Here is a 72,089-nt window from a genome sequence, read left to right as displayed (position 1 = left end):
AATTAAAATTTTACCAAATTATAGGACCAAAAATATATTTAGGGTTTTTGACCTCCTATATAAGATTACAGTGAAGAGCATTGCAGCCGTCTCTGAATAAACCTCCTATATATTTCGAGAATTGAGACTCGGGGATGCTGAGGATCAGCGCACATGTCTCCTTGGTATTCTTATTGCAGTAGCAGAGGAGGTATGCCCTTTCTTCACTCTACTTTGTTCAACAATTACTTGGCCTTGTTTCAATCTAAATCCTCAAAGCCCAGCAACTCTACCAACACCCAGATAGGGAAGCTTGTGAGGGACCCACCAATACCCAGAGTCACTAATCTTGAGGAGGACGATATGCCTGAGAGGCGTCCTCCGCCTTGGCCTGTCCGCTTCGCTCAGGTTTCTAAGTTGAAACAGTGTTCGGTAGTAGTCATCTCTTTGTTTAAACAAATGGGTCTCGTCGGAATAGGTCATGATGCCTCTGCTCTAACAAAGAATAGTGCAGCTATTCAATTACTTAGGAAGAGATGGTTGCCTATAGCACCATCATTGACAGTCTTTGTAAGAATGCACTAGTTGTTGAGGCATCGAAAAAGCTATTGCTGGAGACGTGGTGGGTAACACCTCGTTGTTACTTACACCTCTTTGATTCATGGGGTTTGCAGCTTAGGCCAGTGGAAAGAAGCTACAAGGCTGTTGAATGAAATGGTGATGGCCGTGGAAGCAAAAAGTGTGGTTGAAATGATGATTCAAAGAGATATTGAACTGTATATCCTCGCTCACAGTTCGCCTGTGGATGGAGATGGTTACTGTTTGCGAGGAGAAATGGATGAGGCGAAAGAAGTTTTTGCTCTATTGGTGGTTACTGTTTGCGAGGAGAAATGGATGAGGCTAATGAAGTTTTTGATCGAATGATTAGCAAGGGCTCCATGGTTAATGTTTGCAGTTGTGATATACTGATAAATGGATACTGTAAGCATACAAGAAGTAGAAAAGTTGTTCTCTGATATACATGATTGCAGCCAAATTGCATATGTTCAAACATATGGAATTTGGCTGCAATCATGTATAACAGATTGAGACATCAAGAGCTATGGGATATATTCAAGAAACAGTAGAGAGGGATTTCCTTGCAGATGCATCAACTGCGGAATTTATGTTTAATTTATTGTTCAAGTAAATCCCGCTTTGTTCCCATTGTTAATATAGTCATTGAAAAGTTGATTTGAATATTTGAACCAGACTTTCTCAGTATAATAAGCAAATCTGAGACTACTGGATTTCTTATAACCTGGGATGTATTATGTATTTAATGTATTAATCCTTCATTTGAAAATACAATTTCATTTTGTGGTTGTGACCAGTTTTTAACATTTCATGACTTTTTTGTTATATGAGTTGACAGATACATTAGTACTTTGCTCATATCTAACCAAATAAATTTAGCATTACTACTAGCTATGGAAGTTCCATTACCATTTGAAGTGTAGGAGCCAGATTTGTTTGGCCATCACCAGTGAAAAGAGCATAGGAGATATCCTCTAATATTGTTGGAATGATCTGTGAGGAATCATCTAACATTTGAGGTATTGATATTACCTCTTTCACGTTGTGCCGGAGTCTCAAATGGAAAGGTAGAGGCATTGTGGCGGAGGAGATTTATAGAGGTTTAAAAATACAATTCCTTTATAACTTGTACATATATAGTGTGTTTCTTTTTTCTTTTTCTTCTTGAAACCTTGTACTATACTGGAGAGCTCATCGGTATTGAGATTTAAAGCTTTTCTCAGAATATTGATACTGTTTCCCTACTGCCACAAAGTCTAAGAATCCAGGAACTGATATTGCATGCTAGTTATACGTCTATCTGCTTCCAAGGACGGCCTTCTTCATCGAAGCTGCATTGTTATTTTATTATCTCTGCCTATCTTCTAATAGAGCAGGTAGAGTTTTCTAATTGAGCAGTTTTTGGCACTAACTAGCATATAGGTTTGGACAACCGTGTTTGCAGGGCAGAATGCCTGTCACGAATGAGAGGAATACTTCTGCTCCAAGGTACGTAGTTGTTTCTTATTTATTCCTTTATTTGTTGAAAGAATGGAACTGTATGATTAGAGTTGCATATGAGAAGGAGTCGGTCTGATCTAGAACTTTTGTTTGACTTTTGTGTTTTGCATACTTTTGGCCAAAATATTTACTCAGTTATTGTGGCAAAAGATGAGGTAAAAGAAGAATGCTGAGGCTTTTGTGTTTAAAACTATCAAGGGAGAATCCCCTCATGACCTTCAAAGTTGGCATTGAAGATGTAGGGGGGGGGTTGCTTGAGAAGAGAGTAGCCGTGGTGCTCCCTCCCAGACCACTCGGATACCACTAGTGAATAGAAAAGTTTTCTCTGCATTGGATCTCACTCGGTTCACCCCATCCTTGACCAAGCTAGCAAAGGCAGTGCACTGGCAACAAACAGAGTTTGATGATCCCGAATTATTCAAGATAAGAACAGAGTGGGTGGTAAACTGCTTCACTATCATTGAACATCAATGTGGTCAGTAGCAACCCCAAATAGGGGTAGCAGTAAACTAGTAATAGAGTGGAGAATCGTAGGTACATATAGTGTAGTTCCACGAATTGCATTGACCTGTTTAGCTCTCTTTTTGTAACAACCAGCAATTGCATTTCTTATGTATTGAATTTCTATTTGGCTTGTTTTGACTTGTTATTAATTTTGAGGTCAATTAAAAGATTTCTTTTGCCCGACTCTAGAATGTGGAAAGTTTAAGTTCTAGTATGCTCAAGTAAGGACCTCACACACACACACACACACACATTAAATTTTGTTCAAGAAGAACCTCATAACTTGATTCTTCTCCAAATTCTCTTCACAAATGACAAGTATTTTTATATTTTCTTTATTCTGTAACTGTGACTAAATGTATCATTAATAGTAGGTGTCGAAAATATGAGGAAGTAATATCTCTTCTCCAATTTTTTTCTCCATCTTGGAGGATATTTATTGAATACAAATCCACAAAGGTCAAATATGAAACGAGATACAAAAGTCAGCCATTACTGCCTAAAGTCTACCCTCTTAATCGGAATGGATTTCTTGTCTGATTTTCTCAGTCAAGATTTCCTGCTATTTATTTCATTATTGTGGCTATAGTTAAGCTACTCTCAACTTTCTAATTTGCTTTTGTTTCATTGTTTTCACTTTACTTATTAAGTTCAATTAGAAACAATTTGCTTCAAGTCTCATGCATTCTTATTTCTCAATCAAAATATCTCATTCGTGCTTCACTGCCTCTCATTTCAAACTACACATTAAGTGGGGAAGGAAGTACTTTTTCTTTTCTCAAGTTGAAAAATTATGTTGAAAAACACAAACCCCCATTTGTAGCCTAATTCAAACCCCAAGTTAATACACACCTCATATGAGCACCCAAAAGTAGCATCTAAGTAAATCAAAACATGTTAGATCCAAGATGAAATTCAATATTAGAAACCAAACTCAGAGAGTCAGAGTTTAGGAAAAACATTTGCACTGACAGGTAAAATGAAGGAGTGAATAGTCCAACAGTTTATGACAACTAACAGGTAGCAGAAGAATAGAAGTAAGAAGATGATGATGATGATGATGAATGAAATCTGTGGCTCTTATAGTTAGGACTTATCTAAACTTGAATTTGTAGTTGTCGGCCATGTGGCCACTGTGGTAAGTCAAGGCTAGCATGCAGCTTTGTCGTGGTTGAGTCAGATCAGCAAGCTTAATTGCACCTATAGATAAGGGTGTTTGAAGTGGAAACCAAGCATCTTAACAGCATTTGACAAAGCTCAGCTAATTGCTACAATTAACGTTAATCTTTTAAGAGGATATAATAGCTGTTATATTATTGAGGAGACAAAGTTGACCACAAGAATTGGTTTTCATACATAGATGAAGAGATCTCCATTGGTAACAAGATCTCATCAATCCACAAAAGCTGGTTTGGCTCTTTTCTCTTTCAGGCTTCGATCATAAAACAAGTCTATATGGCTGAGGCTGTTGTTTCCATTGTGGTGGGAAGGCTCGCAGACTTTATCATTCAGGAAGCGAACCACTTCTGTAGAGTTAGGGATCAGGTTGAGCTTGCACAAACAGAGCTTCAAATGATGCAAGGCTTCTTGAAAGATGCAGATAAAAGGCAACAAGACGATGAAACAGTGCGCATTTGGGTTGCCAAAGTTAGGGATGCTGCTTATGATATGGAGGATGCTATCGAAACTTTTTCCTTCAAAGTCTCTTCCAAGACGAGAAGGCTTGCTTGTATCTTGATTAAAGGAAAGGGAGTTCACAAGATCGTTGCAGAAATTGAGAAAATCACTACCAAAATCTCTAGCTTGAGGTTGAGTTTGCAGACCTACAACATCAGAGAAATAAGGGAGAGTAGAGATGGTGCAACCTCTTCGTATCAGAGGCAGCAACAACTGAGGCGAACTTACTCTCACATTATTGAACGTGATGTTGTTGGATTACAAGACAACATAAAGGAATTGGTTATTCATCTGGTGAAGGATGAGAATTGCCACAAAGTTGTTTCTATCTGGGGCATGGGTGGTTTGGGAAAGACCACTCTTGCAAAGCAGGTTTATTATCAGAGTGAAGTTAGGCGCCATTTTAGTTGTTTTGCTTGGGTGTGTATATCTCACAGATTCCAAGTAAGGGAAGTCTGGGAAGGAATTTTGATTAAACTCATTTCTGCCACCAATGAGCAACGAGAAGAAATTGCGAGAATGAGGGAGGATGAAATTGCCAAAAAGCTTTATCTTATTCTACAAGAAAGGACATGTTTGGTGGTTCTTGATGACATCTGGAGTATAGAGACATGGGACTCTTTGAAAGCTGGATTTCCACATGAGAAAACTATGAGCAAAATATTACTCACTACGCGCAACAAAGCGGTAGCTCTGCACGCAGATAGAAAAGGGTTTCTTCACCAACCTCGGCCACTAAATGACTCTGAAAGTTGGCAATTGTTTGAGATCATAGCTATTTTTGGAAGGGAGGAAACAAGTATGTGCTCACTCCCCCTATTTTACTTCACTTTTCTTGTTCATATGCTAAGTTACATATTACACATTACTCTTCTTAATTAGATCAATACTTCTTAAATTTGGATATTCTTCTCAGGAATACCTCATAGTAGCAACATTGTATGTATTGTAACGTTGTTAGAGGTACTCTTATATAATGCTTGAATTGGTTCATTGGTTGATAATGATGAATTGTAATTTGACAATTGATATTTAATCATCATTTTGAGATATACAATTTCTATGTGCAAGTGTTGATTATTTTCTTGTAATAATAAGTTGGTGTTCATTATTATTTGACATTATCAATATATTTGAAAATGGAAAATGAATCTTGATGATGGGTCAGTAGGCATAAAGAGATCGAGAGGAATGAACTTATATTGTAGAGTTGTCGCAATAATTTCGACAATGAATATTTGATGCTAAAATTTTCTTAGATGAATATTCTATTTGAATATAAGAGAGCTGCTAATTATTATTGATTTTTCTGATTATTTTTTAGATCCTGAAATCCACTCAAAGATGAAAGAGTTGGGAAAGAAGATGCTTCTGCATTGTGCAGGTTTGCCATTAGCCATCAGTGCACTTGCCGGACTTCTAGCTAGAAAGGACACAATTGATGAGTGGAATACAGTGCATAAGAATGTTTTTGCATACATAAGAAGAGGAAAAGGCCATGAACAAGAATATGCAGGTGCATCATGGGTTTTGGCATTGAGTTATGATGACTTGCCATACCATTTAAAACCATGCTTTCTATATTTAGGTCACTTTCCTGAGGATTTTGAAATACCAGTGAAACTATTGACTCAATTATGGATGGCAGAAGGTCTAATATCTTTGGGGCAACAAGGACAGAGTTTCATTGGATCATTGGAAGACATAGGGTACAGCTACTTGAGTGAGTTAGTGGAAAGATGTGTGGTTCAAATTGGAGAAAGGGGTTCAATTAGAAAGATTAAAACTTGCCGCATCCATGACCTTATGAGAGACTTGTGCTTGTTAAAGACAGAAGAGGAGAACTTCCTTCAAATTGTCAACTTTTCGCATAAAAAAGAGGCAATGTATCCTTCTGCTTCTTCTACAGTAAGTATCAGTAAAGTTCGAAGACTTGCAATCCATTTGGATGATAAGGCTGACAGATTGGTTCCCCCTAGAGATGAAAGAAATGGCCACCTCAGGTCCTTGTTATACTTTACCCCAAGAAACTGGATGCCACGAAATCAAAGATTGGTACAATCAGTTTTTAAGGTCTTCAAATTGCTTAGAGTTTTGAGGTTTGAAAATATGAGTACAGAAGTAGAGTTGCCAAGTGACATTGGGAATATGGTTCATCTCAGGTTCCTGAGCCTAAGGCGTTGTCATATAAAACGGTTGCCATTGTCCATAGGGAATTTGAAGAGCATGCAAACTCTAGATCTTAGATTTCGTCAATTAGATATTGTTCCAAATGTGCTATGGAAGATGGAACAACTGAGACACTTGTATTTACCCCTGTACTACCGTGCAAGTGGTAAACTGCGGCTTGATACTCTTCACTATTTGCAGACCTTACTGCATGTTGACAATTCTCATTTGAATGATATTACTGAACTAACCAATCTTAAAAAATTGGCTGTGCAAGTGTCGAGCCCCTTGAAGAATCTGGAGAAGGTATTAACATCTACAAGCAGCACACTTGAGCGCATCAGGTCTCTATATGTGCACAACTTAGTTGGAATTCATAGTTGTGCAGAGGTTTCCCAAATAGTTTCAAAATGTCACAACATATATAAGCTTGATTTGAATGGTCCAACTGTAGAGTTACCAAAAGACCTTCAGGGCTATCCAAATCTCACCAAGTTGTGGTTGTGTCGTTGCTTTCTAAAGGAGAATCAAATGTCAGTACTAGAGAAGCTGCCAAACTTAAGAAATCTTTATCTCCAATCCGGTACGTTTGAGGACAATGTCAAGACACTAGTGTTCTCCAAAGGAGGCTTTCTTCGTCTTGAATTTCTCTCCCTGAGCTACATGGACGAAATAGATGGGTGGACTGTGGAGGAAGGAGCCATGCCTAGTCTCTGCCAATTGCACATTTCGCGGTGTAGAGGATTGACCACATTTCCAGATGGCTTGAGATACAACAGCAGCCTCAAGAAGTTGAGCATTACGCGGATGCCTAGGACCTTCTATAGTAAGCTTCAGGAAGGAGGAGAGGATTTCTATAAAATCCAACATGTGTCTTCGCTTGTATTTGGAGAGGCGTGCGACTAGGTACCTTTATTTTTATTTCCTGCATGCTTCACTACTACTATTACTTCATTAGTTCTGCTATACCACTTTTTTGCCTGCTTCTACTGAGCCAATTTCTACTATTCCTGTATATTTTAGTTATATGTAGTATCAAAATGTATTCATTTAATCAAGCAGCTCCTTAATTTATCTTACAGATCTTTTCATGTCCAGGATCAAGTAGAAAAATACGTGGAGTGGTGATCATCCATTTCACGGCCATTCCCAGGACAAGGAGAAATCTGCAATTCAATCCAAAATCATGCAGACCTTTTTGAATTTGGAGATTCAATCTAATCTGCCAAAGTGCCAATTGTTAAAACACGTTCATCTTCAGATCAAGAAAGTGTTCAGAATATATAATCTCAACTCCCCCTAGAAACAAACATCTATGAACACTTGCTGCAGTCAGTCTGATTTCTTACTTTTTTTCTTTCTTTCATTAGAGTGTTTTCCATTTGTGAAGACGGTACCAATTGTTATATATCTGGTTCTGATTAGGTGTACGTATTTCACTTTTTAGTCACTGTACTGCTCAGAATTCAAATTTGTTTCCAGAATTATGAATGTATGGTTAACCAGACAGGTAATTATTGAAGAAACAGAAAATCAAATGCTTTAATTCTTGTAATGTTTCTTGTACTCCTGTTTGACATCTGGCGTGTCCCGGAGACCAAGTTTGGAGAGAACAAGGCAGTAAGAGTCCCAGTCAGTTCTTCGAAGATACTTTAATAGCTTCTTTCTCCTCTGCACCATTGCTTGAAGACCCTTAAGTGAATGCTTATCCTACAAAAGAAATAAGAGTTTTTTACTGACACAGAAGCTTGTTACTGAATCAGATGCTAAACATATTATTTTAAGTATGAATCAAAATTTTAAGCAAATCAATGGTTGTCACCTTTTTGTGTAAAACTGAAGATAGATGTTTGATCTTAGTTGTGAGTTGTGCCACTGCGGAGTGAAGAGAAACGGGTTAGCAAACCTCCACGAGTATCACAAGTAGAAAACATACCATTTGTGTACTAATTACAGAAAAGTTGAAATCATTATTTTTTCCCAGCCAGGAAAAGAAAAAGAAATTTGCTATTCCTAAAAGAAATTCTATGGGACCTCCCCTGCAATTTTATACCCAAAAGTTCATATTCAACCCTCAAATTATAAACATAAGAACTACGAGCAGCCATCCCAACCCTATGAACACTAAGGTGTCATATCGATGTGGATTACTGTCCAGAGGCTCCAACTACAAGGCCTGATGCTCAGGCAACCCCTTCAAAATTGACTCAGTCCAGTTCAAGAATTCAGATGGACTCCCCATCAACAGAAGCCATCACATGCTCTTCTTAAATGATGAGATCAAAGCTATAGTCAGACTCCTACAAGGCCTTAGAGAGGTTCCAATAATTTTCTACTAATTTATCCTTTCTCATTTGCAGCCGCCTAAGCTTCATTAAATGCTACTGTAACCTACCATTCCCACAATACGACCCTTAACACAATTGATGATCATTTTGTGATTGAACTTATAAATGAAAATGAAGTACTATTCTTGGGTCACTGTATACACAATAACACATCGTATTTCCATTCTGAATTGCAATTACAACCTCTCCCTCTAGTTACATGAACAAAAAGCCTAACATGAGTAACATCATCATATTTTAATGCCCTTTCCCTCCCAGTAATTCCTACATGCTAATATCACATCAATGTTGTAGCTGCTGTCCAAAATACAAGAATTTGTACTCTAACCAGCAACCAAATACCAATTTCACCTTGTTCTCTTCCTCCCCTTTCTCATAAGCAAAAGAATCTTATTCACAACCAAAGAAAGATGAACAAACTCAATTGAGACACAACACTAAGTCCTATAAAACTACAGTCTAAGGTTGTTGTGAATCTAGAGGTTTCTATGATAAAAAAAATAAAAAAAAGCAAAAAGAATGTGTGTGCAGTGCTTGAAGTGTTTAAAGTCTCTAACTGGGACCATATTCTCAAAACATCAGTTGTTGCTTTCTTTCCCTCCATATATACTCAAGGGATTCCTTTGCCATGAATCACGAGACTCTGTATCAACTCTATACTCTATATCCCCTTCGGGCCCAAAGGAAATCCTTCACTGAATCTTTAACAAAAGAAATTCTTCACTGCACCAGATGTAACCAACTGAACCTCAAAAAAGAGAGAAGAATAAAAGAGGAAAGAACACCAGAACTCTAAAGCCACCTGCACTATTACAAAAGGTAGTAATCCTTGATATTTTTGCACATAAAACAACTGCTAATTAAGATGATGCCACTCTTCCTAAAATTTTGGAAAGTGAGGTCCTACCTCATGCCAAAGACCAAGCAAAGAAAGCCACCTTAAGCAGTACTTTAGCACACCAAACAGCCCTCCACGAAAAGGACTGGTGTGAGCCCTTAACAGTTATGTAGCCACTGTAAAATTCAAACACCCTTGTGGAACCACAAACCACAAAGCTTATCTCCCGAACTTTTCAAGCTTCATTTCTTATCAAGTCAAAAATTCAAGCATTTGTCATATCTTTCTGTTTTTTCTTAGTCCCCCCCCCCCCCCCCCCCCGAGTTCATTCTCTTGATGAAGAACATCTTCATAAAGGTTACCTAGAAGATTTTTTTTTTAGTTCTTGGTGTGTAACTCATAATAGTTTCCTATATCCAAAATAAAGGGAGAATGCACCATTCAAAGAAACTAGCTAGCCAGATACAAATCTGCACTTAAAAATGAAAATCAGTGGCCAACCACATATTAGGTTTGAGACATCTTTCTGCATAGACTTACCTATTACCTTTTCTGTCCTCCTCTAGTAGTATGACAGTGTATGAACTAACAGTGATGTACATATAGATAAATGTTAAAAATATTGAGATACGAGGAAGCAAGCCTTCTTAAACATTAGGAATTGCGTGCCATCGATAAAGATTAAAGTTACACTTGTATAGTAAGAATGAGAATACAAAAAATGCTTTCTTCTATGACTAAAAAAAAGATGTAGTAAAATACAATATCAAAACCCATACCTTGAACTCGTGCAGAACCACAATCTGACTCTGACATTTTAAATTCATCTCTAACTTTGCCAAGCTCAATTTTCAGCTTTTCTGCAGAAGACATGTTATCTGGATGGAAATACTGCATTCAACATAGTATTTAACACATATTAGGCACCAAACTGCTGAATATAGATCATCATTGACAATATACCTCATATGAGAACTATAACAATACAAGTGCACATTAAACTCTCTACAAACAGACACTTTACAATAGATAGGATACATTACGAACATAAGAAGACCTAGAGTAACACAACTGTGTGCCACTTACACACACACACACATAATGATCAATGACTGTCTCCATTTCTATCAGGATAGTACCTCAGGACCTTAAGAAAGAGCTATTCTGAAAATTCATTCCACATGCATTTATAACAATTCAACATCGTCAAAAACAGAAAACAAATATATTATAAAAATCAATAAATGTCTTCCTTTAACTTGTTAATGTTCATGAGTTTTCTACATTGAAGTTGTAATTGCGAGCAATTCCCCCAAGATAAATTCAATTTATGAATATTGTGAAAAGTCACAGGTAATGCAAAAGATAAAAGAACTATACTTGCCTTCTCAACCAAGCCTTCCTTTGGGGGTTTCATCATATACTCAGGAGTTTGACCTATATCTATGATACGAAGCCTCTGCCCTGAAACAACAACATTAATCAATGAGTTGCAGAGGACCCCAAAATAAATTCAATAAAGCACAACATTGAAATATTTGTTCGAGCTATAGCTGTAAATTACTCCACGGAGCAAGCTCCAAGTTTCTAGCCATGATCTAGAACTTAGAAATGGGGCAAGTTTCTTTAAACACCTAGAAGATATTGTCAATATTAACCGAATTGGGTATGGGAACGATTATGTTTCTGCTGATATACAATTTCTAAGCCTTACAAAACAAACCATTCTACTTGTATAAAAATAAACTATCAAACTTAACATCAACCCCAATCAAAACAGCAAAAAATGGCTTACTCACTCAAATTTTTCCTATTCTTCTCCTCTTCTTGAGATATCTTCAAGATCTCCAAGCTGTGCTTGAAGTCCACATACACTCCCCCAACCCGAGACTCAGACTCATTCTCTTCCATCATCCTCAACTTGACCAACCTCTCACTCAACTCCCCCAATGTAAACTCCTTCCCCTCCTCTGGCCTCAACTTGCTCAGCTTCTCCCCCAACTCTTTATAGCTATAAATCTTCACAAATTCGGTCCTCAATGCATCCGAGCTCTTGTCTCCGCTTCTCTCCTTCTCCTTGTAAAAGGAACTCGGAAGTGGTCCCTTCCTAACACCCGCATCCTGGCTGGGATTCATATCCAAACTTTTCGGAAACCTCAACTTCGGCAAACCCTCACCCTTCCTCTCATTCTGCTCATCGGCATTGGGCTTTATAAGCTTCAGACTCTCCCGAATCGTCTGAAACTCCATCTTGCGGCTGCTCACGTCTTTGTTATAGAGCTTCTCAAACGAAATGGGGTTCGGAGGTGGAGGTGGAGGTGGAGGTGCAGTGGGGTTTGGCCCAATGGATCGAAGCCGAAACTCCGCAAGCTTGTTGCGGATTTCGTCCAAGGAGGCGGTCTTGGAAGGGCGGGAGAGAGAAGGGTTGTTGTTGTTCTGAGAAGTGGGTCTGCTGCTCCTGTGTTGTTGCTGTTGCCTGAGGCTGGCTTTGACATCGCTGAAGTAGTTGGAGAGAGAGGAAGAGTCGGACTGGGGATTGGGTTCAGTTGGGTCTGTTGAGTCGGATGGGTCTGAGGAGGAAGTGGAGAAGAGGTGGATGAGAGATGATGGGTTTGTGAGGGTTCGGTGGTGGTTGGTTCTCAGTCGGAGAGCCATCATCGTCGAAAATGATGAAGCAAAGCCCTAACAGCCTGCTAAGAAGCCGTGGCTTTTTAGAAGGAAAAGCGGAAGCAGGCAAAAGGGCCCCCTTTTGGAAGCAGAAGCCGCTGAATGAAATTTTTGAAATTCCAATGGGTACCCTTATGACCCAACCTCAATGATGTAGTTATAACATTGGACGACCTCTATATTGAAGCTAAGAGCCGTCTTTGGCTATCTATCTCTCAATCAGATGGCTTCCAGAATCCCATATTTAGAATCTTTTATACAATTTGAACATGAGATTCCTCACTTGCAACGTGCACATTAACTTGCTACATCAGTGTCCAAATAATGGGTCGTAAGTTAAGCATAGATAGGGAAGAACTAATGATACGCTAAAAGTAAGCGCGCAATTTAACCCTGAAAAATGTCATCGTTAGTATATGGTAAATAGGGATCGTTCTAACCGGGGATTGAGGGTACACCTGTAATTGTAAAAACAAATAAAGAATTAATAAAAGTATAAATTATAATATTTACAAAAATAAAATAAAGAATTAATAGGGAAGAGCTAATTAAGCCTCTAAATCAGTGGATGACGATGCACATCAGCCTTGCCTGAACATGTTTTTCTTAAAATCATAGGAGTACATGGCAGTGGTTGGAGAGGTGACAATGTTGGAAAAGTGTTTCTCCATTCTTGGCCAAGTTGCCTTCGAAAAAAAAAAAAAATGTTTTCATAAGAAGGTCACCCCTTCTTCATGGAGCACATTTACTTTGTCTGTCATGCTAGCATTTACTTATGCTACTGTACTTACCTGAACAAAGATTCTATTATGCTCTTTATGTATGCAAACAATGTAACAATGTCAGAGGGATTGAGAGAGAAGGATAATTCATCACTGTTGATATTGAGAAAAGGATGCAATATAGAAAAGTAAGGTTTCATTTTTATACTTTATTTTCAAGATTGGAATTGCTCTTTCCTTGAATTTGTTTATATTAGTTAACAAGCAATATTTCTTCCTTGTGCAAGGACATATCTTCCTATGTTTCCATGTATTTTATTCTGTCTCATTAAGTTCTCTACATGTTGGTGATTTAATCATTGAATGCCTAACTTAAATGTATCATTCTATATTTCTCTGAAATATATGCATTTGTTGAGTTTGTTCTCAGTTGTAACTCTATTTTACTGATCTTTATTGCAGGAGGTGCTTTTCGATGTGATAGTGAATAAAAGTTAGTTCTTTCACCTTACCGCCTTGGTTTAGTAAGTTGTAATATCCAAACTTTCAATGCAAAAGACTTGAGCTTTGTTCACCACTTAGTTTTTGACTACTTAATTGGTCCAACCTTTCGTGCAAAAGACCTGAGCTTTGTTCACCACCTAGTTTTTGACAACCTGATTTGTTCACCACCAGGTAAGCGTAGCGAGAGCGTCCACTACCTAGCTACACACACGTACCGAGTCCGTGATTGCGGATACTCGGACGACCGGCATAGCTAACCCTCCGGAGGTTTAGGGAATCGAACCCAAGGAAGTCAGTGCCCCTTTCGCTCTCAAGCCATCACATTTCTCACGATTTGGTTAGTATGCATTGCACTTTAACATAACCAAATCATTCCACTTAACATGCATCATTTTAACAGCAATATATAAGAAAACCACTAACCGAGGAGAGTCCTGAATCCCTACCTGGATTCCGATGCTTCCTCTCACATACTCCGAGAGTCTGAGAGTCGCGAACCTTCCGTTCCTCGGGTAACTGGAGTCCTAAGTTCCGACATTTCGATCGTTAATAATCTATTAAACAACTTTCGAAATCTCAACGATTAATAAATCCAACCAACTTTTCCTGGTTTGACTAGGAGTTGACCAGGGTTTGACTACCATTTCCTGGTTTGACCAGGATTGACCTTTTTGACCATTCATTGACCAACGTTTGACCGATCGAGGCAGGCTTGATAATTAACTCGAATTACCGAACAATTAATTGAAACTACGATATCGATCGATTACCATTACATCGAAGTAAATCAAGCAACGACTTAATTTCAAACATATTAAGCGTACCCGAAATTTACTAAGGCCACCCAATATGTTATTTTTACTTCTCGACTTATTACCCTTTCACACAGGGCGTGTCCAAACTACTAAGTAGGGGTGGGCTCGCGAAACCGAAAACCAAAAAAAACCGCACCGATACCCTAACCGAAGCAGAAAAAAACTGCACTGAAAAGCAAAAAACCGCACCGCACCGAATCTGGTCGGTTCGGTTTTCGGGAACCCCCCCAGAAACGACGTCGTTTTGAATATGTGGTATCGAAAACCCTAAAAACCTAAAACGCTCATTCCGACTCTCTCACTCAGACTATCGACTCCTCTCTCTCTCTCTCTCAGTCTCAGACTCTCAGATTTGTCCCGATCGCGATTCGAACTCAGCCCCGACCCCGAGTCTCGACCTCTCCCTCTCTCTCTGACCTCTGTCTTGATCACGCTTCGACCTCAGTCCCCAGTCTCGGCCTCTCCCTCTCTCTCTGACCTCTGTCACAGTCGGTCGTCGTCATCTCCCTCGCTACTTTTGGTGATATACTCTCTATTTATGGTCTCTTGCAAGAACAAAAGAATCCATGTTTGTCTGAGATTGCATCACCTATGCAAGACAAGTTTCTCAAGTATTGGGGTAGCTTTGATAAGTTGAATCACTATCTATTCATTGCTATTGTTCTTGATCCACGTCATAAACTTGAGAAAGTTGTTGACTATTTTGAGATTCTTGATGATGGGGATGTGGATGAAAATGTGGAAGCTAACACAAAGAGTGTGAAGGAACTCTTGTATGAACTTTACAAGGTGTATGAGGAAGAGGGAAGGGAAAGTGGTGTTGGTGAGGTTGGTGGTTCTCAAGTATCAAGTGATGGGATATCTAGTTCAAGTAAGGGTGTAACGGAGTTAGAAAAGAGATTGAAAGAGAAGGAGCAAAGGAGAAGAGCAAAGAAAGCCGAGATCGTAAACAACGATGTGGATAGATATCTTGGAGATCCTATTGAAGGAGATGGTGAAGGCTTTGACTTGTTGAATTGGTGGAGGGTGAATGGAGTTTGCAAATATCCTATATTGGCCCGCATTGCAAAGAATGTTCTAGCTATTCCGGTGTCAACCATAGCTTCGGAATCTTCCTTTAGCACGAGTGGGAGGATTATTGATCCATATCGTAGCTCCCTAAGTCCTAGAATGGTGGAGGCCTTGATATGTACACAAAATTGGCTTAGGAGTGAAAATGTGTATCTACATCATATGTCTACTATTGAGGAGATGGAGTTGTGTGAAGAAGCGGAAAGAGGTAATAGTTTCTATTTTCTTAGTTAAAGTTTTTTGGGTTAATGAAGTTGTAATATTTATGTTATATATGATTGTATGTATTTCTTTTCTAATGTTGTTCTTTTTATTATTCTCTTATATTAATGTAGAGATGCTTAAGATGCCATATGGAGCTATAGTGGGGAGGGAGTTGCAGTGGGGAGTAGTCGGAGCGGAATGTTACCTCCAAAGTTGAAGACTTCATCTTTCCGAGCTTGAGATCATGTCATTGCTCTCCTTCATATGTAGATGTTGGTTCATTCTTTTTGTGATGTTTAATCTTTTAGTGAACTTACACATTTTTAATTTGTGAGGTTAGTGACTTAGTGTTGATGTAATGATGGACTGTTATAAACTTTGGACTCTATATTTTTTGACCATTTCATATGTTGATGACTTGATGCTAGAACTTGATGGACTATTAGATTATAATCGAATTATATGGACTATGGAGTATGGAATTATAGATTATTGTCTATTGAAGTACAAAACATGCATTAGTAAACTTGTAAACACATTGTGATAAATTATTATTATAGGTTTGGAGAAACAAAAACTTCTCGAGTTACAATACCAAAGAAGTTACAATACCAAAGAAGTATGAAGTATATTTGGTAAAAATCTGTTTACCAAAAAAAAAAAAAAAACAAACCCAGAAACCAGTTTGTCAAAACTTGATCTAATCGAAAATCTAATTACACTAGAGTGTAACGTATGACGAGGATGTGAGGTTTCATACCACAAGCAGCCCAGACGGTGGCCGTAGCCGCCTGAAATTGCAGAACTCGCCGGAAAAGCTTCAAGCTTTTCACCGTCGATTTCCCCTCCACAGCCGACGATTGAACAAACGGAGACCGGAAACGTGACGGCGACGACGAGAGGAAGAGATCGATGGCCATGCGCCGGCCAGAGGTGGCCGGACGGAGGAGCAGTGGTCGGACCTAGTTGCAGGTAGCCAAGCTTCTCTCTCTCGGGCCGAGAGAGCTCGAGGCTGCTAGAATAATCTGGATCGTTTGATCCCTCCAAGGCTATTTATAGCCTGAACTTCAGGATTAATAGACGGTCAAGATGAAGCGGTGGTTGGATGAACAGTTGAGATCGCACCGCAGAAAATTTCTTTTCTCTAAATAATCCTCTAAATTCCCATAACTTTGAAAAATCAAGATAAATAGCTCGGGTATCTGAAAAATCTCCCGAAAATTCTCACGAACTTGTCGTGTCGTGTACTTTATTATCTAACTCTTAGATTGAGGATTTCACCTCACGAAAATTTTTGAAAATACCTTCGAGCACCTTGACGTTTATCGAGATCGTAAAATAATTTCTCGTACAATCTCTACTAGCTCGAGACATTTTTCCGGGGCTCACAAAAATGGAGTTCGTATGCGGAAGTTATAAGCGAAATACGAAAGTTACTATAGATGGTAGATAGTATATATTTAAATTTTTACTGTGGCCGGGTAAAACTCTCTACTGTGGCCGGGTAAAACTCTCTCTCTCCCCCCCCCCCCCCCCCGCGCTCTCTCTCTCTCTCTCCCCTCCCCGAGCTCTCTCTCTCTCCTCTGCAACTTCGGCCATCTCTCTCTTCCGGCCACCTGGGGACGAACGACTAGCACCGTTCGACTCCTCTACTCCTACCCAACCCCCCTACGGTGGTGGATCACGGCATCGAGGCCGGAAAACGAAGGAACAAGGCGGGGAACCTCACGAGGCCAATTTCGGTCAACGCCCCGTTCTCCAGATTCCGGCCACCAAAACCGGCCAAACTTGTCCGATCAGAAGCGGCTTGAGACGTAGATCATCCTCCCCAAAGCGTTTGCCGGGAATCAAAACTTAGAGGAAGAACTGACGGCTGGAAGCTATGGGTCACTATTCACGAATCGGGTTCAAGCTTCTCCTTAATTGTTGAGGTACTTCTAGTCGTTTTCTGGATTTGTTGTAGTTGAGAAAGTTGTTCGTATGGTTGAGACGAAGCTGCTGTCAAAATTTGGTGGCCGTTGGAGCTGGTGGCGGTGGCACCGCCCACAGTGGTGGCGCGTAGGGCAGCTTTTTAATTTCGATTATTTTTGCTAGTTAAATTCTATATTTGTTATAGAGGTTGAATATGTGATTTTGGTGAATTTTGGAGAACCTTGACATTGATTGTGAATTTCCGAAGTTTGGAGTTTCGGATGTCGATTTGTGGGAATCCGACCTTCGGATTTCCCTTGTTTCCGATATGGAATACTTTAATCGACGGATTGATATTAGTAGTGAAGTTTGGCTTGAATCCGGAAAGAAATGGAGATGTTGGTTTACGTGGAGTTTTCGGGATTCATTATAGAATCGTGTTTATTTGTCGAATTGTTGTTTACGGAATACAATTGTGTACAGGACGAGGTACTGACTCATCGCTCGACGAGGATCCTTACGCTTAGGTACCACGTTAGCCGTATACTGTGAGTGGACTTTTGTTTTAAACAATGATGCATGCGGTTATTTTTCTCGAATTATTGACTTAAGTATTTACCATTATATTATAACTTGAGCATATATTGAGTTCGGAAATTGACTTTGGGTTATTTCATGATTTTCATTTTCAATGATGATTTTCGGAGTTCGATTATGATTCATTTCGGTTACATTTGCAGAAGTGGATTTTGTATTACTATTTTGTGTGATCTTGAGTTCCGATGATTTATCTCCGATTTATAATTATTATTTTCGACTTACGTTTTGTTGACGGATTTATGAGCATTCTTTTGGCGTGTGGGACACGTCGTGATTTATTTGTTTATCTTGAGATTTTCCGAGTACGGTTGGGAATCGTACTCGTGTTTTCATTTGCGGAATTTGGGGAAGCTTTATGGATTTATGGATTTACTGTTTTCGAATGATTTTTCTTCACCATGGGTCGATTTATTTAGTTCTGCTCCTCACGTGGGTGTAGTCGAGCGTTATTAGTACTCCTCCCTGCTTACTATGTGTTTGTGGGTGAGTTTGAGCATAGAGCCTGGGAGGCTCCCTTCATTGCATGGTGATATTTTTCTTCCCCATATCCTTCTGTTACTTGACTAGTGGGACTAGTTCGATCTTGTTTAACCAGCGGGGCTGGTCTTATTTTCTTGTGTATCAGAGTTTTAATCTTTTTACTTGGTTGTTTGTGACTAGTGGGGCTAGTCGGTTTTTCTTGAGCTGAATCAGTCAGTTTGTTTTCCTTAATTGTTGCATGCATCAGGTTTTTAAAGAAATAAACGTGGGAAAGTATAAACTCCTTTTGTTTTACAATTACTTATTTTTGTCCACTCACGCTAACGTTTTATGTACTTTTCCCCTGGGCCCTTCGGTTTCTTTTGCCCAGTCTGCAGAGTAGCTGGTTCGGCATAGTAGGATTCGAGACATAGCATCTGCTGTTGTTGTTTTCATATTGTAGGTTAATCGTTGAACCTACTTGTATTATGAATTCTTTTTCTCTTTTAGATTGCTCTGATAACCTGTGGGACAAATGTTGTAAAGTTTGGGAGTTGCACTTGTGTATTTGGTTTATGTTGTATGGTTCGTATTTCAGTTGTTAATTGTGGAGTTGTTGTGATTTGGGGAGCAGGGCGACTCCAGAAGAATAAGGATGGCTTATTAGAAGTGTAAATGTGTTTCTACAGGTTTTGGGTAGTCTATTTTAGAGGTGACTCTGCCGAATTGTTGATAGAGTTATTCCTAAAATGGACCCCACAAAGCCACATTGGATTTCATGGTGAAATTCGGGGCGGATCCTGTCATCAGGTTTGAAATACGATGGTATCTTACTGCAATCCAGAGCCAGCAACATCAGTCCACTACCAGGGAAGGTACATATATCATTTATTCCTCCAGCCGTGGCCTCAATGCTTGTCATTCCTTCTCCCTGCAAACAATGGAAAATCAACTTGCTTATGTATACTACACAATATTCCATAACTGTTCATTATATCCAAAAGTATACTATGTTACCGTGTCAGGGTCCCATAATATAACAACGTGATTGTCAGTGGTAATTAACTTTGGTCGTTCAGAATTAAGAATTTGATGCCACTTAATGTCTATATCGGGCTGTCATATCTATAAAACAATGACAGGGTCTTCAACAATCAGTAAAGTGGGGGGAGCCCCTGGACCGTACCAGGAAAAACTGCTTTAATTAGGAGATATATTTACTCACATGGGATCCTTAACCTGTATAAGATGTGATGAACGCAAGTCATAGACGAGAACCTGCAGGTTCAATGACACATTTAAAGTTACATTATTCAAGGAATATAATCTGAATGCAATTCATTCTTGTTGAGAAGAGGTTCGCAACTACAATCCGAATGCAATTCATTATTTCTAGAATTCTAGATGCTTATTGTAATCCAGGGTGAATCATTCACCCCATCCCTGACCAAGCTACCAAAGGCAGTGCACTGGCTACAAACAGAGTCTGGCCATCCCGAATTATTCAAGATCAGAAGAAAATGTTGAACATCAATGTGGTCAGTAGCAACTCCAAATAGGGGTAATAGCAGTAAACTCGTAGTAGAGTGGAGAATCGTAGGTGACATATAGTGTAGTTCCAGTGTTCCACGATGTGCACTGACCTATTTAGCTCTCTTTTGTAACAAGCAATTTCATCACTTCTTATGTATTAAATTTCTATTTGATTTGGTTTGACTTGTTATTAATTTTGAGGTCAATTAAAAGATTTATTTTGCCCGACTCTAGAATGCGGAAAGTTTTAGTATGCTCAAGTAAGGACCTGACACACACACACACATAATTTTGTTCAACATGGACCTCATTTATAACGTTATTCTTCTCCAGATTCTCTTCACAAACGACAAGTGTTTTTCTATCTTCTTTATCTATAACTGTGACTAAAGAATTTATAACAATTAACAAGTAGCAGAAAAATAGTAGTAAGAACTAAGAAGAAGAAGATGATGATGATGAATGAAATCTGTGGCTCTTATAGTTGAGGACTTACCTAAACCTAAAGTTGTCTGCCATGTGGCCACTGTGATACGTCAAAGCTAGCAAGCTGCTATGTCTTGGTTGAATCAGATCAGCAAGCTTAATTGCACCCATAGATAATGGTGTTTGAAGTGGAAACCAAGCATCTTAACAGCATTTGACAAAGTTCAGCTAATTGATACAATTAATGTAAATAATTTAAAAGGATATAATAGCTGTTATATTCTTGATCAAGAAGAATTGGTTTTCAAACATAGATGAAGAGATCTCCAATGGTAACATGATCTCATCAATCCACAAAAGCTGGTTTGGCTCTTTTCTCTTTCTGGCTTCGATCATAAAAGAAGTCTATATGGCTGAGGCTGTTGTTTCCATTGTGGTCGGAAGGCTCGGAGACTTTATCATTGAGGAAGCAAAGCGCTTCTGTAGGATTAGGGATCAGGTTAAGCTTGCACAAACAGAGCTTCAAATGATGCAAGGCTTCTTGAAAAAAGGCAACAAGACAATAAAACAGTGCGCATTTGGGTTGCCAAAGTTAGGGATGCCAAACATTACACATTACTCTTCTTAATTAGATCAATATTTCTTAAATTTGGATATTCTTCTCAAGTAACGACATTGTATGTATTGCAACGTTGTTATAGATACTCTTATATAATGCTTGAATTGGTTCATTGGTTGATATTGAATTGTAATTTGACAATTGATATTTAATCATTATTTTGAGATATACAATTTCTCTGTGCAAGTGTTGATTATTTTCTTGTAATAATAAGTTGGTGTTGATTATTATCTGACATTATCAATATATTTGAAAATGGAAAATGAATCTTGATGATGGGTCAGTAGGCATAAAGAGAGAGGAATGAACTTATATTGTAGAGTTGTCGATCGCAATAATTTCTTTTTTGGATAGATTGTCGTAATAATTTCGACAATGAATATTTGATGCTAAAATTTTCTTAGATGAATATTCTATTTTTTTTTTTTTTGAAAGTGAAGCTTCATTGAAACATTAGTGATTACAATCACTGAGGAGGGCATCCCTTATACATTCGGGAGCAAAAACAAACCATACTTGGCTCTCTAGCGAGTTCGAAGCATGTTTTGCCAAATTATGAGCAACTTGATTAGTCTCACGAGGAGTATACAACACTTTAAAGTCTACCTTACGACGTAGGAACTCCTTGACTTCATCTAAGAGCAATCCCACACTAGATAAATCTGCTTCCTCCCTTGCAAGAGCTTGAACTAGCAGTAAACAATCCGTCTCAAAGATTACTTTCTCATGACGCAAGGTTTCAGCAAATTTCATCCCTTCCACAAGAGCCATCAGCTCTGTATGGAAAGGAGAAGTCATCTGTCTAAGGGGAGCAGCTGCAGCAGCCACAAAACTGCCGCTCTCTTGCCGCAACACCACCCCAAACGCTGCTGCCCTCGTGGAGGCTGTATACGCCCCATCAGTATTGCATTTCACCCACCCCAGCGCCGGTTTGGACCACCGGTGTGACTGCCCATTGCTACGCTGCCTCTCCATTCCACTAGCTTTCTGAATATAAGAGAGCTGCTAATTATTATTGATTTTTCTGATTATTTTTCAGATCCTGTAATCCACTCAAAGATGAAAGAGTTGGGAAAGAAGATGCTTCTGCATTGTGCAGGTTTGCCATTAGCCATCAGTGCACTTGCAGGAGTACTTCTAGCTAGAAAGGACAAAATTGATGAGTGCAATACAGTGCATAAGAATGCTTTTGCATACATAAGAAGAGGAAAAGGCCATGAACAAGAATCTGCAGGTGCATCATGGGTTTTGGCATTAAGTTATGATGACTTGCCATATCATTTAAAACCATGCTTTCTATATTTAGGTCACTTTCCTGAGGATTTTGAATACCAGTGAAACTATTGACTCAATTATGGATGGCAAAAAGGTCTAATATCTTTGGGGCAACAAAGACAAAGTTTCATTGGATTATTGGAGGACATAAGGTCAGCTACTTGAGTGAGTTAGTGGAAAGATGTGTGATTCAAATTGGAGAAAGGGGTTCAATTAGAAAGATTAAACCTTGCCGCATCCATGACCTTATGAGAGACTTGTGCTTGTTAAAGACAGAAGAGGAGAACTTCCTTCAAATTGTCAACTTTGGCAATGTATCCTTCTGCTTCTTCCACGGTAAGTATCAGTAAAGTTCGAAGACTTGCAATCCATTTGGATGACAAGGCTGACAGATTGGTTCCCCTAAGAGATGAAAGAAATAGCCACCTTGCTTCAGAGACGAGGCTTTAGACTAGCATCAATATGCTCTCTTTGTCTTTCAAATACTGAATCTGCTCACCACCGATCTTCTTTGAATGTGATCTTGTCAAACAGATTTGGAGTAATCTATTGAGTCTATTTCATGTCCCTTATGCTTTCCAGGACTTAGAGACTTTATTTCATTATCCCCTTCGTTGTAAGTTTGGCACCCAATTGCAGGTTATATGGTGGGGCATGATTGGAGCTATTGTATATGAGGTTTGGTATGCTCGAAATCTTTCTCGTTTCCATCGCATATTGATCTCTCCTACCTCTATCATTCGGTTGGTGTGTTTACAGATTCAGGACATTGATTCACTTAGCAAGGGCACTATGTTGAACAAACCGTTAGAGCTCTGTATTTTACGGTCTCTTGGGGTAAAGAGTCGCTTACCTCGTGCGCCAAAAATTATTGAAATTCACTGGTCCACGCCTTCTTTTTCTGAAGTTAAGCTCAACACAGATGGGGCTGCTCGTGGCTACCCTGGCCTTGCTGGTTTTGGTGGTGTTTTCCGAGACCATACAGGTCATTCCTTAGGTTGTTTTTCTGGCTCCCTGGGTACGACAACTGCCCTGGAGGCGGAGCTTCATGCTATTTGTCACGGGGTCACCATTGCATGGCAGAAAGGCTGGCATTCTCTCTGGATTGAATGAGACTCTATGCTGGCAATTCATTTACTTACCTCTCCTTTGGCTACTGTTCCATGGCGGCTTGTGGTAGCTTGGCATAACTGTCGGACTCTGTTATCCCGAATGCAAGTCCGATTTTCCCATGTCTATCGGGAAGGTAACCAAGTTGCAGACAAATTGGCTTGTTTTGGGGTCGATAATCTTGGTTTTCATTGGTGGGATACTTGTCCTCCTTTTGCGTCAAATGCATTTGGTCGTAATCTTTGCGGCCTCCCTGAATATCGTTTTATGTGATGCAGTTTTTATTGGCTTTGCTTTCTGTGTTGCAGCTTCTGCTCTCTTGTTTTTCAGCTTTACTGCTCTCTTTGATGATGGGCATGGTTCTTGTCTCTCCTGCAGTGGTTATTGCTACCTTGAGAACGATGAGTCAGCTTCTATCTAAACTACCAGTTCAGCCTTATTCTTCTTACCTTGTCCAGCTCTTCAGTTATTCTCTGGGACTTGCTTGGTTTCTCACTTTTGAATGGCAGCTTAGAGTGGCCAATTTAAATCTCTTTATTGATGCCCTCTTACGGATGCAATTTGGTTGCACTTGCCTACTGCTCTTGAAGGCCCGCGATTTCGGTTCTTTTAATCATACTTGTTTAGTTTTGACCTTCTTCTCTGTTTCTTTTTTCATTTTAGTTCTGAACTTTTCTGTTGATGTTGGGAAGTGGTTGTTCCATCTTCTCTTTCTTCTTTGTACCTGGGGTATGGCTTTTGTCTCCCCCTTTTTGTTATATATACATTAGTCTGTTTCACCAAAAAAAAAATATAAAAAATATGAGAGTTCAATAAAAAAAAAAATAGCCACCTCAGGTCGTTATACTTTACCCCAAGAAACTGGATGCCACGAAATCAAAGATTGGTACAATCAATTTTTAAGGTCTTGAAATTGCTTAGAGTTTTGAGGTTAGAAAATATGATTAGAGAATGCTAATTGGCGGTCATGGCATGGGAATGATCAGCTAGTAATCTGCTTTGAGGAGGGAGGGGTTCCTCCGGCTTTTGAACTAGTTCCACCGGTGCTAGTTCCGCTCAAAGTCACCTGAAACGCGGAACGTTTCGATACGGGTACGCGGTACGTTGGTCTTTACGGTACGCGGTACGCTAGGATATATTAGCTAATTTTAATTAAAATAAATTACTTATGATAAATAAAATTATAAAAAATAATAAAGAGATAACCATACCATCTTTGAAAATTAGGATTCCTAGTCCTAAGAGCAACTCCAACAGCTTCCCTATAATTTTTGTATAATAGGGAAGCAAAAGTCAAAACTTTAGCATCTTTTTCTTCTCCAACTCCAACAGATTCCCTATTTTACAGCAATCTCTAAAATCTCCATATTCTTCCTTAAATTTTTAGAGATTGCTGTAAATATAGGGAATTTGGTTTTCTCTTTCCTCACTTTCCCTAAAATAGGGATAGTTATAGGGAATCTGTTGGAGCAAAAGATGCTCATTTTTCCCTAAAGTCCCTAAAATAGGGATAGTTATAGGGAATCTGTTGGAGCAAAAGAGGCTCATTTTCCCCTAAAGTAGAGAAAAATCAAAATATGGGGAAGCTGTTGGAGTTGCTCTAATCCTAAAGGACTTTTATTTTACCTAAATACCCCTTATTAACATACTATGACAACCACATTACTTATGGAGGATAAACAAGTAAATTAACAAATAACAGAAAAATAAATAATAAAGAAAGCTGGCTTTAATTTTTATTTTTATTTTTGTAGATAATCATCATCAGCTTAATCATCTATGCTTTTGACTAAAAAAAAAAAAAAATCTCAATTCACGTCGTGAACAACCACAGGTCCACAACGCTTATCAGAAGCCGTCGCCAAAATTCCAGAGATTCATTGGAGATTTTGTAATCTTCCCAGCAAATCGAAAAGAAAACGTAATCTATTGATTCTCTTCAGAGTTTCATATACTAGAATCTAGAATTCTCGAATCTCGATCGCAAATATGGAGGAAAAATCAAGAATCCCAGATTCAAGAACATGGCTGAGGCGCCAACTCAGTCTTGACCCTTCAAGAAGGAACCGCCGCCGCCAAGAAGAAGTGGTCGCCGGATCGCCGAATCTCTTCGTTCTTCAAGTGGGATCGCTATGTTTGGCGTTGATTGATACTGGGCTATGTTTGGCGTTGATTGAACGCTGGCGGCATATATGGGATCGCTATGTTTGCCGATCCGGATCGCGAACGCCCCGCGATTGGGTTCGTGCGATCCGGAACGCGGGTCGCCGGCAGGTAGAGCGTTTCCGGTAACTTTGGAACTTCAGCTTAATGAGCCTGTTCCACCAATGCAAGCTGCAGGCTTCCGCACCAAGGCACGTCCTTATATCGTGCAGGGAGTTATAACGCTAGCCTTATACTTCCTTCTTGGCACACTGTTGTACCTGTCGATGTTTAACTCAGGTGGCATAAAAACTGAATATCACAGTTATATGGACCCAATGAGCCTGTTCCACCAATGCAAGCTGCAGGCTTCCGCACCAAGGCACGTCCTTATATCGTGCAGGGAGTTATAACGCTAGCCTTATACTTCCTTCTTGGCACACTGTTGTACCTGTCAATGTTTAACTCAGGTGGCATAAAAACTGAACATCGCAGTTATATGGACCCAGTTTATTTCATCATGGTGGTAATGTCGTCAACTGATACGGGGATATATATGCCATAACTGCCCATGCCAGACTTTAGACTTGCCTTTGGATAATTGTTGGTTGTGGAATTGTCACTGGCAGATTGAGGGCCATGTTAAACTGCTTAGGCAATGGTTTAGGCAACCTTGCTTTTGGATACATAAGTCAACATTTAGGACAGCCAATATCTGTGATAGGAGCATTTTATGCGACGTTCTTAATGTTATTCTCTCTACATTTTACTTAGTTATTCTCTTAACAACATCATTTCTAACTTATTTTGTTGTAATTATGTACATATGAGCTCCAAACGCAGGAAATGAGCTATCAAGAGCTAGATATGATTAAAATGAAGGCAAGGAAGAAATGAGGCGCATAAATGATCAATAAATGGAGAAATGATGTGTTCCCAATCCTACTAGGAAAAGGAATCCCAGTTGAAGTAGGAATCCTGAGTCAACTAGGACTCAACCTTGGAGAAATGACAAATGACAGAATCCCAATTAGATAAGGAAACCCATTCCTACCAAGAAAAGGAAACCTAACATGATTAGGAATCCCTGTCACACAAGGAGAGCTTCGGAAGGTCTAGAACATCTTGGAAAAGATGAGTCCTAATTGGACTAGGAAATGATAACGCTAAAAGAAAACGCGCAATTTAACCCTGCAAAATGTAGTTGTTAGTATAGAATAAGTAGGGATCGTTCTAGCCGGGGATTGAGGGTACACCTGTAATTGCAAAAACAAATAAAGAATTAATAAAAAGTATGAATTATTATTTTTACAAAATTATATACAAAAGAAACAAGTAATCAACAATGGGGGATTTAGAATTAAAATCAAAAATTAAAATAAATAAAATAAAGAAAATGTAAAAAACACATATACAAGGGTGGAACGCAAGGAATAAACATCAAAACCACATTCATATGAATGAAATCCAATTACAATTCTTATAGTTGATTTTCTATGTCATGAGAAAGAAGTTGACCATGTGAAACGTTAAAAAACAAACGATTCCCCATTTTTTACTTTCCTTGAATGTTTAATCTAAGTGAAAGCACCTAAATTAAACCTATTGAACATGCAATCATAGTCTAGAAAGCTAGCTACTCAAGAACACATTCAACGCATGAAGAACAAAGAAAGGATGTCAACCAAAGTGCACAACCTAGTATGAAAAAGTTCATCTATTTGCAATCCTCCTTAATTGATTTCGACTTTTGTCCAAAGCCTTTACTACTTATGATTTAGGTTCACAAAACTATTAGGTGAATTGTTTACCTAAATCTAGCACCAATTACATGCATATATCCTAAGTTGGCCACCAAAGAACACAAACATGCAAAAGTTTTCTATAATCCAAAATCAATTAAGCAATCTCACATAAGCAACATATAAATCAACATATAGAAATCACAATTTTATTTCAAAACATAAAAACGGGCTTTAAACTTTGCCCTTAACGTCATGTTAACTAGAATTCCTAACTCTACGAATCAAACAAAGGAAAACAGAAGAAAGTATGAAATACACCGTGAAAGATGAATGACAAAGCCTTGAGACAAAGAACTTGAAGATCCTTGAAAGCAAGCAATCTTCTAGGGACAACACAAGGGTGGATGGCGGGTAGGATCTTGATGTATTGCATGACTTCTTCTCCTCCTTGGTTGAGACGTAGAGCTTCTGAAGACTAGAGAATGGAGAGAATTTTTCTGATGTTTATTTTCTGAGGGGAGAGAGGCGTGTGTAGTGGTGTATAGAATTCTCCTATTTATAGGAGGATGGCAACTTAGTCTCCAAGTCTTCATGAATCTTCTATTAATTTCCTAGGAATTATCTGCTCATGCCACACAGCTTCAACCAATCAAATAATGCCACGTCAGCTCTGCTATGTCATCCAACCAATAAGAAGTCTTCAAATTATCACATTGATTCTAGGGAGATTATTTTTGCATTAATTACATGATTATTTTCTGATTTATCTCCTTAATTTCGGCCAAGGATGGAGTGTGGACATCAAGGAATGTATCTGGACCTGTATTCAACCTTTCTGCTTGTTGCAATCCCTTGAAATTCTCCTTCCTTATCTGTCGAAGTCTCCCTTTGGTCATAATCATGTCTAGATGCATTTAGGATTTAATTGAGATGTCATTATCCAGATATATTCTTGAAATTCGGCCAAAATCAGTTTGTGTCTAATACGGACCCAAAATCTAATTTTTAACCATCTTTTCTTGCCAAAAATGACTCCCAATCCATATCACCTTTGTAGAGGACGTTTTGAGCTTGTTCTTGGGCTCTCCTAGTCCGCCCAGGTATCCTAGTGTAATCAGGACTCCTCATTTTTCGCCATTTTCCTTTATTTTTCCGATCATGCTTCCTAGTTGACTCAGGAGTCTTGCTTTGCCAAAGTTTCCTATTCTGAGCAGGAAAACTTCATTTTTTCATTTCAGCTCATTTTTGCAGCCCTTGTGCCTTGCCTTAGCTATTCCCAACGTTTTCTTGCTTTTCTTTCTCCTTTAAGCTCATTTCTGCTCCATTTGCTCCATGGGACCTAAAAATAGAAACTTTTATTAAAATTACTAAAAATATAAACTTTCTTAAAAATGAAGGATTTATTTAAGGAAATAACTAAGTAAATATGAGGAAATAACATTTAAAACGTCGCATTAAAATGCTCCTATCAGGAAACCTGTTTGCATTAGGAGTCCTGATGATACTAGGATACTTGGGACGGCTAGGAGATGCTGTGGCTTCAAGATGACTCAAGAATATTCTAGAAGATGCAATTTGGCGTCATATATTGAAGATGGGCTTTGAAACGTCCAAGTGAAGAAGCCTGACCCAATGAATGAAACATGTGACATCCATGTGACCTTCTAGAAAGATCAAGACATCATGGAGGAAGTATTTTTCCAATATATTTCCTTTATGCCGTGCAAAATAAAGAGAAAAGTCTAGAATATATTCTTGACGTCAAAAAAGGGAGAGTTCCAAGGAAAATCAACTTCGTGTGCAATTTGGAAAAGAAAATAAAAGAGAATAATTACCAATTTAGGTTTCCTGATTACATACAAGTTGAATGAAGACCAATTTGAGGGAATATACATTGGGAATTTCGGCAAAGATGCTATGAGAAGATTCAAGATTGTTCTCTGCTACTTCTCACGGAATATTTTGATTGGTTAGATCGATGACGCAGAACAAGTAGAGAACTACCCTAACACCTTGCTTTGTTGTCCCTTATAAATAGAGGGGATGTGGCACGTGAAAATCATCATCAGACCTAGAATTAAAATCGCAAATTCCTCCCCTCTCTCTCAAAGTTTCGGCATCTTCCATTATTCTAGCCTCGAAGCCGTGAAGCAAGCTCTATCATCCTCCATACATTCTTGTCGTGATCCTCCTCTATCCCGTTGAAGATCATCTTGCGTTCTTGAAGTTCTTCAAAAGTGTAACCATGACCATAAACTCTTTGTTTTCAATTTCTTGTGTTTGTAAAACAATTCGAATTCTTTCTTTGTTTAAATGGAAATTTTGATACTTTGGTATGATTGAGCTAGTGTATTGATGTTTAGTTTTCAATAACCATGAAGCATGAAAACGTTTTAGGTTTCTAGATACATAAATTGCAATTTCTATATGTGATGAATTTAGTTTGTTGGTTTTGTGTAAATAACCCATCTTTCATGTTTTTCGTGTTCTTTGATGGCCAGCTTAGGATTCGAATTGCATGATTGATTCCAAATTAAGATATGCTGGCGTTCTAGGTCTTAATTGCTAAGTGGAAAACCTATAGTTTCTTAGGTAAATCAACAAAGAGTCTTGCATGCTTGTATGGCGTTCCAACTTGTGTTCTTGGCTTAAATCAATCAAACTTTCTAAGTGTTTAATGCGTTGAGTATGTTTTGTTAGGGAATTGATCTCTAACTAGCATTGCAAGTTTAATAGGGTTAACTATGGTGCGTTCATCTAGTTAATCTTACTAAGGAAAGTAAAAAGAACTTTGTATGCGTTCATCTCTGTTCTTGATTGATTTCTTTCATCTACATATTTTGATCCATGGTTTATGATTAGATTACTTGTTTTCGTGTTAATGGTTGTTAACTTCATTTCTACATGTATTTCGTTCCATATCTCTATCTTAATTCATGGTTTGATTGATCAATATAATTAGTTTAATTAGATTAAAATACAAACTTTTCAAAAACCTTTTTTATCTTGTAATTTTTGTAAATAATTTATACTTGTTAATAATAATTTTTTCTTTGACGTTTAATTGACAAGAGCACTCTCAATCCCCGAATAGAACGATCCCTACTTGCTTATATCCTAACAATTGTCAACAAGGTTAATTTTGAGCACTCAATCATAGTGTATCAATCTGAAAGCTCCAGGGAAAAATGGAAAGTTTTCTTTGCTATATATTGGTATTCGCTCTATGCATTACTGTAGGTGTCCTTGGTTGCAGATATGTAGAAGGAATGGGTTGGGTTGTGTCCTTTTATTTGTCAATTGTTACAGTAACATCTGTTGGATTCGGGGATCTACATTTTAAGTCTTGGCAGGTAAAGCTTTTCGCGATCTTCTGGATCCCAGTCAGTCCAGTTTGGTTGGAATTTCATTTGCATACATTTCACAATGTGGATATAGAAGCGTTGGTATATGATGCTTAACACTTGTTTGAATGGGAGACATACAATGATACAAAGACGCAATAAGGCTTTTCTTTCAGTTGACTAGACTCTGTTGATACAAAGAGGACATACAATGAATATAGACTGTTGATATTTTCCATTATGATTTGTCTTCTTGCTGTTTATCTTGTTGTTGCCAAAGGGAAATTATACCTCAAAATGAGGCTAAAATTAATTCTAATGTTCAGCTTATTAATCTTGACTAGTACTTTCTATGTCCTAAAAAAAACAACCAAAATTCTTTTTAGTCGACCTATTTTTCATTAATCTCACAATATCACCAGCGAGAAACGCGGATACGTTACTAGTAGAGATTAAAACAAGTGTAAATATTGTTGAGAATATATACATCCCACATGAAAAAAATGGGACCTTGCCTATGAGTTTATAAGGGTTTGGGCCACTCCATCCATAGCCAATTGGTTTTGGATGTGAACCCCAGATTACTTTATCATGGTATCAGAGCGGGTTACCCACGTGTGCATGCCTCACGGCCACACGGGCTCCACGTCACCCAAATTTGTCCACGTGTATGGCTTGAAAATTCGCCACACGTGCAGGGGCGTGTTGAGAATATATATACATCCCATATGGGAAAAATGGGACCTTGCCTATGAGTTTATAAGGGTTTGGGCCACTCCATCCATTGCCAATTGGTTTTGGATGTAAACCTCAGATTACTTTATCAAATATCCCAATGGTACTTGAGGTATCACGGTTTAGAAAATATATATTTATTTTTTTATGACAGAAAAACGTTACAAAACGAAAGAACACCCACAACACACACCCATTCCTAGCTGATCTAAATGGAACGTTGGGCACACCAAAAGAGGGAGGCAATAGAATCAAATTCTAGGTTGAAGATTATTATAAGCTAAGGCTGCCAAATGATCGGCTTCAAATTAGCTTCTCTATAAGCATGTCTAAAGATAATGTGCTGGAACTTAGTAACTAATTGTTTGATATCTTTGAGTAAAATTCATAGATTCCAAGGAACCGTCGCATAGCCTTTAATACAATCGATCAACAGTTTTGAATCTCCTTCAACAATAATATTGGAAAAACTTTGGAGATGCGCTGTATGAAGTCCCTCTCTTAGAGCAGTGGCCTCAGTAACTAGAGTATTTGTATCTCCTCAAACCCTGCAAGCTGCAACTAAAGAATTTCCATCAGCATTCCGAATAATGAAACCAATAGAAGCCTTACCATTCCTAACTGAACCATCAAATTTAGTTTAAGAAATTGGTTATCCGGAGGATGCCATCTAATATGCATATTTCTAACCAATTGATGGCTATTTTTTCTATTATTTGCTTGACCATAATTGAAGCCAAAATGAAAAGCCTCATACCAAATAGCAGATGGGCGCAAATACTTATCTTGAAAGATTGCTTTGTTCCTAGCATTCCAGATTGACCACAGAATGAGAATAACATTGCTGAGTAAATCTCTATAGTTTTTAATTTCTCTAAGAGAATCAAACCAAGATATTAAAGAACCATTCCAGTGAAAAGGTCTAGCAATTTAAGAATAAGACCAAACCTGAGCAGCATAATGGCAATTTTTAAACAAATGGTCCACTGTTTCAGTAGCATTGATACAAAGAGGACATAAATGAGAGATAGAAGTAATATTCAAAGCAAGCTTATCTCTGGTTTTAAGATGATTACATATGAAGATCCACACAAAAATTTTGACTTTAGGAGGAATGTTTAACTTCCAAACTTTATCTAACATATGAGATTTAGGATGAGGGTGAACCTGGTTATACTGAATTGATCGAAGAAGCACTTTTGATTGAAAAAATACCAGAAGGAGAAGGACCCATAAAAATTCATCAGTAGTAGAAGTTATAGGAAGAGGATCGAATAGCAATAATCTTGTCAACAGTACGTTTCTAAAGGAAGAACAGATAATAAGGCCTGCTTACCCCAAGTAGAGTTAGAGATAAAATGTTCAACTTTAAGAGACCAATCTAAGTGATTCCTATAAAGAGGAAAGGGAAAAACCCAGTTAAAAGACCAAAAGAGAATCGACATTCCATCACCTATAATCCATCTAATACCCTTAAGAATGATATCTCTGGCATCAAGAATTCCTTTCCAAGCTATAGAATGGGAAGATTTCTTCTGTAAGGTTAAAAATTGAGAATGATGAAGGTATTACTTAGTGACTAATTTAACCCACCAATTTTGAGGCTGTGTAAGAATTTTCCACCCTAATTTTGCCAAAGCAGCCTTATTGAAACAAGCAGCAGATCTGATACCTAATCCTCCTTTAGATTTAGGTAATGAGACTTGAGACCATGCAACACTTGGTGAAGAGTTGCCCCAAAAGAAAGAGCTACAAGTTTTATCAATTTCCTTATTCAACTTAGCAAGACATTTAAAACATGAAAGAATATGATTAGGCATACGTGGGATATTAGCTTTAAACAAAGTAAGCTTACCTGCTCTAGAAAGAGTATTTACTTTCCATCCAGAAAACTTTTTCTACATTTTAAGTATATACTCATTTCTATTGAGAGGATATTTCCAAAAGACAATGTTATGAACTCCCAAATACTTTCCAATCGAGGCTTTGTGTTGAATACCAATACATTCTGAAATGTCTATTTTAGATGAAGAAGAAACATTGGAAGAAAAGTAATTTGTTGACCAGAGGCTGAAGAGAAGTTCTTTAAGGTAGTAAGAATATTTTTAGGAGCAGAATGATTAGCTTTAGCAAAAATTAAGCAATCATCAGCAAACATAAGATTTGAGACTTTAAATCCACCAGGTGACGTGAGTAAACCGACCTGAGTTTCAGGTTTTGAAGCTAGCAAGTTTAGGTTTCTAATGAAAGGTTCCATTGCAAGAATGAAAAGATATGGCATGGCAATAAGGGATCTTCCTTGTTTAATACCCCTAGAAGGAGAAAAGGAACCATGAGGAGTGCCATTATAAGGATAATAAATAAGAAAACTGATTTTAAACAAGAGTGTGTTTGGCTCCAATTTTGCTGCAGCTGGTCAACAGTCTCTTTTCTTGCGCGGGCGTGCCAGCACCGTTCGGGTGCGGTCGTCGGGGGTGTCCCTTGACCTGACTTCTATCAAGCGATTGTAGACGAGGAGAGCACCAACCTCGTCGTGGGATTCTTTGTGCCTCGTGGTGAGGACTTTGCTGAAGTTTCTTCTTGTTAACACAATCGATACTCAATATTGTAGATCGAGCAGAGCGACATCACCGGGAAATGTTGAGATCTTGCTAAAGCGTGACTTTAGCTTGGCTGGGTTGTTAGGGCGTTACCCTTGCTTGGCTGGTTCTGTAACCGTTGTGGTCGCGGCACTACCGTCGGCTCCCGAGGAGACTAGGACCGAAGCACGTTGACAGAGGGTTTGGTGGCACTGAAAGTCGGCTTCTGAGAAGACTAGGACTAGGAGTGTGATCACCGGTAAGAGAAAGAGAAGGAGAGGAGTTGCTCTTAGAGAGGTTGCTCTAGAGAGAACTTAGATCATCTTAGAGATGTTTTGATGTTGTGTTGTGAATGTGTGTCTTAGAATGAGAGGAGAAGGTGTTTATATAGGGAAGAAAAAGAAGAGTGAAATGATGAGTGGAAGAAAAATAATGAAAGTAAATCTAAGTTCACTTGTAAAATATGGAAAAGATAGAGAAAAGATGAAATGAAAGCAAAGCATGAAGGTGCATCAACATGGAAGTGGTGATGATCTATTAAAGAGATTGTAGAAGAAAAATATATCCAAGGAAAAAGAGAAAAGCATCTAGCTTTCTTCATGTGGGTAGGAAACATGAACATGTGAATATTGAGCTGGTTTTAGGTCAGTTTCTGCCCCTTTATTCCTTCAATTATTTCTCCAACAAGACTTCATTATATGCCTTCGACTTCTGCATATGAAATATTCCACTATGAGTGTAGATCATCCTGACAAATTTTCAGATTTTTATTCCATGTGGTTGGGCCGAAAATGCTGCTGGACCTCTTACAGGTCCAGTTTTCCAGTTTTGCTTCTGTAGAAAATTGGGCTGATTGTTTGAAGGCCTTCCACTCAAAAAAGGCTCTGGCACTCTTCATAAGAAATGATCCTTGGGCTGTCTAGAATGGATATGCAGATTTTCAGCTCATTTCAAGTTCATTTGGTTAGTCTGCCGCCCCTCCTTCCTTGTTTAGCTCGGTTTCTCCTAGCCGAAGTAGGAAAATGTGCTAAAGTTGACTTTTCATGTTTCCATGCTTCCATGCTTTCATAGTAGGCTTTATTTAGCCTCTAAATATATATTTCGAACTTGTCGACAATATATAGCTTGAGCCATTGACATTGGCTCAATTTCTCCAAGACACGCCTTGTCAGGCCAAAATGCTTATTTTGGGTCCAAACATTGCCCCCCAGACCTCGAAGTCAAAGGTCTTCGTCTTGACTGAAGAGGTCTTGAATCAGCACTGCTCTTATAATGTCGTTGCTCCAAAGCCACTTGTATTGGCTTGACTAAAATTACTTGAACAATAGCCTCTCTCCCTCTTAATTATACATAGTGAGCATACATATATTAATCGTCAGTCTTCCTTCGCGAACCATCCTTTGCGAGGTCATGTAATTAAAACCACTTCGCTGCCAACAATTCGCAACCCAGCGATCGCCACAATTATTGGCAAAAATATTGATTTGACCTCCTCCACTGCTAATACCATACTAGGCATATTAAATGCCTCTTGTATATGTGCCCAGACCAATACCAATGACCTCTTAAGTATATTAGCAAGTTCCAGCCACTATTAGGCAAGAACACAATTTTTTGCATCCTCCGCGACGCACAAATTTGAAACTCTTTTTGTATTTTTGTATTTTTGTATTTTTTAATTTTAATAAGACATTGTGAATCAAGGTTTAGACATGCAGCCCAAGTATAGTCGCCTAGACACAAATTTTCTTTCAAATCCTTTGGGAAACCTTACTGAAATGGCCAGGTGGGGGAGGGCGAACAAGAGAGGCAGAATCCATTTTGGCATGAGCTACTCCCACATAGTGGTTTAGGCCCATTTGCACGCACTTCTGGATTCAAGAACCTGTCATGAACGTTGTCCCTTTTCTAGACACCATTTCACATAGGCTATACTTACTAAGATGAGAAAGGTCATAAATGTGAAGACAGTTCAACAAGTGTTAATAAAAGCCGCCCTTAACCTTAAGGGACCTGAACTAGGCACCAATAAGGAGTTTAGGCCAATATTAACAAAAGAGACTTCACCTATTCCGTTATGATTCACAGCCCCTTACCAAATTCATTTTTGGTAATTAGAAAACTAGGCCATTTTTTTTTTTTTAATGAAAAGAAAACTAGATGAGAAAAATTAACAGCAAATTAAAAGCAAAGAAAGAAAGAAGCTAGCAGCACCATGTTTGGCTAACCTCTAGAAGACCACGGGGGAGGCCATCTATGCTTCATTCCAAGCTCCGATGTATCAAAATTTGTAGGGTAAAAATCCCTCCTGTGAGAGCTTATAGGAAAAGAACAAAGATACTTCTCGTTGAAGAATTTGGAGGAATTTGGCTCGTGAGAGGGGTAATCTTGCCCCCCAAGTATCTTTGTTGGTTGACGAGGCATGATCTTCAATTGTAATTTGGGAGATGACGGTGTCCCAAGATCGGCTTTGTCGCCAACTGTCGCCAACTTCTCTTGATCAAAGGGATGATCATGGGTCATATCTTGCCCCCCATGCATCTGATCAGTAGCCACGTATTTGGCTTGATCAGTGGAGAAATCAGATATTTGTTCAGAGACAATTGTATTGTCAGAAGAACAATCTTGTTCATGACCTTTTCCATGCACAGCCTCTGTGTAAGGCTGTGACTCACCAGTGAGACCCTTAGGTTGATTGCCACCTATAGGCAAGTTAGTCTCAGAAACGACCTTTTCGCGAGCAGGTTCTGGAATCGTGAACTCATCGAGCCGTCGACGGTCCTCCGCGAGGGCTTTACTCAGATTCTCATGGTATGCGGTAGAATTCTTTTGAAGGATATCAAGCCGCTCTTCTATGCTCGCATTCTCTGGAATGGGAATGGGCACATAGCCTTCTATCGTCGCCATGACTTCAGGAATTTCTTTTGGTAAATAATTTCCTCTGGCATCCCAATGATGGTGAACATAAAAAGACTCTGGTGTAGTCCCACCGGGCGTGCCAAAATGTTTGTTTTGAAGCCCGGTGGTTGAATGTCTTCAAGAAAAGAAACTTCTTATGTGGTCCCACTGGGCGTGCCAAAATGTTTGGCTTTGATTTTGATGCAGCTGGTCAACAGTCTCTTTTCTTGCGCGGGCGTGCCAGCACCGTTCGGGTGCGGTCGTCGGGGGTGTCCCTTGACCTGACTTCTATCAAGCGATTGTAGACGAGGAGAGCACCAACCTCGTCGTGGGATTCTTTGTGCCTCGTGGTGAGGACTTTGCTGAAGTTTCTTCTTGTTAACCCAATCGATACTCAATATTGTAGATCGAGCAGAGCGACATCACCAGGAAATGTTGAGATCTTGCTAAAGCGTGACTTTAGCTTGGCTGGGTTGTTAGGGCGTTACCCTTGCTTGGCTGGTTCTGTAACCGTTGTGGTCGAGGCACTACCGCCGGCTCCCGAGGAGACTAGGACCGAAGCACGTTGACAGAGGGTTTGGTGGCACTGAAAGTCGGCTTCTGAGAAGACTAGGACTAGGAGTGTGATCACCGGTAAGAGAAAGAGAAGGAGAGGAGTTGCTCTTAGAGAGGTTTGCTCTAGAGAGAACTTAGATCATCTTAGAGATGTTGTTGTTGTATGTGAATGGGTCTGTTGCTAGGGCGTTACCCTTGCTTGGCTGGTTCTGTAACCGTTGTGGTCGCGGCACTACCGTCGGCTCCCGAGGAGACTAGGACCGAAGCACGTTGACAGAGGGTTTGGTGGCACTGAAAGTCGGCTTCTGAGAAGACTAGGACTAGGAGTGTGATCACCGCTAAGAGAAAGAGAAGGAGAGGAGTTGCTCTAGAGAGAACTTAGATCATCTTAGAGATGTTGTTGTTGTATGTGAATGTCTTAGAATGAGAGGAGAAGGTGTTTATATAGGGAAGAAAAAGAAGAGTGAAATGATGAGTGGAAGAAAAATAATGAAAGTGGAGTATGAAAGTGATTTGTAAAATATGGAAAAGATAGAGAAATGATGAAATGAAAGCAAGGCATGAAGGTGCAAAAACATGGAAGTGATGATGATCTATTAAAGAGATTGTAGTAGAAAAATATATCCAAGGAAAAAAAGAAAAGCATCTAGCTTTCTTCATGTGGGTAGGAAACATGAACATGTGAATATTGAGCTGGTTTTAGGTCAGTTTCTGCCCCTTTATTCCTTCAATTATTTCTCCAACAAGCCTTCAGAATGAGCCTTCGACTTCTTCATAAAAAATGTTCCACTATGAGTGTAGATCATCCTGACAAATTTCAGAGCTTTATTCCATGCGGTTGGGCTGGAAATGCTGCTGGACCTCTTACAGGTCCAGTTTTCCAGTTTTGCTTCTGTAGAAAATTGGACTGATTGTTTGAAGGCCTTCCACTCAAATCTAGCTCTGGCACTCTTCATAAGAAATGATCCTTGGGCTTTCCAGAATTAATCTGGAAAGTTTTAGCTCATTTAGATTTCATTTGGTTAGTCTGCCGCCCCTCCTTCCTTGTTTAGCTCGGTTTCTCCTAGCCGAAGTAGGAAAATGTGCTAAAGTTGACTTTTCATGTTTCCATGCTTCCATGCTTCCATAGTAGGCTTTATTTAGCCTCTAAATATATATTTCGAACTTGTCGACAATATATAGCTTGAGCCACTGACATTGGCTCAATTTCTCCAACACATGCCTTGTCAGGCCAAAATGTTCATTTTGGGTCCAAACACTATGCAAAGGACACCAAGAAAATATACCATTCTTACAAAGAATCCAAGGTGATATTTGTGGACCTATTCAACCAACTTGCGGACCGTATAGACATGTTATGGTGTTGGTTGATATGCAAACACGCTGGTCACGTGTTGTGCCATTGTCCACTCGTAATGCTGGAGCGTTTACATCGAAAATTTTCGATGACTATTGCATATCATTAGGTATTGATATCAAGTATCATATTCCCATGTACACACCCAATTGGTCTCGCGGAAAAACCACCATTAAAAAGACTACGATGGTAGCCCGGACTTTGGTAATGCGCACCAATATTTCCTCTTGGGTTATGCAATATCGCATGCAGCTATGCTAATTCGTCTACGACTCATAGCAGCCACTCAACGTTTATTTGCGTTACAGCTAGTGACTGGGTTCGAGTCTAAATATCTCATACTTATGCATATTTGAGTGTGCGGTTTATGTGCCAATTGCGCCGCCATAGCGCATCAACATGAGTCATTGCAACGAATGCATATATATTTGTGTTGGACATAAGTCTCCAACCATAAAGTCCGCTATGTAACACCCTTGACAGGCGATCTCTTTTTCGCTGGATTTGCGAATTGTCACTTTGATGAGACAGTCTTCCCGTCGTTAGGGGGAGATTAGAACGTCTATGTTCAACAGGAACTACAGGAATTGTCGTGGTCTGTCCCCACTATGTCTCATCTTGATCCCCTAAAAGTGACGAGATCACATATACCTGCTGCAAACATGCCTGCAAGGATAGATGTCCACTCAAGAGGATATGGCGCCACCCAGAAGAGATGGGCACGGCACCACCACCATGGATGGTGGTATAGTGACGCCACAATATGGCATAGTGGCGTCATAGGCCATGGGTTCCGCTAAAGAGCGTAGGAGACCCATAGGTTCGATGGATTCTCGCCCTAGGAAGAGAGCGAGTTGGCACAACTTGATCCATTGATCATTGATACTCAAAATCCGTCTCATGAGAATATTCTGGATTGTGGTTATGTCCAAGAGACATCGTTGGGGGACGCCTCAATGTTAGAACCAACTCCTGAGAATATAGAGATCTCTACAAACTACACTAGTGTACATGAGGACGTGGAATTATTGAGACCAATGACATCGAACCTTACTCCGTTGAAAGGAATGCCAACGTAGAGCAGATTGGCCTAAATGGAAAGATGCGATCCAGGTTGAATTTGATTCACTAACGAAGAAGAAGGTTTTCGGGCTTGAGATGCCAACACCTCCTAACATAAAACCTGTTGACATTAATAGGTCTTCGTTAGATAGCGTGATGAGAAAAAGAGATGATAATCTCACCTTGTGGCGCAAGGTTTCTCACAAAATGCCCTGGAATCGACTACGAGAAGACATATTCTCTCTTAATGGATGTCATTGCACTCCACTACCTTGTCAGTTTGGTAGTTTCTGAATAACTGAACATGCAGCTTACGAATGTGGTCACTACGTATCTCTATGGGGATCTAGATACGGAATATAATGAAGGTTCTTGTGAACTTCATTTTCCCAAGTCAAGTGGCTCTAGACCACGGAGCACGTTTGCAACGAGGTTGAAACGCTCACTAAAGTGACTACTTGATTGGGAAGGGATATATTAATAATGAAATATGCCCATGCGTGTTCATTAAAAGAACAAGTTCCGGATTTGCAATCGTAGCAGTTTATGTCGATGACATGAACCTAATTGGAACTCTAGATGAGTTAAAGGAAACTGCTAAATACTTGAAATCCGAATTTGAAATGAAAGATCTTGGGAAAACACGGTTTTGTCTCGGTTTAGAACTCGAGCACCGTAGTGATGGGATTTTGATCCATCAATCTGCATATACTCAGAAAATTCTAAGGCACTTTCATGAAGATAAAGCAAAGCCTGTGAGTACTCCCATGATTGGTCGTAGTCTTGAGTCAGGAAAAGATCCGTTTCGTCCAAAGGATGAGGATGAAGAATCATTAGAGGCCGAAGTGCCCTATTTAAGTGCAATAGGCGCATTATTGTACTTAGCTCAATGCACAAGACCAGACATCTCCTTCGCAGTGAACTTGTTAGCTAAACATAGCTCTGCGCCAACACGCCGCCATTGGATTGGTGTAAAGACAATCTTTCGATACCTAAGAGGTACGATTGATATGGGCCTATTTTATCCCTACAGAGAGAAGAGGAATGACGAAAAAATGGGATCGGACCCCATTAGGCATGGAGCCACCGTCCACCATGACAAAGTGGCCGGCCATATTGCCGCCAACGCCGCCACCACCACCAAGGGTGGCCGGCCTCATCCTACTCCCCTCCATCAAAACGACAATGATGTTTTGATGGGTTTTGCTGATGCAGGGTACCTCTCTGACCCTCACAAAGGTCGCTCCCAAACGGGTTATGTCTTTACCATGGGAAGCACTGCGATATCTTGGAGGTCTACAAAACAGACCATTGTTGCTACTTCCTCAAATCATGCAGAGATTATTACTCTACATGAAGCCGTGCGTGAATGCATATGGCTAAGGTCTGTAATTAGACATATTCAAGGAAGTTGTGGTTTGAAGTCTACCACGGATGAACCTACATGCATTTATGAGGATAATGCAGCTTGTATTGAACAAATGAAGTTAGGTTTCATCAAGGGCGACAACACCAAGCATATATCGCCTAAGTTCTTTTATAATCAGCAACAACAATCACTTCTAAAGATTGAAGTGAATCAAATCCGATCAGAGGATAATGTAGCGGACTTATTCACTAAGTCGTTACCTAAATCCACCTTCGAGAAACATGTGAAGAGCATCGGATTGAGAAAGTTATCCGAACTCCCATGATTGTAGCAATCAGGGGGAGATGTCGACATCAGGGGGAGTTATGATGTCTACATGTTCAATCTCGAAGAGTGAAGGACGTGTTGTGCTCTTTTTGTCCTTCGACCAGGGTTATTTTTGTCCCACAGGGTTTTTGTTACCTGGCAAGGTTTTTAACGAGGCAATGAATGAAGCGTCACCACCAAGTTTGGAGCGGCACAAGGGGGAGTGTTGAAGGAAAATCGACTTAGTGTGCCTTATCAAACTAGGAGTAGTAATAGGAGAAGAAGGTTCTAGAATTCCTAATCCTACCCGGATTAGTATTCCTTGTAACATTAGAACATGTACTTTGTAATCCCTATATATAGGGCTCCTATTCTCAATAATATGATTGACAATTCTCTCATCAATCTCTCTCGAATCTATTTTACTTAAACAGAACTAAAATAATTGTCTTCTAGATTCCCTTTTTACCTCAATTAAAACAAATCTTACCTGCAGAAAACATATAAACATATTAACATTAAACAATACAAATTATGTTAAACCATTGTGTCAAACCATTATGGCCAACTCTTGAGATGCATCACATTTCACATAGGGTGCAAAAACATGACATAAAGTGCTATTATCAAATATACATAAAGCAAGATAAAAGGATATTTAAGTTGGCTGATGCGCTACAGTTCCTTTTGTTAATGAAATTTCTCTATTGGTGAAAGGAGTTGTATGGATATTGTTGGAATTCCCTCCTCATGCTAGACATCTAATTAATAGGTGTTATAACCCAAGTAATTAGACTTTATCTTGGAGGAAAAGAAAAGAAAAAAAAGAGGGGACATTTCAATTTCCTAAAAGAAAAGCATGCAGCAGTTGGAGTTAATTTGGCCATCTCTTCTCTTCCCAAGAAAGACTAGAAGGGTCTGGTACGTGAATGGAAGAAGTCATCAGCTATATGTATTAACCTCCAGTAGTCTTCGCTGTATAGAGACTAGAGAGTGAGTATTCATTGTAAAAGGAGAGAAGAAAGAAAGCAATCCTTCTTTTACAATCTGCATAGATCGAGTGTGTATCCTAGAGTGTTTCTCTTGAGAGATTTTCCTCTAGTGTTCTAGAGAGATTGGTGATTGTAATCCCATTTTCATAGTGGAAGTTCTTCGGAGATTGTCTCGTGGTTTTTTCCCTTCACATTGAAGGGTTTCCACGTAAAATTCTGGTGTCTCTTTGTTGTTCTTATATTTCTATATTGCTGCATAATCTGCTATCAATCCCAACAGATATTACACAAAAAGAGTCACCAGACAAACATCATATTATGAAATTTTTTTCAGAGAAAGCAATAATTTGATGCAGCTAAAAATAAAAGATTAGATTGAAGACTTAATGAATCATCTGGAAGCTTAGTGCACAACAAAAGGTGCAATTAAAACGATGTTAAAGGAAAAATATTTTGAGCTCAGAAGAACTAAGCAAGCACAAAACAAAGGCAATGACTTCAAAGATTCCAAAAGGAAGCAGCAAAAAATAAATTTCTTCAAACATATTGATAAGCTTAAATGAATCCTGAAGAGTGAACAACGTACTACCACATTTCTAAATTTATGATTCAAAGCTAATGCTAATGCTCAAAGCAAAAAATAAATTTCTTCAAACATATTGGCAAGCTTAAATGATTCAAAGCTAATGCTCGCAGTATAACTTTAGCCAACCGATAGGATTCCCATGAACAAAAATATACTTGAACACAGAGAAGAACAATATAGACTCCCTCTGCAATTGATTTCTCTATCTTCTGAGAAAGGAAACATTTTTCTAACAATTTCAATTCTAACAGTAAAAGTGTAAAATTCTCATTCTAACATTATGAACACCAAGTAAATAGACTAATAGCAATAGTAAAAAACACCTAGTAAAATCAAAGTAAGGCGCAATTCTGCACTGAAAACCAAAGATACTTTAACTGAATTTTGAGTGAGAACAATTACAATACCAAAGTTTTGTTTTGAGCTTCAATCTTCTAAAGCACTTCATTAAGTGCTTTCCTTTGAGGTTCAGTTTTCTTAAGTTCTTTGTTCTGAGCCTCGCTATATGTGCAGAATCTTTTTCCGAAGCTCTTCCTTTTGAGCTCTACTCTTCTCAAGATTTTCCTGAAGCTCTTTCTATTGAGATCCTGTATGCGGAAGGTTTATCCTAAGATCATTTATTTGAGTGTTGGAGTTTGTAAAGACTTTTCCCTGCTCTAATTAAGAAGGCCTCTATCTCCACAGGGATGAGGTACATTTTGTTGCAATTTTCCTAATAGTGCAGAGGGATGAAGTACATTTTGTTTCTTTATTATCAACATAAGAATATAAAGTAATATTGCAATCCTTTTCCAAAGGGAAAGCTAAAAGAACATAGTTGCACTTCTTAAAATGGAATCAAATTGATTCCTCATCTGAAACTGCTCCATGTACATACTGTAAAACCATAATTACATGCTCACAACATATGCACAACAATCATAAAAGGATCAAGGCTTACCTTCTACAATTACTGTGATGGATTCCATCTTATGCAACTGCTTAACTTAATCACTGAATATGGTCTTCTGTTACTTAACAACTTGCTTCTCAATGGACAGAACTTATGCAATAGTCGTGGTAGTAATCAGGGACCAATTCATCTGTATATATATGAGACTTAAACCTCAAGAAGCTTCCCATTAAAGCATTCCTTGTCGGTTTAGGTTTCACTGTTAGATTCCTAATGTATCACAACTTGTAGCCTTTCTTGTAGACTAAGCAATGGATTACTATCCTTAATGAATTGATACACTACTTCATTAAGTCACTAGTATTGATTTACTGTTTGTATCCATGTTAAACTAGGATTGATATTAAGCTAATCATCAATTACTTTATGATGATATGTGTTATGTCCATATTTGATCTTACACATACCACACACTAAACAGTTCTTCAAATTCCAATTACTCTAAACCCTATCTGGCTACTTCCCCTAAAGAACTTCCAATTCACCTAAACCATATATGCCTACGCTAAACTGAACACCAAAGCATCACAGGGAGTGGGTGGACTAAAGCTTTCATATCACAGCACTTATGAAACATAAAAATTTCATAAAAATCAAATTTCACCCAACAAAATTAAACAATCATTGAAGTCAAAGTTTAACAGACAAAGAAAGAAATGAATAACCTGTGTGACTTCTACAGAGGTAACCCAAATGACTAAACCCTAAGCAAACTTGGGTCCAAATTGAACACAAAGTAATAGTAACACAAATCATTTTTTTATATTGATCATCTAACATACTTTTCATAAACAGTTATCATTTTGATGTCACTGGAGTACAACCAAGAAATCATCTATAGGCTATACTTTCCATAAAAATATCTTCATGGCTTCAATAGGTTTAAAATCAGGATATCTAAAAAGTGTTGAAGTCGAAATCATCTGGAACCCGCAGTCGGTGCATTTTTTCTTGAAGAGGGTTCTCATGGAGGATTTGGGTGCTCAACACCTCATAAATCACAAGTCATTGTTGGAGAATGCAGTACATGCGGTGCTCTTGGACTCGGATTTTGTCCAAATATACTACAATTCGGTTCCCGGTGTTCACTTTAGTCCCGTTTTTATACTTTGCCTGAAATACTGCAAAATCTGGGAGGTAGTAGCAGCACCGGCAGCAGCAGTTGTAATACGATTATTGAAAGCATAGGGCTGAGCTTTCAGAGCTTAGGGCACTTCGTGAATGTTTATGGGTATTTAATCGGTGGTGATTCTGTATACCGGGTAAGCTTGGAGGCGGACAAGGTTGCATCCATTATTGAATTCGTTTGGGCAAGTAGAATAAACGTGAATGATATTGTCAAAGTTGGATTACTTGAGAGTTGAGACGCAAGAAACCAAAATTTTTGAATTTTGGAAGACTATTAAAGATGGAATTGCATTGCCTTTGATGATTGATCTTTGCTCAGAGGCGGGGTTGCCGTCTCCGCCCTGCCGTATGAGTCTTCCTCCGGAGCTCAAGGCCAAGATTTTGAAGTCACTGTGTGGTGTTCATATTGCAAAAGTTGAATGTACCTGCAGGGGGCTGCGACAATTAGGCAATGACGATGAGTTGAGGTGGAACAAGTTATCGTATGAGTTTCCGGGGTCGTGGAATGAGGATGATAATGACGATATGGTAGGGGGAACGAAAACGTAGAAGACGGTTTATGGTGATAAATGGAGGTAGAAAAAATATCCCTGGAACCCAAGGAATAAGAGGTCTTTCTCACACGCCAATTGGCCAAATTCTGTGCAAGTACAGGAACTCCGTCCTCTTCCTCCTTGTTTTTTTTCCTATCAATATACTGCTTCAAATTTCCAACAGGGATGACTTTCAGATTTCCAATGTGGATGACTTTCTCAGCCCATAAAAAGTGAAATATCCCTTTTGAGCTGAGCTCTTGTTCTTAGGTCCTCTTCTCTTCGGGAGTTCGGGTAGTTTCTGGCTTTGTTCTTGTTATTAGTTGGTTGTTTTTTATGACCTGTTTATGTTCTTAGGGTGTTTCCCTCTTCTGTAGTAATCATTTAATTACCAAAGGAAAAAAAAAAAAAAATACATTCTCAAGGAAAGCAGCAGTTGGAATGCGAGTCTTCTTTTTGCAGCACATGGCATGGTCTGTTTCTTTCTTCCTTTCTGAACATTTAGTACATATGTTCACTTGAGGTAGGGTTATGGTGTCTTGGTTCTGTTGTTGTGCATTTTTTTGGCGTTAGCCCTGGGATTAGGTGTAATAAGTCAATAGCCTGAAGCCTGGACAATCATTGTGATTAGAATTTGAGAATCACCGGTTTTATTTGGGATAGTTTCCCTTCTCCGTTTGGTGTAGTTGCGAATTTACAGTCTCATTCTCTTCGATGTAATATTTTGGATTATTGAATGCAGCTTTTCCTTTTCTCTCAAAAAAAAAAGTACATTTTTCTACCTTAATTTTTTTTTTTTTTTTTTTTTTTGAGAATAGAAATTTTATTCAACAAGAAAAACGATTACAAAACATGGGGCTGACCGACGATGGACATAATATCCCCACTCTCTTCCCTACTATTAGAAACAATTACGGGTCTATCATCAACTATGACATCCATGAGCCAAGAGGGCCCAACCCCTAACCAACTATGACGCCCCTCTAACCGGGCTACACTCGTAGCTACAGCATGTGCCGCGCCATTGGCCCTCCGAGTTATATAGTCAATACTCTGAGCTCCAACTGACAACAACAACATCTGCAGCCTTCTCCACCAATACTCCCTCTTCAGCAAAACAATCATCACTGTCATATATTCACCAATCTCACAGCCTCCAGACAGTCCGTCTCAATGCTTTCAGGCTCCCACCCACACTCCACCATAGCTTCAAGCCCCACAATTAGCGGCTTGCAACTCAGCAGCACAAGGTCGAAGTCTCCCTTGAATACGTTCACCCACGGCCATCCGAAGGTCCCCATTACCATCTCTAATAACCGCCCCCACTCCAACTTGTGCCCCATTATTTAAAACAGAAGCATTACAATTTAATTTCAACAAGCCTGAACTAGGGGGGACCCACTGATTACGTCCCAAATCCTCACCATCACCATTGCATGCATGCACCTTCATTTGGGACGTAATTAAACCTTCCCATATAGACATGCATTGGTAAAAAATAATGTCAGGGGACCATCTCGCCATGCACAACCTTATTTCTTTCTCTCCAGTTATTCCACATTATTGTCACCAACAGCTTCATTTCATCCATAGATAGTAAGTTAACAGCAAAATCAAAGAATTCAGAAAAGGAATCCAACGTAGTCGGAACCAACTTCGTATAAAAACTCGCCTTCTCCAACACCGCAGCACTTGAAGAACACAAACATGTTACGTGTAAAGGCGTTTCATCAGCTAGCTGGCACGTCACCTAGGGCATATAGGATGATTTGAGATGTACCTTTGATAAAGCGACCACATACAAGGCATAAACCCCGTCGAGCATCTCCACAGAAATACTCAGTGCCCTTTTTCTTGAGTAGGGTTCTTATGGAGGAGTTGGGAGCCCAACACTTCCTATGCAGTAATCACCAGTTATTATTTGGAGACTGCAGTACATGCAATGCTCCTAGACTCCGGTTTTGTCCGCTTTGACTCCGATTCAGTTTCGGGTCTCTGGTATGTCCCTCTCTTATACTGTGCCTGTGCCTGGTAATTTGCAAAATCTGGGAGGCAGTATCTAAGGAATTGGGTTGAGGTTTGATAAATTGGATGAATCTGTAAGGGTTAATGTGTCTTTAACCGGCGAGGATTCTGTATATATACTCGGTGATCTTGAGAGGGTTTGCATCCTTTATCGAATTCGTTAGGGCAAGTAAAGTGTGAATGATATTGTCACAGTGGGACTACTTGAGAAGCAAGAAACACAAGGATCTCAAGACAAAGATTTTATGGTCACTATCTGGTGTGAATATTGCATGCAGTAGAATGTGCAAGGAGCTGCAGAACCTTGGGAATGACGGTGAGTTGTGGAAGCACAGGTTAGGGCAGCAGTTTCCTGACGAGTTAATGAGGAAGAGGAAGAAGAAGAAGAAGAAATATATGCAAACAACAAAGTGGAAGATGGTGTTTCCTATAAAACAATGATAGGGTCTTCAACAGTACTGTACTAGCAAAATAACAACACACGCGGATTTACTGTATTTAAAAGCCACAGATATCCGTGTGAAATAGAAATACTAACAGATAACCGTGCGAAATGAGCATAATTGAGCCCACAATAATTTATACAATAACAATATCAACAGAAACCCGTGTGAATAAACAACCGTAACAGATATCTGTGCAAAAACTAAAATCCGTGTGAGAAAGTCTTATTACCCACAGATTTTAATCTGTGGGTAATTGTTGTTTTGCTAGTAACTAGTTAGTAAATTACAAGGGGGAGGGGGGAGGGAAAAATAAAAAACTTATTACGTTGAAGTGTTGAACAAGCAAAAACCTGATCTTCAGGAGATATATCTGTCATATATGGTTTATAAAAAAAATCGCAGTGTTTGGAAAAAGAAAAGAAAAAAAGGAGAATTCTTAGGTACCTTGGTGTTTGTCATATCCTCATTTTGTTAATTCAGTATAGTTGTTTCGTTTGCCTTTATCCAACCGTAATCAGATACTCTGATACTCATCAAACGCAAGATTGGTTTGGAGTTTGGATAGGACTTCTATATATCCAATGTAGTCTAGTCTAATCCAGTTTGAAATCCTAATCCAATCTTTATTACTCTACCAAACGTGGCTTAGGTCTCTGATAAAGTAAAACAAAGGCAAAGAAGGGAAAGTAGTCTGAATCGTGTAATTAATCAAATATGATACCTCGTCGTTGGAAAGTGATGTTTGTCTGCTGCGGTTGCATCCCAATATATGTTATGCTGTATGGCGTGATCAAGCATCTGGTGCTCCGCCCCCAACATCCAGCGTTCCGGATCGACTCGGCCGCCTTGTCCCAACTTGATGTGAGTACTGCCGGTGAGTTAACGGCCACGTTGGACTTGACGGTCCACATTATCAACCCCAACGTAAAGCTGGGTATCGACTTGTACAGCATCGAGGCCATGCTGTTTTACCTGATGATGCATGACCGACGCGAGAGACTGTTGCTCGCAGCGAAGCCGGTGACTCGTCCCTTTTTTATGACTACGGGGAACCAAACCACTGTTAGTTTCAAACTCTCAACAACGGACAACACGTTCGTCCAAGATAAAGTGGCCAACGCAATTTCAGAAGCCAAGGCTCGGCGCGGCGGTTCGGTTAGTTTTCAGATCAGGATGTTGGCCTGGTGGAATCATAGAACTACTTGGTTGCAACGTCAAGGTAACTTCAGATTTTCCAAGGTCCTCTGCGGTGTGCTCGAATTCGGGTTTGACGACCACGGGACTTCAACAGTTAATTCCAGCCGGGCGTGCGAGAACGAACGTGTGTTGTTTTCTAATTATTAATCGATGCAATATTTTGTTAATATTGACGATGGCGCTGTCCGTGTTATTTTTTATTTGTTCTATTTGTTCTTAGTACGGTACGATCCTCCAGACATGATGACATTGTAATCAAGGTCGAAGAGCAGTTTGATCGTGAAAAGCTTTCGAGGTCCAAAGAGTAAATTGGGAGGTCTTTTCTCCTATTTAGACCTCCCAATTTACTCTTTGGACCTATCTAAATTTTTGTCAAAATTTAATCCATATTTTAACCCTCTATTATAATTAAAAAAAAAAAACTGAATATATAGAATGAATACCATTGATATGCAAGAGATTGTAAAAATAATCTCTTCCTTCGCAATTGTTTTTAGCCAATTGACAAATATGAATCATAGAGTTTTTATTTTTTTTATTTTTATTCAAAATTTGTGATGCATTGCCATGAGAAATTAAAGAGGAAAATAAGAACGAGTAAAGAGCATATTAATTACATCACTTGAGATATGTAGGTGGTTTTAAATTATGCAAGAACCCAGAAATTTTTGTGGGTTTTTGGGTTGAGAACGTAGCCTCCAGCTTGGCCCTTCTTCTGTACTCCAACACAATTACACTTGTAGTTCTCAATTAAATACACTACTATATGCCTGTATTTATCCCTTTTGACGAAACTATCGATGGCCCTTCATGCCATGTATAGAGTTTAGACTTTAAAGTTGGTAGTGTGGTTATATATTAATCCTTCCTCTCCTCTCTATGTATATAGTTCCTTACCGGACAAAGATAAAAAAAATTGATGTTCAAAGGAACTGCATGTATCATAGTAGGAGGTATAAAAATAAAATAAAATAAAAAGTAAAATACAAACAAGGACAAAATAGGAAGTTTGTTGAAAAAAAATTGGGATGAGAGGTCCAAAGAGCAAATGAGAAGGTTCAACTAGAACCACCCCAACCTTAAACTACTGTCGACTATACCTTTCAATCTTTTATAATTTATCAATCAAAATTAAGAGATTTCTCTTATTTTTTGGTGGGCTGCAGATTTATTTGTTTTAGGGTTAATTGTTTGTAAACCCAGGTTACTTTCGACTACATCAAGACGTGCCCCAGTGTGAAGAACATTGGAGCCCTCCACCACCATTGCTTCATACTTCCAACATCTTTTGCAGCCAGCAGAACCTGCAAAGGCAACACCGTGTTGTCCACTAGACTTGGAGTCATAGTAGATGACCAATTTTTGAAGAAGCCACCATCCTTGATACTTGCAAGCACAGATTGAGAACATATAGATACTCCATGATTCTTAGAACCAAGAGTCCCTTCACCTTCTTGTGACACATGGCCTCCCATGCCTCCAAAAGAACGATCACCAAGTGTAGCACTCTCCATATATCGTCACCAATCAGCCCAAGGCCACTGTTACTACTGTCAAGAACCCTAACCAAATTACCTGGCAAGGTTAGACCGACAGTCTAGCTTGGTCATCTACCTAGTGGACATCGACAACCCTGCCAGCGCCACCGCCGGTGGTCTTCCCTACAATTCATCCTTCTCCTTCACAAGAAGGCCGTCATAACCGGAGACGTCGTGTTCAAATACCCCACAGTCCCTGCAAAACCCTTTAATCTTCTCATAGATCAAGTTGATTTTCAGTTCGGCCAAAGGAAAGAACTCTAATAGGATCCAGGTTCGTATCCTTCGACGAGTGTCAAAGATCAGACGGATGCTCTGCTCCTCTTTCTTGTGGCGGAGTGCCGGTTGATCAAAATAAATCACTTTGCCAACAGACGACCCAATGAGGTTCAGCGCTGTCTTGCTTCGCAACCCCAATGGAAGTCCTTTTACCGCCACCCAAGTCTCCATCATTCTCAGTGGAATAGCCTCCACCAGACCAACTCCATCATACTCCCCCAACACCAGCATAGTATTCATGTAAAGCCAAGGTCCTCCATGAAAAACCCTATTTTGATCCGCTTAGTGATCAAACTGGAACAAAAATTGGTCACCAGCATCTTGAACAGAGAGGCTTGATCTGATGCGCCGTATTGTTGGTATCGTGCCCTTGAAGCTGGGAAACTTAGATTTTGGACCAAGCAATCAACCAACCATGTACCAATGGTTGTCCTGCAACGCTGCCCTCCCCGCAGAACCAAGGGAAACCCTAGCAGAGTCAGATAGGTTGAACGCAACCATGAGGCTTACAATGGTGTCGGTCATGAGATCAAGAACAACGTTTGAGGAGATTTTGTCAAAGAAAACTTCTGCGAGAAATCTTAGCATAGAGCGGCTATGTCAAGGATACATTCAATATGTGCCTCGCCTAAACTCTAGTAACTTGTTTCAGTTGTAATAGGGTAGATATATATCTACAAGTTATTTCATTTAATGTACGGTTACGCTTCCTTGTAAAATACAGACTCCATATCTTGTAATCCTCTATATAAAGAGGCCCCTATTACCAATGGAATGCACAATTCACTCTCCCAATTAGTTTCTCTTAAACATGTTTTCAGCATGAAACCCTAACCCTGAAACAAATAGGCAAACCCTGAAACCAAAAACCAAAACCTTGAAACCCTAATAGCCTCCGCAAGCCACACAGCATCCGCCGACCTTAGGACCCCGAACAGGCCTGTACAAGCGTCAAACCGGTCCCTGCAATCCAAAGACTGGTTTAGATCTTTCCAAACCGCTCGTAGCACCCTCCATTGCCCACACAACCAAAATCAATCCCAGGTGCCGAGAACCGGCCACAGCACCACATAATTGGCCGTAGCAGTATCGGACCAGCCACCGCAGCTAGTTCTAAGCAACTAGTAGGCAGCCAACCACCAATGTTTTCTGACCACCAGCGGCAACTTTCTCTAGCTAATTTTATGCCAAATTTTCTGGTGACCCTTTCAAGGTAATTTTTCATTAAAGTTTCTGTTTTCGTTAATATTTCTCTACGTTTCGGTACTTTGTTTTCCCTTCTTCTATCTCACATTTATTTTCTATGTGGGATTCTTAAGCTTTGATTTGGTTGAGATCTCCAAACTTTGGGTTTGCTGAGAATTTTATGATCGATCACTTACATCATTGTTTCGATCTAATCCAAGATTTCTTGGATTTAAATTTCTTGGGAGCGATTATGCTCATAAATTCATTTTGTTTTCGTGATAGCTTTTGCTCACAAACTAATCCTTTTCTTGTTCCTTTTGAGGATGAATAACCTGAACCAATTGGACTTCGCTCCATTGGGACAACTGGCTCAGGATATCACAAGTGGGTTCATGATGTCCCCCAAAATTTTGAGGCCTAAGGGATCCTAGCAACAATCTAAAAGCCTAGCACAGATGTTCTCATTGTAGCTGCTGCTGAAGCTCTGGACGCAAATAGGGCCAAATCCGTCATTCTAATGACTCGTCATATGAATGAATCTTTTCAGCTTGAGTACCTGAATGAAGAAGACCCTAGAAGATTGTGGGTCTCACTCGAAGAGCGCTTTGGGATCGCCCGTGATTCACTACTTCCAGATTTAGAAGTGAGATGGCATAACCTCTGCTTCTGTGATTTGAAGTCAGTTCTTGGCTGCAAGTTGGAAGCCCTTCGCATCAAATCCCTGATGGATTCATGTGGTAAAGACATCACAGATGCGATGCTGATTGAGAGAACTCTCTCCACCTTCCCAGTCTCTGCACTGATGGTTGCTATGAACTATCAGATTGAAGTTAATACAAGACGTATCACAAGGTTTCATATGCTCATAGGAGCTATGTCTATTGCTAAAAAGACAACATCCTGGTGAAGAACTATAATTTGAGACCCGTGGGAACATAGATGATTCCAGAGTCCAATTATAGTGGCACCCCTAAGGGAGGACGCCACAAGTGAAACCATAACTCTAGGGATCAATTTGACCATTTTGGTTCATATAATTGCTCTGTTCAAGAAGGTGACCGCTAGAACAAGCGGACATGGAGTCAAAGAGGTCGCCATGGAAAGAGAAGCCATCGCCGGTCCATGGGACCATCCTACTCACGCAAATAGAGCGCCTTAATCAAGGGAGTCCAACCATAGGGATGTATGTTCTCGATGTGGAGCATCCACTAATTGGGCACAAATTTGTAGAGCCCCTGAAAGTATTGTCATCGCCTACAAAGTGCATCGTGCAACAAGAAAAGCTCACTATGTGAAACAAGAAGATCAAGATGATGATCTCGATCTAAGAGTCGAAGACTTCAAATATAGGTAGGATCGAGTGACCGGCGATTTTGTTTAAGTCTTTGTTTTTACAAGATGATGTAATAAGGCAATTCCCATATGTTTTAATAGATGCCTTTGGTTTCAAATTTTCTTTGAATAGGCTCACAAAAAGTAAGCATGATGTCTAGGAAACTAGTAGAGATCAGCGGTACTTAAGAGAGCATTACTCCTTCGACATCTCTTCTTTCTTACATGGTCATGTCTCATGTGGAGCTACTGAAAAAAGTTAAGTGACGACCCTTGTTTGCATCAGCTAGATATTTGGATTAGATTTTGATGATTCAAAAACTTTGATGTATTCGCTAGCTATATTAAAAAGATTTTGAATTCATTCATATCGACTCTATTAATTTTATGGGCTATTTACTGGTTACTACCCTGTGGTTTAGGTCCAAAATCAATTCAGTCCCTGTACTTCTAATTTCATCAAAAACACCCCTGCACTTTCAATTTTGATCTAATAGGTCCAATATGTTCATCTTCCGATAATTGAGTCATTTAACTTGTTGACGTGACTCATATATGGCCTATGTTTTATAATGTGGTGTTGAGGTGGCATGCATAGTCAATTTAGGAGTGGGTCTCACTATTAGAAATATATCAAATGAAAAGTTTTTCAACAAATAATCCAACTATAAGTTGAGCCCATAATAGAATATTAACGAATTGGACCTATTAGATCAAAATTGAAAGTACAGGGGTGTTTTTGATGAAATTAGAAGTTAAGAGACTGAATTGATTTTGGACCTAAACCATAGGGTAGTAACCAGTATTTAGCCCTAATTTTATTTGCACCAATGGATTTCATGCGGAAACGCATAGTGAGAACGGAACTAAGTTCCTTTGCATCACCTCTAACGATTTTAGACAAAAGCGCATCTTAGAGAAACTTATGTGTCTCCCTAGTGGATTTTATGTCACCACTATTCGAGCTATTGAATCCACTAATGTTATAAGAGAAAATCTCATGGATTCAAACACATATTGGCTTTGGTATGATAGGTTAGATCATCCCAGTCATGAAGAGATGATCCATCTATTAAAGATTTCACACGGATATTCTTCGAGGGAAACGAAGCAAGAATGAAAAATTGATTCCCTGGACCATGAAGGACCACCGCCGCCATACTTGGTTCCGCTGCTGTCTACCGCTGGCAAAAGGCCGGCGCCGTCACTATTGATGACGCCACTAGCGGTGTCATTCACTTTAACTTTGCTTCCTACACTAGTTCTGGCTCCCCTACCCTACCAAAGTCTTATTGGTTGATTATAAGGCCCCTCGTTCATTCTGCAAAGCTTGTTTCTTAGGAAAATTAGTACTGAGACTGTTCTACGCAAAGGATACGAAAGATATAGAATCCAAGGGAATTCTCTAGACCGATTCATCCAATTGCGGACTGTTTAAATACTTTATGGTCTTGGTTGACACGCCGACACGCTGGTCACGTATCGCGTTGTTGTCCACTCGCAATGCTACTTATGCTAAACTCCTAGCCCATATTGCATGCTATTGAGGATTGATGTTGGACATCATATTCTCATGCACACACCTAAATGGTCTCGCGGAAGTCGCCATTAAACAACTACTATGGTAGCCCGGACATTGGTATGCGCACCGATCTCCCTATTTTCGCTTGGGGTCATGCAATTATGCTAATTCGTCTACGATCCACCACCACTCAATCTTTCTCTGCGTTACAGCTAGTGGCTTGGTACGAGTCTGACATCTCGTACTTATGCATATTTCAATGCGCGGTTTATGTGCCAATTGCACCACCACAGCACACCAAGATGGGTCCTCAATGATGAATAGGCATATATGTTGACAGGCGATCTCGCTACCGCTTATTTTATGGAATTGTCACTTTGATGAGACAGTCTTCCCGTCGTTAAGGGGAGATAAGAACGTCAACGTTCAACAGAAACAACATGAATTTTTCCCCACTTTGTCTCATATTGATCCCCCCTAAAGTGATGAGATCACACATACCTGCTGCAAACGTGTCTGCAAGGATGAACGTCTATACGAAAGAACATGGTGCAGCCCTACATAGAGGTAGTCATGGTGCCAAGGCCATAGACAGTGGCACTATGGTGTCATAGGCCATGGCGCCAACTAGGTAGCATAAGAGGCCCGTGAGTTCGAAGGATACTTTTGCACAACCCGATCTTTTGATCATCGACACTCAAAATCCATCTCGTGAGAATGTTCTAGATTTTAGTTATCATTGGGGGACGCCTCAACGTCAGAACCTATTTCTGAGAATATAGAGACCTCTGAAAATTATATTAGTGTACATGAGATGCGGGATAGAAAATCCATCATTATTGATGATGTATTCGCGCATTACGTTGCGCGTGAGATTATTGAGTCCGATGATATCGAACCACACTCCGTTGATGAATGATAAATGCCAACGTAGAGAAAATTGGTCTAAATGGAAAGATGTCATCCAGGTTGAATTGGATTCTCTATCAAATAGGAAGGTATTTGGGCCTATTGCGCCAAAACCAATCAACAGAAAACATGTTGACTAATGGGTTTTCGTTAATAAGGGTGATGAGAAAAACAAGATTATAGGCTCGGCTCGTGGCATAAGACTTCTCACTATGCCCCGAAATCGACTACAAGGCTAGAAGACATATTCTCCAGTATTGGACGACATCATTTTGTTCCACTACCTGTTAGTATTGGTAGCTTCTGAAAAAACTGAACATGCAGCTTATGAATGTTGTCACAGCGTATCTTTATGGGGATCTAGATATGAAATAACATGAAGGTTCTGATGGACTTCATTTACCTAAGTCAAGCTTGGCTCTCTCTAAACCACATAGCGCATTTGCAATAAGCTTGAAATGTTCACTAAGTGATTACTTGATTGGGAAGGGATATGTTCATAATGAACTATGCCCGCGTTTCCATGACAAGTTTCGGATTTGCTATTGTCGTGGTTCATGTTGATGACATGAACTTCGTTAGAAACCCTTAAAGAGTTAAGAGAAACTGCCGAACACTTGAAATCCGAATTTGAGATGAATGATCTTGGTAAAACATGGTTTTGTGTCGGTTTGGAACTTGAGCATCATGTCAAAGGGTGGTTAGGTGTTTTGATTATGTCAAGTCTTCAAGCACACCCATCATCGTCCATTGTCTTAACCCATGTGAATTCACCTGTGCATTCAAACCTGTGACTATGGCCGGAGGATTGATACCTTTTTATGTACAGTTGTTTCCATAATAATAGTCAAGAGCTGCATGACCTTTCTTGCCACAAACTTGGTATAATTGTATGACCCCTTTTGCTGCAGATTTGACATTTTAGGGATTAGCTTTACCACCCCAAAGATTATAGCCGTTATTTCCATAGCTCTCACCACCCTAGCTGACAAAAAGCCCTTTATACGTGTACTAGAGTTGAAAGCTCCACTTAATAAAATTAGAGTCATCCAATTTGATTGGGATACTTTGAAGTGAATTAATGTGAGCTTGAGTTGCCCGCTTATAACTGATTTCATCAGATTCTTTATTAGTAGATAAAACAACCAGAAATCACATTTTGTTGTGAATTCTGAGCGGAATTGTTGAGTTTTAAAGCCTGCTGTTGTGGGATGTATTTTGAAATTCTTGTCACATTCAATATAATTTTGCAGTCACGTTAGTGAATTATCTATCATCCTAGAGCCACGTTTCAATTTACGAATCTCCAATATAAAGGCCTTGTGTTTATATAGCCCTTAAAATTATTTAAAATCAACAATGATGATCAAGAGGTGGAAAAAAGAACGACCATTTCCAAGATCACACCGATTTCTTACAGTGCAATTTCATACAAATTGACAAGAATTTTTTTTGACAAAATCACTTCTCTTACAGTGGCTCAAAAACTCTCCCTCAGATGAGCTATGAGCTCATGGTAATACAATTCCAAGTTGGATAGCTGCCTTCTCTAGTCTCTTAATTAGATAAGTAATAATCATGGAGAAAACTAAATTTTCTCATTCATAAAAAAAAAAAAAAAAAAAGAACAAAGAACGCGCTTGCACGCGCCTGCTTGAGGGAAAAAGTCGGGTTTTCTCCCTGTCCAGCAGCGAGCCATTACGCCGTCGTCGGACAGGTCATTGTTGACTCTGTCTGGGTCTGGTGTGCGGCCGGTCCCTCGATCAACATTTTTGTTCCGATCAGGGAGATTACGGTGGATGTTAGTGAGGTGAGAGAGAGGAAAACCTGGGTTGTTGGCTGGTGTTGGTCCTCTCTTCGATGGCCTGATCGGCAGATCAAATCATAAGTTTGGAGGCAACTAGGTGATGAAGCAATCGGCGCAGCATGGCCGAGGGTTGATCGGAGAGATCCGATCTAGGTTGGGTCATCTGATCTCAGTTCGTTTTGTTGTGTCTCTACACAGATTCTTCATGGCTTGGTTTCGATCTAGGATGATATTTCTCTTATGCGCGTCGGAGATGCAGATCGTTGACTGCGTTCTGGCGACGGTGGTGGGGTGGCGCTGTGCAGGATCCAACAGAGTTGGGCCAGGTCCAGCTGGCAGTGTATGGTTTTCCTCTTTCTAGGACTATTGCTTGGGCTTGGGATAGCAATTTTATTTTTGTTCTTAGTTTTATTGACTGCGGTTGTTTAGTTTTGTCACATCTTTGGCGTGTAATAAGTCCCTACACATATTGTGTAGGGCTAGTCAGGCTTTGTGCCTTTATGTGCACTCAATGTGCCTTGCTTCGTCAAATGGTCGCTACCGCCTAGTGGCAGGATAAAGCAAAATGTTGTCTTATTTATCCTCCGACAGCAACATAATAAGAAAGCTGTGTTTATGGTAATTATGCTACGTTATAATCGGGTTACATATCGAGTTATCTTTCCGTTATATCACCGCTATGTTAAAATAAATAGAGTAGCCAGTAAAGCACTCTTTGCTAGTTGGTGTCTGGTTGAATACATTTATTTGGTAGAGACTCTTGATATCATTTTAGAATGTTTTCTAGATGCTTATTGTAATTAGAGATTTAGGCGACGGTGGTGGGGCGGCATTGTGCAGGATCCGGCAGAGTTGGGCCAGGCCCGGCTGGCAGTGTGTGGTTTTCCTCTTTCCAGGACTATTGCTTGGGCTTGGGCTAGCAATTTTATTTCTATTCCTAGTTTTATTGACTGCGGTTGTTTAGTTTTGTCACATCTTTGGCGTGTAATAAGTCCCTACACAGGGCTAGTTGGGCTTTGTGTCTTTATGTGCACTCAATGTGCCTTGCTTCGTCAAATGGTCGCTACCGCCTAGTGGCAGGATGAAGCAAAGTGTCTGATTTATCCTCCAACAGCAACATAATAAGAAAGCTGTGTTTATGGTAATTATGCTACGTTATAATCGAGTTACATATCGAGTTATTTTTCCGTCATGTCACCGCTATGTTATAGTAAATAGAGTAACCAGTAAAACACTTTATTAATTGGTGTCTGGTTGAATATTTAGTAGAGACTCTTGATATCATTTTAGAATGTTTTCTAGATGCTTATTGTAATAAGAGATTTAGGTTTAATGTCCCCCCCCCCCCCCCCGGCGGGTGTATTCGACAGTTTCATTAATCAAGACTTAAGGATAATCGCACCCGCCTTTTATTGAAAGGAAAAAAAAAATGATAGTAAAATCAAGCTGGATAGTTGTCTTCTCCAGTCTCTTAGATTACAGAAGTGACTGTGACGCTCATATTGAGTACCGAATTTTCTTCTCGTATCTTGGATACTTTTCTTCAAAACTTGAAATCCGCAAATTACAATAGACATGAATTCAGAAAAAGCCTACATTGTGAGCATTCTATTCCCATCACGAATAGCTTATACCTCTGTTACTGTTACTGGTCATCAAATTTGAGCTTCACAAAGGATGGGTAAGTAGTCAATTACAGTAGTGGTTGTTAATATTTAATGGAAGGCAAATTTCCAAACATAATAGGTCCTCTCAATTGATATTGTTGCTTTCTGACCAGAAGATGAGTTGGTATAGAAAAGTGATAATGCTAGTAGAGCCTAGTTGCCAGAGAAGAGACAAGAAGGATGAAAGAGAGAGAGACAAGATCATTCATAACCATCTGAACATATTTCTAGTTAATCTCCATGACTTGAGATAAGGAGGTTTACTTAGAGATGCAACTCTAAAACTACACATATAATACACATGCCTTAGAGATGATAGGTCAATAACTAGTTGAATATAACCTCATTCTACCATCTGATGATTTCAGTAAAATACTTGCATACTTCTACCATGCTGCTAGGTTCATGAGTCTATGTCCATCATACTGGTGCTTGAGACTGCATGCAAATGTCTGTTAGTTGAGATTCCCACATATGACAATTAAGTAGCTCAGGAACATATCAAGACAACTCAAATTCATGATGTGTTTCCTCAAGTAGTTAAGCTGGCAGTAACCTAACCCAATTACCAAATCTCTAAAGAGGCAACTACAACAACCTCCCAAAACCAGACAATTCAAGTTGAGAAATCCCGTACCACTTTCAAATCAACATAGCTAATATGTGCCACTCAAGCAACTTCTCTCTAATGACATACAACCATTTATGGGTATTAATGTGTGAATTGTGAGGAGGTCACAAAAATTATCATGCCTTTGAGCTGAAAGTTGTAATCTAAAATTCGTTTCTATTGTTTTTATTTTTAAATACACCACTACTTATTCTGAATGCAAACAGATACTTTACTATAAAATAAGATCAGGCAATATTCAGGCCCAATGCTACTGAGGAATAGTTTCTGCATATATATATATCATATATATATATCCCTAAAATACACCACTACTTCAACTGAATGCAATCTTTACTCATAAACATAGGCACTATTCAGGGAAATACAACAACATTAGTTCAAACAACTCAAATTGATAGATAATGAATGCTTTTCCAGTTCACAGTGAAAACTCTGCAAAACACTAACTTGGTTTGTGCTTCCTTCAGATAGTTGGCTAATTACTTAAATCTTTTAAGCTGGTACCAATATGGCAAATACAAACAAAACCCCCAATACAGACATCTCCAACTCAAAAGAGCCAATGTGCAGCAACTTTACTACTAAAACTAACTATGGGAATAAATCGTGTGAACAGTACTTTCCAGTAGTTTACCAAAAAGTAAAGCCAAACTTGTTTCAGTGAAACCTTGCTAATCTAAAACTACTAACAAAAATTTTGTTTTCCTTTTTGGTATCACTTTCAAATGTAAAACCCCATAACAAAACAACTCCCCCCACTCAATTAAGAAGGCTTCTACCCCTTTGACATCAAGATCTAACTGTAGCAACTTGCGTCACTTTTACAACAAACTATGAGAATACATATTGTGAATTCTTCCCGCTACCTTGCCAGAAAGCAAAACCCAAATACCTAACGTCTCTGAGCAAAATCTTGCTAATCATTTTGGTATCACTTTCAGACATTATCTATCACATATTAAACCAATTTGACAACTCTGATCATAATTAAAATTGCACCAGTACAATTGACACGATGACCGCTTAAAAGGAATTGACAATGTGACCAGGTTTTGGTAAACATTATAACTAAGCAAGCACCTCATATCTTACCATCTTGTTGAAATCTTAAATGGAATTACAGTAAACAATGGCTCCCAATAGTTTTTCTAAAGCAGCGAGCATGTCTTCTTATAAGAGAAGTTTTAGAGAGAAAAGCCATTCATGTCACAGCCCATCATAAGTAGAAAAACCATACTGCACCATTACTATTAAGTGAACTAGGCACATGTTATTTGGATTACTTATATAGCTTTGATTTCAACAGAACACCAACAAGAATAGTGTAATCAGCAAAGTGAGCAGTAAAGTAGAAAAACAAATCAGACCCGTGGCTGACCTCATTCTGCAAGTTTTTCTCCATCTTTCCATTGTTGTTGTTGTGCCTTGACGCAATAGACATACAGAACGACATTGCTTACGGTGTTAAACAACAAAAGGACCATGAAAAGAAGTGAAAGTATCACAATCTGTAGCACAAATTCAGAACTGAGCATCCTCCAGCTGAGATAACCTGTTGTTAAACTAAACTGGAGTTGTAGAATCCAACCACTGAACAAGCCTAAAATGAGGGCAAAAGTCCCAAAAATCAAAAGCATCATCAAACCCAACATTTTGTTTCCCTTCATCAATGAGCTGCTTTTTCTCATAGACTCTACTAGGCCACGCGATTCTATGACAACAATTGAGGATGCTCTATCCACCTCAATCCAGCAACAAAACAATATATACAATATCCACCTCCATCCCTGTGATTACATTTTGCCCCAAATGAACAAGATTAAACAAGGTAACCATGTTGGGAATAGAAATTAAAACCAAGCCAAGGAGAGGAAAAAAAGAGAAAAATGCAGACCTAAAGAGAGCAGGGGAACAGGGTCGGCCATAATATACTGCGTATGTGATTGACCAGAGGCCCAAACAGTAGTGGATGAATCCTGAGAAGGAGAAGATGAAGGTGAGGGATGAGAAAGTAAGAGCTAAGAGAGCCTCAGATTGAAACTTGTTCGGAAAAGGATGGTCGGCCATCCCTTTTAGGAGATTTTGACGGGTCGGAAAGGCTAGAGAGGAGAAGGATATGGGGAACATATAGAGAAAAGAGAGATACAAGAGATATATACAGTCTGCTTTCAGACTTTCAGTATCCGCACACACTCCCCCAACTGCGACCGAATTTCCATCGCCGACATCTCTCCTCACTCGAGTACGGCAAGCTCAGTCCATGTCAGCCGAAACCGACCGAAAGCAAAATTTATAACCGATCGGTTTCGATCAGTATCTAGGAACTCCGATCGTCGGAATTTAGAGGCTTGCGAGTAGTCCGGTGATGAGGTATGCATCTAAAGGTCGATGAGTACTTGAGAGTCATGACCCTCAGATATGTCAAACTGAAGAAGATGAGAAGAAGAAGAAGAGATGAAGTAGAACTGCAGAAGAAGAAGAAGATGAGAAGAGACCAGAGAGAGAAAAAAAAGTAAAATAAGCTCGTGCTCTGGCGGTTGAGGGCAGAGATATGAAATCAAGGGTTAAATACTATTTATAACCATGTATTTTGGGTCCGAAATTAATTCAGTCCATGTAGTTTCAATTTCATCAAAAACACCCCTGCAGTATTAAATCTCGTCTAATAAATCATTCCGTTACACATCCGTCAATTGGAACCGTTAACTCGCCTATGTGGCATGCCACGTCAGAAAATGTAGAACCTACCTATTAGGCAAAATTTCAAAATTGCCCCTGCAGCCCCATTTCAATTTTTTTTAAATTTTCCCGCAAAAAAAATTGGACACTTGAAAAAAAAAATTCAAACTCCATATTTAAAATGTATTTGATTATAATATGGCTTAGCATCAAACATAAGGTATTTTATTCTGAAGACAACTTCTCAAAACTCACAACTTGGGAACACAACTGAACTTAAATTTAAGGGCCTTAAATTAAACAACATTCATACAAAATGCCTTTATAAAAAAGGCATTAAAGCTACCAACCGAGTTACACAAAACATCGACAAAAAATGGTAGGGCTTGCTAATGTGACATTCTAGTTCCTCTTTCCTATTTTCCCCCTTGTTTGAAATTGTTCCTAATCCTCTAAGATGATCTGGAAGTTATTGGAGCTTGGCCCTTTGGTGCTTTGGTTGAGGCTGGAGGCCTTGTGCTTGTTGAGGTAGATGTGGCAGCAGCTTTGGCAGACTTAGCAATTGTGGCAGCAGTGGCTTTGGCTCCTTGTTTCCTTGATGTCTTCATTTCAGCCATCTTCTTCTACACTCACATAAACAATGACCAAAAATATATGCATCAGACCACTTATTAATCAACACATATGCACCCAACTCCAAACTTTCAATCTACTTCTTCATGAATAGATCAGTAATAAAACCCAAACTTTCAAACTATTAAATGACAACGCATATGCACCAAAGTCCAAACCTTCAACCTACATGTTCATGAGTCAAACTGAACTTTTCTTTTACATGGCCACATGGAAATCAATGTGTGTACGCATAAGACCCAAACACAATATCCAAGGCTGTGCATTCAACCTCAGATGACCATAGCAGCAGCAACAATAATTACAGGAGTTAAAGAACATGATGATAATACATTCTTCTCAAAGCATCTATCTTCAGTCGGAACTTGGTCAGAGCTGCTTCCCTTTGGCTGGAACGAAGAGAATCCACTCCAGATCCCTCACGAACATAGCGACCACTGTCATTCAAACTCTCAGAAGCTGTGGCCATCTCACCTGCTACAACCAAACTGGCCTTTCCATCATTGCTACTGCAAATGCTTCCATATGCGCTGCCACTAATATGATTATCAACAGTACCATTGCCTAAACATTATTGCATCGAGTCATTAACAAAATGCATTTCATAATGGCAGAATGCATTAAATCATTACCAAGAATAGAATTGATTCAATTGAACTAGCATAATGCACTCAATGTAGTAACATGAATAAGTGAATAGAATTGAAAATTTGAAATAATAGAGCAATAGAGCATTAACCAATTGAAACCGCAGCTTATAAAAATGTACTAACAGAGCATTAACTAGCACTAGCAGACCTGGGATCTCTTATGGCACGTTTACTTACTTGGAATGAAAAATAATCATGAATCGGAGACAAGTGGAATTGGAGAAGAAAGGAATCGGTATTGATTCCGGAGGAATGATTCCTAAACCCATCTCCCCCCTTCGTAATCGAATTCCTGAGTATTCAGGAATCGATTCCTGATAAATAGGTGGGACCTACACCAATTCCCATTCATTCATGTGTTAGTAAACACGGGAATTCTTTTACCTGGAATCATTCCGATTCCTTTATGTGTTAGTAAACACAGGGGTATTTTTACTCCGTAATCATTCCATTCCATTCCAAGTAAGTAAACGTGCCCTTATTTTAGACATTAAACAATGGAGGCGACATAGCAAACTTCATATATAATAAGCATCATCACAATTACTCCTATTTTGGACCTGTACTAACCTTGTAGGTCATCATTCAACAGGAAAAGGACAACAGCATATCATATGTACCAGACTACCAGCAATGAAAATCACTATGATTTACAAAAGGAAAACACAAAACAAAATCAATCTCATCCACGATGTAGCTCAACAGTTTCTGAATAGAAAAACCCACGAAAATAAGCAAAATTAGAAGTAGCAAACTCATCCAAATCAAGACTAAATACCAAAATTAGAAGTAGCAAACTCATTCAAACAGATACGAAGAAGTGAAAAACTGAAGAACAAATTCTTCTCTTCAAAGTTCAAACTGTCCAATAGTTCAATCCCAATCCCAAAATACTGAAATAGATTCAGTACCCAACTACCCATTAAGTCATTAACCAATTCAAACTTAGAACTTAGTCAACTTACCTTTAGAGACTAAAGGCAGCGCGATGCAGAGGGAGTCTGAGGCAGAGTCGCGGTGGAGGCGTGGAGCTGTGGTGGCTTAGGGGGGAGCTCCGGTGGAGGTGTGGAGCAGAGGCGCGGTGGCTTGGTGGGGAGAGCGAACAAAAGTTGCAGTCTATTTTTCCAGTTTTGGGGGTCGAATGGGTTTAGGTTGAGAAAAAAAAAAAAACAAACAATGGGTTTAGGTTTCGCTGATGTCGAGTTTAGGTTTCAGGGAGAAAAAAAAAAAGGGAGGAAACAGCCCAGAGCGCCCAGTAATCCAAAACCCTAAACACCAAACTCACTATAATAAGGAATTTCATCTCCACCCTTCATTTTTCTGGGTATCCAAACGTCGATCTCATTGTCGGCCATGTCAAAACCTTCTTTGAATCAAGCCAAACGCATTCGTTTCTTCGCGCCTTCAATCAATGTTCTCGATTTTTTCGGTTTCTTGCTTTCTCCAATTTTTTTTTTTGGATTCGGGACAATTTTAGGAGGAAGGTCGCGAAGTGGGATGCGTAATAGGGGTTTTGGCTGAAATTTGGGTCAGATAAGAGCCGAGTTGGAAATTTCCCTTCCAAATGGGCCCCACTTCTGTTGAGTTGGCATGCCACGTCAGATACTAACGACTCCAATTAACGAATGTGTAACAGAATGACCTATTAGATGAGATTTGATACTACATGGGTGTTTTTGATGAAATTGAAACTACAGGGACTGAATTGATTTCGAACTCAAAGTACAGGGTAGTAAACAGTATTTAGCCCGAAGAAATATTAAGAAGAGAATTTGTACACCCACCATATGTAAGAGAACAGCTCGTGCTCTATAGTGGTTGAGACTACGTAGGCCTGGGACGGTTCAGTTATGAAAAAAAAAAAACATTGGAATCAGACCGAAATCGCATAAACTGTTTTCGGTTCAGGTTTGTTAAATTTCAAGTGTGGAACCGAGCACAAACCGAACTATTTTTGGTTCGGGTTTGTTACATTTCAAGTGTGGAACCCAGCACAAACCGAACCATTTTCATTCGGGTCGGTCTACTGGTTTCTCGGTTCCTACTGTCTACCTGAAATCCATAAGTCCAGAACTACAGAACAGGCAAAAGACAAAGTGTAAAACTAAAGCATAGTGCTTCCAATCTGGGCAACTGAAACTCACTGTTTTTGACCATTACATGTACATAAATGCATAAAACTGAAATCAATGAATCAAATTATCATTACCAAGCAATTACAGTATTACACAAATACACAATCAATGAATCAAATTGTCACAAAAACTGTTAAGCAAATAATCAAACTGTCAAACATCAAACACTCAAAGTCATCAAATTCGACAAGTTCTGTTAAGCAAATAAGCAAATAATCAACTGAAATAAACTGAGTATAGCTCCATAGTGCATAATCAACAAGTTCAAAGTCATCATTCCACAAGTTCTGCACTTCTGCATAGTGCATAAAGAATGAAACAATTGAACAAACAATGAAACATTCCACATGTCCTTACTACATTGTCCAATTAATAGTCCAATTCAACAAACAATGAAACAATAAAAGTTGGGCTTCTGAAATAACAACGAAAAAAAATGCAGCATTGCAACCTGCCACAGTTCCAACTCCTAAACACAACCTAGCAAAAAAAAAAAAAAAGTTAACTCACTAAACTAAAAAAGTATATAAGATTATGGGGTCTTGACCAAATACCCAAAGTTGAGGCAAAGTACTCCCACTTACTCCACACAAAAATATTTATTCTCATTTACCCAATTTAAACATCAAATGACAACTTTATCCTCAGCCTATTTAATAAACTACAGACTCTCTCATCGTTATCGGCGATGGCTCTGAAGAACAGTGATTTTTCTGGTTTGAATTAGCAATTCCCGCCGGAACTATGAAAAAATGGTGAGTCTCTGACCGCTTCACTTTACATGAACGTTTTCGTATAGGTCGCACCTTAGATCTGGTTCAAATCCTTTAGTTTTGGTGCGAATTCCTCATTGTTTGATCAACTATGTCAATTGTAGTGATAGTGTTGGAATTCATTAGACTCTGTTTGGTTTATTTGAATTCTATGGCTGCTTGATTTTTGTTTTGATATCGGCAACCAGCTTGAGCAATTGTAACTTGAATTTCGTTGAGATCTTGTGTTGATTGTCGTCGATTTTGAGTTGTTATGTAGATTCTAATCAATGAGAAATGCGAGTTTCTAATTTTATGTAAGATTTGGAGTTTTGAATTGGCACTGATCGGTCTTCCTTTCGTGCAATGTGTTAACAGCGTCTCTGACTTGAAATCAAGGTAATGTTGTTAAATTCCCTTTTCTTTAATATTACTTGTTATTTGCGGGATCAGATCTCTATTCTAATCGTTTTGTTTTGAATTGTGTTACTAATATTTTAATTGAAATCTTCTTGGTTCAGAGGAAGCTTGCTCAAAGAACAGAGAGAGTAAAATCTATGGATCTACATCCAACAGAAAATTGGTTGAGGACTGCCTAATATCATTTGTATTTTGTAGATCATGAAATTGTTGCAAATGCTTGACTTTGCATTTTGTTTTTCTATTTTGCCTATTTGTACCATACCAACATATATGAGTATCATGCATATGTAAGCGTTTATGTGTGCTAAAGAAAGGAGAGCTTCATATCATTTTTAGTTGTGAATTGATATATTTTATTACTTTCTAACAATGTTAGAGCAATAATATCGTGAAACATAGGTCAATAAAATTCTTATTGGGAGACAATAAAAAATTTATTGGGGGGCAATCAAAAGTTTATTGGGAGGCAATAAAAAGTGTATTAGGGTGCAATAAAACTTTTATTGGAAGGCAATAAAAAGTTTATTGGGGGGCAATAAAAAGTTTATTGGGGGGCAATAAAACTAGACTCCGGTTGCCGGACACCTATCACCGGTGACCAGAATCTCGTCTCCCGTCATCGGATTCTGATCTCCGGTCACCAGAATTTTGGTGGCTGGTCGCCGGAGTCCGGTGAAGTATCCGATGACTTCTCTCTCTCTAAGTTATAAAAAGGGAGAGGGTAAAATTTTCCTAAAAATAAATAAAAAAATACTTAATTGGGTATTAGGGCAAAAGATATATACTTTATTGGGTAAATGGGCAATCTCATAAGATGGTTGGATAAGTGGGGTTAGTATAACTCAAATTTGGGTAAATGGACATTTTCCCTAAGATTATAACAAATCAAAGAATGCAAACTTGAGTTACAGAAAGTCAGAAAGACAGAAACCATAAAACCATCGTCAAAATTAATCTGAATGAAATGGTAAAGAGTTTTTCTATTGGAACCTCCAAATTTACTCACTTGATCTCTATGCTTAAGATTGTAAATAGGCTCGATACAGCTCGTGTTTGACTCTTATTCGGCTTGATTTTAGCTCGTTCGGCTCGTGTTCGTAAGATAAATGAGCCGAGTATGAGCTCAATATTAGGCTCGACAAAAAAACGAGCCGAGCTTGAACAAGGATATATTCGGCTCGTCTAGCTCATGAGTAGCTCGAGTTTGTTAAAACTCGACTCATGAAAATTTATAGTATAAATAAAAATATAATTTTTCTGATCTCAAATCTTTAATTCTTTTTATTACATTCCTTTTTAATTAGAAGAAAATCTGATATTTTAAGTAAAATATATTACAATAAAGTCAAAAGGGTTCATTTGTAGGAACTGGCTTTTGCTTGTAGGGTGTAGTAAACTGGAGAGTTTAGTTGCAACTATTATCAGTCCAATTAAGAGTTGCTCAGTGTTAGTAATGAACTAATGACAGGGAAAATTATCTTCAGGTTGCTTTTGCCACATAAAATTTGCAGAACGAATCCATTGGGGATTCACCAAAAACTTTCCTTCTTTAACTGCCCAACACGATTTATGTGTTCGAGCATTTGCTGCAACTACATGTGTGACTGATGGATCGACTTGTGTTGAACAAGTAGCGCCCAGATGCTCCGCCATCTTCCACAAAGGATGAGTATTAGCCTCGACATTTGAGGGGAATACATGGCTGAAAACAATCTTACAGCCCTTCAAGACTTCCTTCTTAAGGATTTTCAAGACGAGCCTGACATCTCTGTCAATAAGATCCCACCCCTGTAACTCTACTTCATTAAAGAAAATGGTGTGGATATGCCCAAGAAGTTGAAGTACATTTTCAAGATAAGCTCCTCCATAACGATCACATTCATCGGTCTTCAACTCAGAATAAGGCTTACCCTTACTGAGGCCAAACTTTTGACAACTAGATCTAAAGAAATGGTATCTAGGCATCACTATTACATTGTCCCTGTTATCATTTGTCCATACATTTTTTGTATCATCAAGGATCACAACAGCAGAATCTCGGGCAAGCAGGACATCTAGACACTTTCTCTCTGTTTCTGTGCTATCATCACGCGATATGACTCTACCACCAAAGATATGATTTCCTGGATCAAGCAGCTTAGCCATTTCTAGCGCATAATCTCGATTACCCATTGTGTATATGGACAGCTCAAACATTTGACTGGCTTGCACTAAAAACGTCCTAATATAAGGCCTCAACTTGGTCATCAATTGCCTACTGGGAGTGTCCACAATGTGAACATACTGCAGAGAATGATCAGATTGGGTTTGGGTCTTCAAATATTCTTCGTCGGGTGACATCTCATCAAGGAAAGTGGTATTCAGCAGGGTGTGATCTAGATCAAGAACCAGATGAAGTTTCTTATGGTTCAACAACAGATTTCTAGTGTTTTCATTGCGTAATCGATCAATCTCATCATCCCTAAGCACTAACCCCTTGGGTATATACCCAAATCTCACTTCAGAGAACCTGGGTTTTTCATCAAAAGCAAAATTTGCCTCTCCTGAAATTCCCACATCAGTCTCTACCTTAAGCCTCTTTGCCCTCTGATCTATCAATCCTAGGTCACTGTAATCAGAATCTAACCCTCGTCCCCTCTTAAGATACCCAACAAGGTTATCAATGTTATGCAAAATCGGAGAGACAGTAGCCACACTCATCATGATATTCAAGAAAAAATTTGAATTTATTTATGGCAAATTCTTCAGAATTGAATCAAGAACAATCGATAGAGAATAGTGACAAATGGAAATTAGGGTTTCACTATTACACAAGAGAGCAGAGAAAATTGAACTGTGTAACAGTGAATGTGAAAGAAAACAAGGAAAGAAGAAGCCTTGTGCCGTCGTCGTCGTAGTCTCTGATCTTCTTCGTTCGTTTCTGCGCGGCTTGAGATCGTCGTCAATTGTATTCCGATTATGAGAATACGACGAATTGAAAGAGCACAGCGAACCAAGGACGACGATGGGATTAGGGCTCCGCCGCCGGAAAAAAAAAATTGGGGGTTTTCTGGTAGAAGAGAAATTAGAAATGCAGAGAGTGAGGAGAAAAGGAAAGAGGAGGAGGGGTTATATAAGCGAGGCGAGTGTATCCCCATCATAATGGGACTAGGAAACGCGTAAACAGAGTGGCATAAGGAGTGACCTATTTTCCCACCGACCCCATTTCTTTTTATTATTTGCAATGGGAACTACTTACAATTGGTATTTACATTTTTAAGGCCAATTTTACCTCAATTTTTGTTGTTGCTTGTTTATTTGTTTGTTTGTTTGTTTTTTTTTTTTTTTGTTTATAACAATATTTCAATTTCTTTAGTTTGGAAGGCTCTATGTCCTCCCCCCTCTCCTAATTGTTACTTTTAATGAGCGTTTAGTAAATCATTCTCACAGTGGGATTAGGAACGCGTTTAGTGAAATCGCGTAAACAGAGTGGCATCAAGAGTGACATATTTTCTTAACAACTCCATTTATTTTTGTTATTTGCAATTGGAACTCCTTAGAATTGGTATTTACATTTTAAGGCTATTTTTGTATAAAATTCAATTTACTTGCTAAGAGTCTAAGACCTCTATTTTTATTTTATTTTATTTATTTCATTTTTTTTATGACAACATTCCAATTTCTTTAGTTTAGAAAGGGTTGTACGTCCCCCTCTCCTTAACCGTAACTTATAATAAAATGAGAGATTAGAAATGGTTTTATCCAATAATGTGGTTTGTGTTCAAGTAAATCTCTATTTTGTGTCTGGCCCAAACTCTAGATTACTTGACCTAGTGATAATAGAGTTTAATTAGATAATCTCGGAGAATCTTAGAGATTCCTATTCAATGTATGATTACCTTTCCTTTTACAATTCAAATTCTATGCCTTGTAATCCTCTATATAAAGAGGCCCCTATTATCAATGAGAATACACAACAATTTTCTCTCAATTCCCGTTTCTCTAAAACATGTTATCAGCACGAATCTTTAATCCTGAAACCCTAATTTCGTAGCCCTCATATCCCAGCATCCACCGCCTCACATATCGAAGTCTCAGCCTCAAGTAGCCCAGAACCTGTGGCGGAACCACCAGAACCGGCCGGAATTTGCTTGAACCGGCCGTCGGAAAATTCAGACCGGCCCCTACCTTGTGCCTGCCCTGAGCCTGCCTTGTGCCTGCCCCCTGCATATTTGCTGAGAAGCTGCCGAGCCCTGTCGAGACGCAGCCGAGAACCCTGCACAACACCTGCAGACATCTGCCGGGTAGCTGCCGAGAGCCCTGTGTTGTGTTTTTGGCTCGTTGATACAATCTGGAAAATTAGGATGCATAATTCAAATCCAAGTCTAGAAAGGCAAGAGGTTTGCACGTAGCTTTTCTATAAGTTCTAGGAAAGTTAGTCTTTCAAGTTCTATTAGGATTTGTATTATAGGCTTAGAAAGGCTTAGTCTATTAGGATTAGGAA

At 39.2% G+C, this 72,089-nt stretch overlaps 4 protein-coding genes and 2 long non-coding RNA genes across 8 annotated transcripts in view; 3 read left to right on the top strand and 3 right to left on the bottom strand.

Moving 5' to 3' along the window:
- Positions 1-2,694, top strand: part of LOC133712672 (uncharacterized) — a 2,817-nt gene extending 123 nt beyond the window's left edge. The window contains exons 1-2 of the long non-coding RNA XR_009847542.1: positions 1-190; positions 1,978-2,694. The exon at positions 1-190 is cut by the window's left edge and continues 123 nt beyond it. This is a non-coding gene — a long non-coding RNA (uncharacterized LOC133712672). The remainder of the gene's footprint in view (positions 191-1,977) is intronic.
- A 1,173-nt stretch (positions 2,695-3,867) lies between these two features.
- Positions 3,868-7,722, top strand: LOC133709330 (putative disease resistance protein At1g50180). 2 transcript variants are annotated; one of them, XM_062135038.1, is made up of 3 exons: positions 3,868-5,035; positions 5,561-7,311; positions 7,504-7,722. In XM_062135038.1, the coding sequence occupies exons 1-2, from the start codon at positions 4,015-4,017 to the stop codon at positions 7,309-7,311; spliced, it is 2,772 nt and encodes a 923-aa protein (XP_061991022.1). In that variant the 5' UTR covers positions 3,868-4,014; the 3' UTR covers positions 7,504-7,722. The 2 variants fall into 2 exon arrangements, with proteins under 2 accessions (XP_061991022.1, XP_061991023.1); XM_062135039.1 differs by having other exon boundaries at positions 7,488-7,722.
- Positions 7,723-7,861: 139 nt separating this feature from the next.
- On the bottom strand, positions 7,862-12,402 carry LOC133709331 (uncharacterized). The gene is made up of 5 exons (XM_062135040.1): positions 11,391-12,402; positions 10,976-11,055; positions 10,371-10,482; positions 8,228-8,280; positions 7,862-8,115 (listed from the first exon to the last, which is right to left on the bottom strand). The coding sequence occupies exons 1-5, from the start codon at positions 12,247-12,249 to the stop codon at positions 7,948-7,950; spliced, it is 1,272 nt and encodes a 423-aa protein (XP_061991024.1). The 5' UTR covers positions 12,250-12,402; the 3' UTR covers positions 7,862-7,947.
- Positions 12,403-52,980: 40,578 nt separating this feature from the next.
- On the top strand, positions 52,981-53,370 carry LOC133711542 (uncharacterized). The gene has a single exon (XM_062137647.1). The coding sequence runs from the start codon at positions 52,981-52,983 to the stop codon at positions 53,368-53,370; it is 390 nt and encodes a 129-aa protein (XP_061993631.1).
- A 9,901-nt stretch (positions 53,371-63,271) lies between these two features.
- On the bottom strand, positions 63,272-65,359 carry LOC133710099 (uncharacterized). Of its 2 annotated transcripts, XR_009846517.1 has the most exons (3): positions 65,262-65,359; positions 63,979-64,210; positions 63,272-63,636 (listed from the first exon to the last, which is right to left on the bottom strand). It is a non-coding gene; the product is annotated as an uncharacterized LOC133710099 (long non-coding RNA). The 2 variants fall into 2 exon arrangements; XR_009846516.1 differs by lacking the exon at positions 65,262-65,359 and having other exon boundaries at positions 63,979-64,452.
- Positions 65,360-68,830: 3,471 nt separating this feature from the next.
- LOC133710875 (RNA polymerase II C-terminal domain phosphatase-like 4) lies at positions 68,831-70,719 on the bottom strand. Its single transcript, XM_062137008.1, has one exon. It carries the CDS (start codon positions 70,307-70,309, stop codon positions 69,065-69,067), a length of 1,245 nt encoding a protein of 414 aa, XP_061992992.1. The 5' UTR covers positions 70,310-70,719; the 3' UTR covers positions 68,831-69,064.
- Between the last annotated feature and the right edge of the window lie 1,370 nt (positions 70,720-72,089).

This window comes from Rosa rugosa, chromosome 5, assembly GCF_958449725.1.
Source record: "Rosa rugosa chromosome 5, drRosRugo1.1, whole genome shotgun sequence".
Classification (NCBI taxonomy): domain Eukaryota; kingdom Viridiplantae; phylum Streptophyta; class Magnoliopsida; order Rosales; family Rosaceae; genus Rosa; species Rosa rugosa.
Note: the sequence above shows the minus strand (reverse complement) of the source record. Positions and strands in the feature narration are given on the sequence as shown.

Coding starts and splice junctions, on each gene's coding strand:
- LOC133709331 (XM_062135040.1), bottom strand. CDS start 12,249: ATGATGGCTCTCCGACTGAGAACCAACCACCACCGAACCCTCACAAAC. Junction 11,056..11,390: donor GAAGAATAGGAAAAATTTGA/GTGAGTAAGCCA, acceptor TTGTTGTTTCAG/GGCAGAGGCTTCGTATCATA. Junction 8,281..10,370: donor TGGTTCTGCACGAGTTCAAG/GTATGGGTTTTG, acceptor TTCACTCCGCAG/TGGCACAACTCACAACTAAG.
- LOC133711542 (XM_062137647.1), top strand. CDS start 52,981: ATGACTCGTCATATGAATGAATCTTTTCAGCTTGAGTACCTGAATGAA.
- LOC133709330 (XM_062135038.1), top strand. CDS start 4,015: ATGGCTGAGGCTGTTGTTTCCATTGTGGTGGGAAGGCTCGCAGACTTT. Junction 5,036..5,560: donor TTTTGGAAGGGAGGAAACAA/GTATGTGCTCAC, acceptor ATTATTTTTTAG/ATCCTGAAATCCACTCAAAG.
- LOC133710875 (XM_062137008.1), bottom strand. CDS start 70,309: ATGATGAGTGTGGCTACTGTCTCTCCGATTTTGCATAACATTGATAAC.